Raw genomic sequence first — 69,584 nt, forward strand, 5'->3', positions numbered from 1 at the left:
AACATTTATATTTTAACATAGATACAAACAAGCCATCTGGGTGCTTGCACGCTGCAGCCAGCAGCGAGGAAACGCCACTGCTCTCTCTCTCTTTGTGCACGCTGGTATTACAAATTGTCGGCAGTGGCAACTGATCGTGTCACAGCAGATGAAGCCTAACATGACGACTGGCCGACAAAAAGATGAAATAGATTGGCTTTACAGTCTGTAGCGTGCTACACTGTGCGTTTTCTCTTTTGTTTTCCCTCCCAGCCTCTCCCCGCTATGCGTCCGTGGCTGCATTCACACATTCGGTGTTTGAGATTGACAAGCTTTCCGCTAATGAGAGTGAATTTCAATTTGTGGCGCGCACGGCAGAGCAGAATGGAATGAGCACCGTGTGCGTGTGAACAGGTAAAACGCAGTTAGCTCCCTTAACCGATGAATAATGCCTCGGCTTTGATTAAGGGCTGTAGCCATAGCAACGTTTAGTGCTACAGACAAAAGATGATGACTTCAGCGGCTTGGCGAGAGTATTGACACCTCACCTGAACGGCCAGGCAAGCAGAGGCGTGTTTGTCCATCAGGTTATGTGACAAACTGACACCAATAACAAACACTTTCACATGTAGAGCCCACAACACTGGTGACTTGGTATAAAATGTGAGAATGTCACATCTCTCTTATCTCCTTCTCCAGCATGTGCAACTTCTAGCTGTCTGGTACAAATCTAATATGGATTACAGATAACAAGCAAGTGCACTCAGATCAAATAGTAACTACCTGAAATATTCAATTGCAATGGAGTCATGATCCTTTTCAAAGTGTGAACTGTATTCGCTGTAGCACGCCTCTGATGACAACTGTATTGCTGTGATGTCTGTATAATGTATTTTATTGTTTACATGGCGTCAAGCATCTGATCTCCTGATTAGTCCTGAAACACAATAATGTGTTTTTAAGTGTGAGCTCTGCACAGTAAAAGCAAAACACAGCAGGTTAAAAAGAGACAGATGTGGTGCAGAGATCTGGTTGACAGCTGGGTGGATACAAAGATTTTGTTTTTTTAATTTTTTTACTTCTCTGTTTGTAGTTTTCTAAGCCCAACACCATTTTAGTTTCCTAAACTCATTACTGACCTTAATCAGTGTTTTTGTCATGCCTAAACTTAATATATATCCAACATTTGATGGGACACACAAATGAAAAAAGGCTCATCCGATTTGTGCCACTTTTTCGTAATCCAAATCATGCTTTTGTCACATAATCCAATTTTTGGCGTCGGAATGTAATCTTGGCATTATTCGGATCCACGGCACATAATATCTCTCTCTCTCTCTCTCTCTCTCTCTCTCTCGGCATTAACCCATAATAAAAGGCAGGAAGACAGGAATCAACACATTATGAAGGGATGGGTGGTGAGGTAGTCAACAGGCCTCAGCTCCTACAACATCAAGGTAGTCCCAGGAGGAAAGAAGAGGATGAGAGCCAGGTCCACGGAGGCCCACGGGGAGAGCCCGAATACATTACCGTCATCAACGGCACAGTTCCCCAGACTCACAGGACTAGAGAGTAGTCCTGAGAGCGAGGGGAACGCAGAACACAACCAATTCTATGGAACTACAAAGTGTTCTAGCTGTCAATGGGGCCGTAAATGATGTAGGGGATGTGCTCTTTGAAGGTGTATGTATGTGTGTGTGTGTGAAGGAATTGTTGAAAAACTTGAATAGCTTTTATTTGAGAGTGTTTCTAAAGCATTTCTAAAGCATGAGTGGAAGTCCAGAGACACTGATGCCTTATCGAGCAACAGAGTGATGTAGAGACAGAGGTGCTGAACGCAGTAACCTCAGTCCTGCTAAAGAGTCCTTGAGCAGAAAATGTAAATCTGTACAAGTTCCGGCAGTGCTTTTCTAAAGCTTAAAGCAATAGTTAGACAGTCTTGGGATTGCTTTTTAATTAAAGAGCATTTCAGACACCAGAAGGCGTATTTTGTAACCCTTGGACTAAGCTTGGTGCTAAGCTAACAGGGTGCTGATACGAGAGCGGTAACAAACTTCTCCTTGCAAGAAAAGCTAATAAGTGTATTTCCCAAAATGTAGAACTATTGCTTTAATAGACTCCACTCATGTAGCATTGCACTCTTATAACACTGTCACACTCACAATGTACATTCATTGACAAACAAGGTATAAATCCAGAGATATTCTTCTTCCTTGTCAAAACCGGGCACCTACATTACCCACAATGCAAGCCGTGTTATGCTAGTAGCGGCCAATGTGGCCTTGAGCTGCTAGCCTCAAGCAGAGATGAGGAGCAGCTACAGAAATCTGGTGAACTTCACAACTTTTCCAACTCCACCGGCTTCTTTTCATATTCAAAACTTGTATTCTTCAGACAACCAGTGCTGATTCAGGTCACATCGATTGGTGCAGTTTATCCTCGAGCCACGAAAGGCTTTAAACTACTTTTCATATGTAGTAGTACTCCCCAAGACCTGTAAAAAGAGTTCAAAGTGTGAAATGGAGTTCCTCTAAATTAAGCCTGTATGCTGACTTTGAGTGACACATTCGTGCTAATATGGCAGGGAGCAGATTAAATGTACGTTTTGGGGCAGAACAGAATATTGTTAAACTCATAATAATGAGCCCAGCTTCATGTCAACCTACTGATGAAAGCATCTGGCTGCAGCCAGCACTGTCGAGGAGAGTTTCCTTACAACCGTTATTACTCTCAGCAGGTATTCGAGATATGATATATATAATTTCATTACAAACTCATTTTTAAACTGAAAAGATGAAAGAGACGGAGCTACTGAAGTGCTTGCATGTCCTTGTGCAGCTATTATTAACACAAGAAAAATGAATATAGAACTTGAGATGAATGGGATTAGTGTCTTAACGCTGCTCTTTTCAAACATTAGCTGGATCCGACAGTCCCTGCCCTCTCCAGGTTATTAAATTGCCCATTGAGGCATCAATCTCTTCTGATAATTACGAACTGCCTGAAAAGATCTTTCTTTTATTTAACAATGAAATGTATAAAGATATATTTTCTCCTGCACATGCCCGGTTCTATCTGGCCCAGATTTTTGCCGCCTGATCCTCTCAGATCTAAAAAGCTCCGACGATAGGGGGGGGTGCTGTGAAGCCTTTAAAGCAACTTTGAATCAGAATGTCTAAAGAGGCAGGGAGCACCAGGAGGAAGAGTGAGAGGAAGGAGGGATAAAGTAAATGAGAAGGGTACAGGCACAAAAAAAAAAAGTGAGGGAGGAGTACAGAGATAGAGACACAAAGTGTGTCCATGAGAGACGGGGGGGGGGGGGGGGGGGGGGGGTCTCCACAGCCAGAGCAGGGTGCAGTGACTGTGAAACTGCTTAAATAAACACTGCAAGAGAGCAGGAGGGGTGGGGAGGGTGAAAGTGAGCGATTGGGGCCCCCCGAGGGAGACACAAAGCAAGAAAAAGGAAGAGAATGGACTGGATGCAGGCTAAGTAAGGAGGAAGAGGAAACATTAAGGAAATAGACACAGGGGTGAAGAATGTGAGGTAGAGGTTTTAAAAAAAAAAAAAAAAAAAAAAGAGAGATAAAGAGCCAGATTACGAATCACACCGTAGAATTTGACTCAGAGGTGGAGCGTTTTAAATGGATGGAGGCAATGAAGGTGAAATGTGACTGGCATAAAAGGTGGCAAAACGGAGGGAAAAATAGTGAGCGACGGAGGAGAGTGAATCGATGGAAACAGAAACGATGACTGCTAGGGGGGGGGGCCTCAGGGACCGCTTCAGCCTTAACTCACACAACGCTGCTGTGACAGGAAAAAACGTTTACGTCCAATCCCCGTAATTTCCTTATTCACCTCAGCCAGTGTTGGCGCGGTCTGCCACGCGACGAGCCGGTGTCATGACTCTAACGGGATTACGCAACCTATTAAAACCAGTTGACATTTAGAAAAACAAATGGTAGTTTAATTCAAATGACTGTACTTAAGATGTGAGCTTTTACGTACCTCCCCCACCTCTTGCTAGCATTTTTGCTTTTGAGCTTTCAGTGCAGATATTTGTAGTTTCTGCACCAAAATCCCAGACACATAACATAGCATATGTAGTTTCATACACCGCATAGGATTATTGATTTAAGTTATACATCTGCATATACGGCCTTCAGAATTGCCAGAATTCTTCGAAGCATAGATTCAACAAGGTGTTGGAAACATTCCTCACAGATTTTGGTCCATAGTGACATGATAGCATCACCCAGTTGCTGCAGATTTGTCGGCTGCACGTCCATGATGCGAATCTCCCGTTCCAGCACATCCCAAAGGTGCTCTATTGGATTGAGATCTGGTGACTGTGGAGGCCATTGGAGTACAGTGAACTCATTGTCATGTTCAAGAAACCAGTTTGAGATGATTTGAGCTTTGTGACATGGTGCATTATCCTGCTGGAAGTAGCCATCAGAAGATGGGTACACTGTGGTCATAAAGGGATGGACATGGTCAGCAACAATACTCAGGTATATAGGCCGTGGCATGCTCAATTGGTACTAAGGGGCCCAAAGTGTGCCAAGAAAATATCCCCCGCACCATTACACCACCACCAGCAGCCTGAACCGTTGATACAAGGCAGGATGGATCCATGCTTTCATGTTGTTTACGCCAAATTCTGACCCTACCATCTGAATGTCGCAGCTGAAATCGAGAGTCATCAGACCAGGCAATGTTTTTCCAATCTTCTATTGTCCAATTTTGGTGAGCCTGTGTGAACTGTAGCCTCAGTTTCCTGTTCTTAGCTGACAGGAGTGGCACCCGGTGTGGTCTTCTGCTGCTGTAGCCCATCTGCTTCAAGGTTCTACGTGTTGAGCGTTCAGAGATGGTATTCTGCATAGCTTGGTTGTAACGAGTGGTTATTTGAGTTACTGTTGCCTTTGTATCATCTCCAACCACTCTGCTCATTCTCCTCTGACATCAACAAGGCATTTTGGTCCACACAACTGCCGCTCACTGGATATTTTCTCTTTTTCGGACCATTCTCTGTGAACCCTAGAGATGGTGGGGCGTGAAAATCCCAGTAGATCAGCAGTTTTTGAAATACTCAGACCAGCCCGCCTGGCATCAACAACCATGCCACGTTCAAAGTCACCTAAATCCCCTTTCTTCCCCATTCTGATGCTCGCTTTGAACTTCAGCAAGTCGTCTTCGCCACATCTAGAAACCTAAATGCATTGAGTTGCTGCCATGTGATTGGCTGATTAGCTATTTGTGTTAACAAGCAATTGAACTGGTGTGCCTAATAAAGTGGCCGCTGAGTGCATTTCCCTAAATGCTGATCCTACTCGTTTTAGTCCAATAATTGTATTGCTGCAACCATGAGAAGGAAGAGAAATTGTTTATATTATAACAAGAAAAAAAATCCATGTAAGATACATGTGTTACTTTCAATTATTAATATACCATTTTAAAAGAAAACTTTCTTGATATAAAATGCCAATAATCGTATTGAATAATAAACTCATTTGGATAGTGATTTTTTGTTGTAACTTGACTTGTTCATTTTGTGCAGTATGTCGTAATGATTGTAATCGTAATGATTATTCTCACATCTTTTTACGGATGTACGGATTTCCTTTTCTACATTTGGTTGAAACACTGCAAAGTAAAACTGACTTGCACACAGTGTGGTTATTGTTTAAGAAGCACAAGGTTTGAAATATTGTTTCAATTTGAAATGTTTTTACTCAAGTACAAAATACACACACACACACACACACACACACACACTAACCCAACTATTACAAAAGCATATGGTCGTGCTTCGTTTGAATTAACTGTATGTTTAAAGGAATTGTACACACTTTCATACACTCAGCGAGTGTTTGTGTGTGTGTTTCTGTGGTTGTGTTCTCTATGTATGGAGTACCCATGTGTGCATGGCCGTTGCTGCTCCGGCTGCCGGTTCCCGTCTCTCGTCTCCGGGACCAAAGGTCAGCAGCTCAGCTGTCACATTTAGTCCGTCACAGGATCTGCTCTGTCTTACAACACTGGTGTGAGGTTCAAGCTCCGCTGACGACACCCGAACCTCCGGTGTGGGCTGCATGTGGGCCGGGAGGAGAGTGACAGGACCGGGCTGAGAAATGGCAGCCGACACAGGGGTCACAGAGCCAGAGGGCCATGAAGAGAGTCGCAGGGATGGAGGAAACACAGGCAGGGTGATGGAGGATAACCAGAGGAAGGGACAACTTCTCGGCCTTTGCATTTGTGTCTCTCATGCTCTCTTGCCCGTCTTTCTGTATTTCTCTCCACCACACCTGGCTCTGCCTTCCTCAACCCCCACCTCCTTTTGTTTTGTATTTCTTTCTCTCTCTCTCTCTCTCTCTCCTGCTCGCTCTACTGCTCTGTTGGCTTCAGGCAACGCTGTCCGTTCCCCTCTCTCACTCTGTGATGGAGGGATGGCTTGTCGAGTGAAGGGGGCGATGAAGCGGTGGAGGTCTTCAGTATGGGGAAACACTCCCTTCCCTTCATTACCATCTTCTGCTGGCCCTGACCATCATTCTGATTAGTCATTTATTGTCTGTAAGCCAACCTTCAGAACATCAGTTGTTACTTTAAAAAGGGTTAGTTCACCCAAATTACTAAAAAACACATTTTGTCTTTTAACTGAAGTAGAGATACTTTTGGTTTTATATGGTCCAGGTTTTGAGAAATCAGTATCTGAGTTTTCTGCCTCATTGGAGATAAATGGTTGGTTATGGTTAGCGGTAATCATTGGGCTAGCTTGTCTTCTAGAAATGCAACTCAGTGCTATATTGTTATACCACACAGAGTCTCAGGGAGGGTTAGACAACAGAAGCACTTTGGTTAGGGTTTGGAAAAGACTGTGGTTCAGTGTAATCTTAATAAGGTAAACACATCATGTCTCAAGTCATTGTTGAATTATTGTTCAATATTTAACTAAGACCACAATCTTTCCGTAACCAAGTGCTGTTAGTTTCTAAACATAATATTGTAGTTTCAAAATTGAAAGACGCCAGTAAACATTTTACTGATATGTTTTGTATAAACTTGCCATACGTCAATTGACCAGATTATGTTGTTAAAAAGCGGCATTTTTTAAGACGCAGAGGTTAAGGAGGGGACTATTGCTATGATAGAAACAAAAAATAAAAAATCTGAGAAATACCGATGGAGGCAGAAACCTCATGAGGCATGTCCGCCTCAGAACCTGCACAAATAAAACCTAAATTGTCTGCATGGTTAGATACTACTATGTTTTTGTAATTTGGGTGACCAGACCCTTTAATGAAGATCCCATTAATACATGCTGTGCCACACTGTAAGTAACAACCATTATCTGAAACCAGGTAGTGTGTGTGTGTGTGTGCGCGTTTGTGTTTTCTCCACCTATGTACTTTGCATGTGTTTTATTTGCATATTTCTGCTGCTGCCGGTAGCATGCTTCGTTATCTCCTCACACACCTTAATGAGCCAGTTCTTCAGGATTGGACCAATTAGTCTCAGTAATCTGGTCAATTTAGCCGTTCTTCTCTCTCCTCTGGGTTTTAAACTCCTGGAAATCTCGCTTACGCTCTCCCATTCGGCGCCTCAGATGCCTGAGGAGGATGGGGAGTAGAGGGGTTTCTGTGGGAGTTGGTGGGGGAGGTGACGGGGGAGAAGTGACCAGAGCTACCGGCCGTTCGATATCATAATGGTGCATTACAGCGCCGAAAGCTCCCACTGCGCCGCGGCGAGCTACACCCGAGGTCAGAGGGAGCATCATTTAGCTTTGATAGAAGCATCTGTGCTTTGAGCGGCGGCCTCTCTCCTCGCTCCCTCTCCCAAAGGCATTATCGTTTAATTGCAGGTGTAGCAGGCCCACAGGGTTAGCGAGGGTTATCCTTAATGCGGGGCAGCATGGTTATAGCCGTGTATCACCGTCACTCGCTCCTCCATTAGGCTGAGCCAAGCGTCGGAGGGTATCGATCTCCGAGCCTCATTTACATCCAATAGGCCGCACAATTATCAGAGCTTTAATGAAGATTTCAAATGTGGATCCTGTCTGACCTCGGCGTCGAGATGTGTGGTCCATTGACCTTTGCCCCGCTGCGTCTCATTATATGGTGACATCGGTGCAGCAAGCTTAACTTCAATCGAACATAATTAGCTGCTAACTATAATTAAGGCACCTCTTGTGGCTCCTTCGCTATCTGATTGTTTTGCCGTGGCGCGTTGTGTTATTAACAGGGGATTGAAAACTCCCCGGCTCGCGTTGCTCGGCCGATTGTCTCTTCGGTAAAAATGCTCACTTAAACCTAAATACTTCCGGTGAATATATGTTTCACAATTCTTTATCATACTTGTTTCTGACAATTACATTTTTCCCCCCGTGCACACGTCAGGGAAAAAAAGCGTTTAAATAGCTTATTGTGCTTTTTTGTGTGTGAATAAAAGGTAAAGATGAAGGTATGGCTGATGTAATCCATTGATGTTAACAATAAGACACTACTTAAATTTATTTTGCCCAGCGGTGGCTCCGACACATCATCTTTCACTCTGCTGCTTTTTTAGGTGTGCATAAATGACTCTCTTTATCAAAGCAAACAGTGGCAAGATGACCAGTTAATTGAGACACAGAGTGTTTGTCTTGGACTGAATACACTAACATCGCATCGATTGCAAGGCCTTGTTTGTGTCACATCTGACTGAGCATGATCAATTCTGTCCTGGCACTTTGATTGATCACCAATATGTTGTCACACGTATTGATTAAGGCTACGGTTAGAATAATGCCACCACGTTAAATGGGTATAGATGAAGAAGAACGTGTTGCGCTCGTCTGATTTGTTTCTTGGACCGGTCCCTTCTCCCACCAGTTTCTTTTTTTCCTTTCTGTCACAAACATTTCTTGAATCTCCTCATTTTTGCATCTCTCTGGGTGCGTTTCTGGCTCGCCTCTCCACATTCTCTCCAATAAACTTCCCTTTTTTTTCCTCTCCATGTCTCCCTCTTGGCCTTGGTCTCTTCCTTTTCACACACACTCCTTCCTCTCTGTCTCTGCTTATTATCCCTCCTTCCCCAACTTCTTGACTTGTCATTTTTCCAAAGCCTCTCCAAGATCTCCTCTGCGCATCTGTGAATTATCTCTCTGGTGCTGTGCCCCTGTACCGCCAGACTCTTCACTCCATCCATCTCTGTCCTGCCTCACCCCACTCTCCTCATCCATCTCTCCTGCTACCTTATTCATATCCTCTGAGCTTTCTCTCCTCTCCTCTTTGCTGCGTGTCATGGCAACCAAGTTTCTCCTTGACCTCGTGCAGCGAAAGCACACAGACATTGCCATGAATTACGTCAATACGCGAGTGTATAATTTCTAGTTATGTATTTTTCATTACTTGTTACATTATGCTACATCTATCTATCTATCCATCCATCCTAATAGGCCAAAAGTATGTTAGCCATATAGTTTATCTATCTGCAACCCAGAATTTTTGATTGGAAGCATCAACGCCAACACAGCAGGTCTGTAAAGACCCAAACTGAAGTCTCTTGGGGTTCACATCAGACTCTCAACTCTTTCGTTACACACACAACTGTGTCCCATGAAAGAACCGCAGGTAGGTACAATAATTACTCCGACACGTGGGGACAGAAATGAGCAACGAAGGAGGATCAACCACGGCTTATCCGCTTTGTTCAGTTGGATGAGAAAATCGATACTGTTCTCATGTCTATGTGGTAATTATGAGGCCATGCTACCAGGAGCGGGTTAGCGTACTGTCCTGTAGCTTAGCCTGAAGAAGAAAAGCAGTGGGAAACAGCTAGCGTGGCTCTGCCCAAAAGTAAACAACTCTGCCAACCAGCGCCTCTAAAGCCCACTACTTATCTCATGTACTGCAGGTTGTCCTAGAGTTACAGACTATTTCTTGGATTGTTTCAGTCTTTATGCTAAGCTACCTGTCTCCGTATTTAATAAAAAATGATATCCAACTCTTAGTAACAAAGAAAATAAGCATTTTTCCAATAAAAGGAAAACTAATTCATAAAAAATAATAATAATTGTAGAGCTGTAGTTTATTTTGAAAGACATTGTATAAATTCAACGAGTGGAAATTGAAAGCTGGAAAACTGACATGAGCAAAACTGACGCTAGAGGGTTAAATAGAGCGTCGCAGTTTGAAGCGCAGGGTCACTGACCAAGCCGCAGTATTTGACGAGTTGGGAGTGAGAATGTGTTGCGCGAGTACAGTAACAAAGCTTTCATATCTCTATGGACCAATGCACAACAGCTTGCTCATATAGACGTGCAGCCAAGCAGACAAAAGTCCAGTCATTCCTCCTTTTCTTCTCCTCCCGCTCGTGTCTCCCCTCGCTTTCCCTCCCTCCCTCTTCTCTGAGCAGGGCCAATTAGAGAACATCCCATGTTCATTCTTGGCTCAACCAAGACACTCTCCAGGGCCACTAATTAAACACAAACCTTCCCCTTTTCTGTCTCCCTCTTTCCCTCTCTCCCCCTGCACTGTCACCTCTCTCCATCTGCCTGATATCCTCTTGCTCTCTCTCTCACCCTCCCTCCGAGCAACCTCTTTCCATCATTTCACTCACGCGCCCCTTATTTCACACCCCTCGCCTGGCTCATCATCCCTCGCCCTCTTTGCCTATTTGTCACGGTAGAGGTTTGATATTCACATTGGGACAGTCTTCAGAGTCAATCTGTACAAAGCACCAGACATGTTATTCTCTTCTGCTGGTGTTAACCGTTCGCCCTGTAACCTCAGCCATGTACACTTTAGGAGAATGTCCAGATCTGACAGTGCTGCTCCTTTTTTAACAATGTTCCTCCGCAACTACTGCTGCCCACTGTCCGCAGCCGAGCCCGTCGACACTGACAACCGGTCCTGTTAATGGGCCAGTCATAGTTACCCCGCTGGACTGCTTTCTCTCTTAGTCTCCCTTTTTATTTCTCCCCCATCACTTCCTGTCAGGGCACAGCGTGCAGAAAGCATACCGTGTGCAGCTTCATAGAAACGTTCACCTGGCTTGGCAACATGTCAGTCAGTTCTAACTATACAGAAAAATGTTGGCATGGAAAAACAGAAGACAGCCGTCTACGGTGTTTTCATTGTTATGGGTTTCATCCAAAAAAATTAGTCAAAGACGCACGGCTATTTGTTCTTTTTATTTTTTGGCTGCTATGCAAAGTGTCCAATAACCTGGGAACTAGTTGGCAGTCTTTCTTATCTCGTTTTTTTCCCCCTCTCATATGCATACAACTTTGAAGAAAACTTCAGACACCGCAAATGTTTAGTTATTGCATAATGTTCCTGCCCTCTATCACAGGAAAGAACGCCCCGGCGAGCTCTATTTCTGTGTTTAAGGCTCCGCTGATGGCCTCAATAAAAGGAGAAAATATCTCACAAGCAAATCTTTCATTTCCAAGGGAAAATAGGAGCAGCGAGAGATTCCTGCCAACCGAAAAAAAGCTGTAGACGCTCGATGTGATTCATGTGCTGAAAACTAGTGTCTTGTTCTGGACTGATGGAGGTAATTAGTCTTGATTTTAAGGGATGGGCTACCTCCAGAAAACCAGAGAAATTTGAAACTGCTGATGAGGTGACGCGTTTCATCTTCTGGTCGGTCTCACTCTGTTGGCCCACTGTTTTACAAGCAGAAACTACATTGATGTATACCAGCAGCAGAAAAAGACCCATATCGGCTGTATAAAATGTGGTAATGTTCGCAGATGTTCTTTTATCTTTGCTATTTTTTGTGGGATACTGGTTCAAAATAACAATGTGAGAAGATAAAAACTTACTCTTTCCTTTAAAGGAAAAATAGATTTGATTGTCATTTAAATAAATGTCTGCTAAGTCACCATCTATCGCTGAATGCGGTTACACAATGGTGATTGAGCCTATGGCCCACTGATGAAAGCCCTCGCATTTGCTGTATTGCAAGCTGGGCGCCTGTGGCGACATTCCCAGAAGAAAACTCAATCGGGGCAAAGTTAGTGAAGTGTTTGTAATCACACAGCAGTGCCGAATAAAAAATGAAAGGAGACAATGATGACTAAATAAGATGAAACTGCAAAAAAAAGCCAAAAAGACTACTATTGCTAGGAGTTCTGTGAGACTGTACCAAGGAAAGTAGGTCTTTGAGCTCAAAGATGTTAGTGTCAGAAAGCTGCTAGAATGGTACCACTGATTTATAGTACACATAAAAATATATATTATTTGGCGATATGATCCTATATGATCACTGACTGCAGTTCAACACTTTGATTTACCACTGCATCATTAGTTCTAAAAGTGTGCAGTAAATATACACATCCCAGAGGGCTGGGAGTGCAGGTGTGAGCGGTAGAGTGAGAGATTGTTCTGGGTCTCACTTTGTCAACAATTGATTGATAAGAGGTTTTGTTTTCCTGACGCCACCCAGATCACCCAACTCTTCCTCTCCCTCATTCAATCCCCGGTCCCTGGAGCAAAACTAATCCTAACTAAACTCCCAGGATTCCTCCCATCTCCCATCCCACTCCCCGGTCTCTCACTCCCCCGTGTTCCATCATTCCTGAAGTGGCACTAATCCTCCCCCCTTCTCTCTTTTTCTTCTCCTCTTTCCTCCCCTTTGTGTTTTTAGGATCTGTCGTTACCGGAGCAAAACTAATCTCCCCCCCCCCTCCCCTCCCCTCCTTCTCTTCCTGTGGTGGCTCCAGTCTGCCTTGCCTCTTATCCTCCCTCCCTTCTGCCCGCTCTGGCTCCCACTTCTTCCTCCAACACCCTCCTGTTATTCACCTCAGAGCACAACTGTATTCGCCCTCTCTCCACATCTCTCCTACTCTCTACGGGCAAAGTTATATTGACAGAAAAGCTTTTGTAACAAAGAAAAAAGGCACCAGTGGGAGCCGCCATGTATGTGATGCTCCTTCCCCAAAACAGCTTACACAAATAGACTTCATCTGACACTTTGTATCCAAGAGCTGTACTAGAAGGAAGAAGATGTAGCATGTAATAGTGTTCTCCCACCTTTCAAAGAGGAGACAGCGGCAGAGCAGCGCGGATGAAAGCAGAGGCAAAGATCTTTACCCAGACACACCTGCAGCCCAGCTGGATTCAGACATACTCCGACGTCTCATTCACGTACTGAGATACAGTCATAAGTCCTGACAGCACAGCCACACACACACAAAAATACTAATGTATTTGTATTGAAAGAGGCCCTGCAATTTGAGCTGTATCTCAAAGTCCACAGAGGGAGAGTGGACGCAGAGAGAGCATGAGGCTGTCGGCTCATTCTTCACAGCTCCTCCACACTGCGTGTATCTGCTGTAGCCGCATAATTACAGAGTTATCAGAGCCTTTCTCAGGTCCTCAGCGACCGACAGCATATGAAAAGACCCCAATTAAGCAATTATCTTTAAAGGTAGAGCCTAATTTAGTCATTTGAGCTCCCAAAGAAGCACTGAGAAGGAGACCACAGTGGCTGACAGCTAATTCAGAAAGTGGGGCTAAAAGCATTAAGGCTTAGATAAAAAATTGAGAGGGCTTGTCATCACGTAATGCTCGGGAAAAATTGCAATGGCAGCGGCGAAATGCCAGGCTCTTGTCAGAAAAGATTACAGTTTTGTATGCATGCTCTGGACATTGATGCCACTTTATCACACATGTCCATTCTCCCCTATGGTTTTAATAACACTGCAGCTCTTGTAGAGTTCAATTCACTTTCATTTCAAGATATGCCACTAATAGTACAACATTGGACAACGGAGTGTGGACATTTATTTTTTTTGCTCTCTAATGGCTAACGACTCAGTAAAGTCCCCTTTTCTGCAGCATGCCACCTTTCAGTTCTGCATTTAAACAGCGGCTAAATACCGCTGTCATTTTCACAATTAGTTTGTCACACTTTGGCTCCTTTCAGTCTCCCTCTCTGTCTCGCTGATGTGAGGTGGCCTCCTCTAAAACACCATCCTCATGCTCACAAATCACAGCGGCGCTTACACGGTCCTACGGTGTCGTCTAAATCAAAAGGAGAAATTGTCGCCATTTCTTCCGTTTCCAATGACGGTTCTTTTGCACCTCCCGGTTGACGTTCCACTTTTTCAGCCTGCGTATTCTGGTGTTTCCACTGCTTTTTTGATCACTTGAGCCCAGTTGTCCATAGTGGTTGTGCGCGAGCTTTCGTGAGAGCACAGTGTTGCTGCTGTGGTCTGCTGTCTGCTTTGTTACATTACATTACAGTCATTTAGCAGGCGCTTTTATCAAAAGTGACTTACAATTCCGATTCTATCACAATTCTACACCGTAAGCACAGCTGCAGGAGCAATTTTGGGGATAAGTGTCTCGCTCAAGGACACATCGACATGCGACTAGCGGAGCCTGAGCCGGGGATCGAACCATCCTCTGGGGATCGAACCAGTCCTCTGATTGAAGGACGGCCCTGCTATCCACTTCGCCACAGTCGCCAGCAGTTATGTCCAAATCTTTTCGTGTGTCTCTGCGGTTGTATCAATCACAATTGTCTGCGTTACACTGTTTGTCAATGTGTCTACACTACTGGGGCAAAGTGAAGTGATAGACGACTTGACTCGCTTCTCGCCTCCTGAGCTCACAATATATATGAGGTAGGAACTGACAATTGCAGTTGTGGCCTTTTATAACTTTCTGTTATTGTGCTGCAGTGCACGCTCACTGTACGTTAGAGAGAGACTGACGACGTATATTTTGTTGGATGAAGAGCTGGAGCCGTGCTGGATGTCTTTTTCATTTTATAAACAGTGCTGTGGCTCGTTCTGACAATCATCAACACAATGATAGTCAGACATATTGAGATGCATTATTCATTTTTGTCTGTGTCTGATTACCCGCTACCATTTGACAACAATCACACTCAAATGTGTTTGGATTACAGTGAAAAGGGGGGGGGAAATGGCTCATATATTGCCTATCTATCATGCAAAGAGGGTGTTTTGCGGCAGCAAAGGAAGAGAAGTAAACATTCACCGACTCACTGGGAGTAGAGTTCATAAACACAAAGCTATGTCTAGGGAGGATAAGTAGCCTCACGAGTGGTCAATAAATGGGACAGTGCTCCATAATCCGCAAAAAATAAATCCACGTTGGCCAAGGCCATTCATAACTTTTGACTTGTGTGAGGTCATCTAACCATTTCCATTGATTACCGCCAAGTCTGTTGCCGTCAAGGGGCTTGAATGGAGAGGCTACTTAAGAGTCGACATGCTGATCAATAGTGCAGTCCCCAGGTCCAGACGGCACCTCGCACATCGAGGCCATGTGGAAGTCCTCCCTAGCTCTCCTCCAGCTCGATCAATACGGCGTGCACGCGCCCTCCATTTGCTTCCAGCGTCCCATCAACAGGTGCAGTTTAATGTGCCTCGTTTTTAGTGAGTCACTGCAGCAGCCCAGATTGAGTCGCCTTGTTCTACATAAAAGGAGCAGTCGGAATTCGACCGCCGGTGCAGGAAATATACTAATGTTTAAAAGACCCCTGAAGGATCTGCCGAGGGTTGAAAACCAAGATAAAGCGCTCGGTCAATCCTAAAATTGATTTATAACCTACCTCTCACAAAGAGCTGTTGAAAATACATGAGCCTGTGCCGCAGTGTTTAAGGCTGATTTCATTTTTAGTCTTATTCCCTTTGAATAGAGTCTCAGGATGCAATCCAGAAATATGGTTGGATAATATTTCTGACAGCTTTAAAGCTAGCGGGGCATGATGGAGAGAAAACGAAGAGACCCTGAGACGACGTGAGTTTACAACATAATACTGTAAGGACAGGCAGCTCGAACCCATGCTGCTCGTATCGACAGACAATACTGATTTTTCTGCTGTACGACTGTGCGGCAAGCAACCCCAACAAGCCCGCTCATGTAATAACTCCCACTGACTATCTCAATATCCTTTTCAATAGGGCCAACTCATAGAACGACTCCAACGCAAACAATCCGACGAGCAGCGACTGCGAGGTCAGATCAATACAGCTGACCGGCAATGTGCCCCCAGACCAAACATCTTAAAAATCGGTATCACCAGAGGTGCCAGAGTCGCTCCTCAGACTGGATCAATGCTTGACCAGCTGACTCCATTAGAAGACCTTTTCATCAACAGGAGTGCCTGGTGGAGGTGGAGGAGTTAGAGAAAGCTTTAACCTCTTGCTGTGGGTTTCAATTGCACTCAAGTGGATTACCTCGCTTTGAGATGTCGGTGGAACTCTTTGCTTGTTGACTGACTGACGCAGCTTTTAAGAGCGGTTCAGTGAAACCAAGGACAGGATGAGGACACGGCGGGGATGCAGTGTATTCAAAATGATACGTTAAAGCTGGCCAGGCACCGTGCGGATTAAGCCCGATGTTAACCACAAATCGGTCGTCCGAGACTAATTTGAGAATCTGGTTGTTGTTTGAGTGGGGTTCAGATGCCTGATTTAATTAACAATTTAAACACAATGACTGTGAAAGATATTGACCTTTGGCAGGTTTGATGCAAAGCCATCATGGATAGCCTCGAGTCCACTTTGCATTGTGTGAGGCACTGTATGTGTTTTGCCGGTCACAGAGGAAACATTCTCCGCTCAGCTGGAGGTGAGATAAGAAAGTCAGCCATATCATTTTACTGAGATATAACTGGCTGTGAAAGGGTCCACGTTTGGTCCCTAAAACCTTGAAATAAAAGCTGCCGTGCCAGAATTCAATGCTGTTTCAGATGAAATGTAGAACGACTTAAGACTCCAGGAAAACCTTAAAAAATATTTGGCCGTACAAAACACAGAGGTTTCAGTTTCTGCTTTGCTGTTATCACCTTCACTCTTTTTTTCTTTTTTTTTTTTTTTTATTAGCCTATTTTGCCACGGTTCAACAACATTAATGTGGTGTTAAACACGGCTCCTTGGAAGTCTAATTTATGTCCTCATTTAGCCTCGCAGCACTAATCCTCAGTAAAATTACAACTGTTAGACTGAATTTATGATTATTTCTTCATCTTAAATGGCACTTAAGCCAAAGAGTACTGAGGTTGAAATTTAGACAATTCTAACTTGAATCATGTATGGATTACAAATTGATTTATTGTGTTCATGTGCAACCCGGCCTCACTCCCAGTGTGTCAAATACTGCACCTTGGTCAGTACTCCTCACAACTGACAGCAAGAGGGCACTCTTGTGTTTGTGTGTGTGTGTGTGTGTGTGTGTGGGTGTGTGGGTGTGTGTGGGTGTGTGTGTGTGATGGATCAGGCTTAATACTCACTCCAATGTAAACCCACCGGTGTCCTTTTTACACGCTCGGAAAACCGACATGAGTCGCAAGTCATGTCAACATCAACCAAGCTTTTTTTATCTAAACCTAACTAAGTAGTTTAACATTATAGTGGAGCAAAGTTACACAGTATTTAAGACAAAGTAGTTGTGTGTGATTTGTGTAAAACTTTAAGGGGGAGCCAACCAGTCACAGTGAGTGACGTTCACTTTTTACTCGTACAAGTACCAATGTGCGCCATGTACAAGCTCACAGTGGGGACTTTTCATATATTGTATTAAGACTTGAAATGCGTTATTTCTTTTGGTCGCTTATAATTTACTCCGCAGTGGGCCTTTGCCTCTGGACAGATCCCACCAGGAGCTTTAATTTAATATACAACACTCATTTTCACCAGAATTGCCCTTCTGGCCTCAAGGTCTCATGTCATGTGTCTCAGACGGTGGGAGACCGTTTCATATCTTCAGTCTCCCCGAAAGTATCAGTCCGAGGCAAAATCAGTAAATTGCATTAACTAAATTATACATTTTATGAAATGTATTATTCAAAGATTAATTTATCACAGACAGTTTGTTGTTTCACAGATTAGTAACCTTAGAATGAATTTCCATTTTTTTGTATACTCTGATAGATTAGTCTTATAAATTATTTCGCGCCGTTCTAAAATTCATTTTTAGAACGCGATTCTCTGGACAGTCTAATGGAGCAATTTTGGGCTCTTTGTTCCGTCAGCCGTCTTTCAAACAGCAGCTCTCAATTCTCTCGCACTCTGTATCAAACTTGGCTTCCTTTTAGAAGGCGTCCCGCTGTGCCGACGACACCCAGACATAAATACCTCTCCTCGCCAGAGCACTTTCCATCTCCATGTATGACCTTCTTTCTCTCCCCCTATGCCTCTCTCTCTTTGACTCGCCCTTTTCGTATTTCCTTTTCGATTCACATCTCTCTCCTTTCTGCTCCTGTAAAGAGTTTGCTTTTGCCCTTGTCTCTTTCTGTCTCACCTCCTTTTCTCCTTTTTTTCTGTGTAAAATCCACCTCTGTCGCTTCTCTCCTCTGGTTCTTAACTGAGCCCATCTTCACAGCCCGTTATCCTCAATCACACTTTCCTCTCACCGCTTTTCATTTGGCTTTAAATTATTCATATACATGGCCAAACTTAAGAACACTTCGGAGCTCATTTGCAAGTTTTTATTGAAAGGAGGTACAGTGTCAATTCCCAATACCAAAATACAACGAAGGCAACCCGTGATTCTGTATCATGATCATTTCATCATGCTGTATAGGAACTGTACAAAATACAGAGGTCTCTGTTTTTGCTATGCGGTCATCACTTTCACTCATTTTTGTTATAGCCTATATTGCTACGGTTCAACAACATTAATGTGGTGTTTAACATGGCTCCTTGGAAGATTCATTCATGTGGTCATGGATTTTTTTCCAAATACTAAAATACAACAGAAGCAAACTGTGAATCTTTATTATGATCATTTCGTCATGCTGTACAAATGTTCATGATGTAGGTTCTGGGATTCGTGCTCAACCCAGAACTTATCATACTATTAGTTCTCAGTGTTTTTTGCATGCACAGCCTCCAAAATGTAAATTAAAATGTCTTTCAAGCTTTATTACTTGTTTATTCTAAAAGGCAGCTTGCAGATAACGATGCTAACAGCGCTAACCTGAGGGGGGGGGGCTACGAAGGCCAAGATTGCAACCGCCATATGAGAGCAGTGCAGAGAGCAGCAGCCATGAGCTTAACAGCAGGAGCCCTTGTGTTCAAACCAAAACTAAATTAAATCGATGGCCCTTTGCAGCCTGTGTATACAACTGATTACCAATTATAAATACAACCACCATACAAGAGTTAACCAAAGAAAAAAAGGACAAAACTCAGACAATTAAACGAAAATGGACGACAGTAATAAAAAGTCTATGGACACCACACAAGCCTTGTTTAAGATGCATAACTGGAAAAAGCCTCGAGCTTATTATAGAATTAACAGCAGAATAAAACACCACCAAGACAGACACAACAGAGATGTGTTATAAACTGCACAGCGGCTGCAGCCTCAACACACATATTAAAGTATGAAGAGAGCTGCACAGCCTTCATACACACACACACAAAAGTCACCACCATTAGCTTGTTAGCATTAAGCACGTTAGCCAGACCTAGCATGCACCTGATGCTACGCAGCATTGCAGGTGTGCTTGATTTGGGCCACGTGCTAGCCGGGTAATTAATTAAGGTAGATGCAGGTGGCAACCTCGGTGTCTGAAGAGTGAAGCCAATGCGGAAGTGCCGTAAACTTGCATTCTTTACAGCCAGCAGGGGGCGACTCCTCTGGGTGCAAAATAAGTCTGACTGTATAGAAGAGACAATGAATCTATTTCTCACTTGATTTATTACCTCTGTAAACATGAGTTTATGGTCTCAATGGCTAGTTTTAAGTCTTCTTCAATAACATGTTTAATTAGTAAGTTATGGTCCAATTTAGGGTGTGGCTGTTTGTGACCGACAGGTTCACATGATTTATTCAGACAACAGAACAGGTAAAGAACAACACGGACAGATTTTTGACAGGAAATGAAAATGACGTGTCATAAAGCAAAATTCACGAAAGCTAAGATATCTTTCAGACCGTATGTAAAATAAATACTTTAATAAATCATACAGGCGGCATATGCACACGTTAGAAAGCTGAAACAAAAACAAGGGATGAGGAGTCTCCCTTCTCAAATGGTTTTTCTATTAATTCAATTGTATTTATTAATTTTAGTCATTTTCCAAGCATAAATGCCAAATATCCACAAGAGTCAGCACTCAGATGCAAGGCTTTTGTTTTTCTTTGTCTGATTTGACAAGATTGTAATTGGTTTATAAAATATCAGAAAATACAGGAAATGCCAAACAATGAATTATTTAACTGAGACGATAATCTGATGCTTAATCAATAAGGGAACCAATTGTTAGTTGCAGCCTTAGATTAGTATTCAGAGTGAAACATCCGCTGAACACCACTGAAAACCTCTCTGTGAAAATGAACACTGTGATAATGTCATAAGCGAATAATACGAGCCGGCTGATTTTCAATCATAGGTCATCGGCCTGATAAACCGGTCCATGACTTTGCTGCACCTATAGCTATTCTGTAAATACACCTACAGATTTAGGTTATTGTTTACCTTCAAGATTCCAACAGGAACCCATTTTCAGCATGATTCATCTGGCAGACGCTCAAGCTTTTTTCCACCGTCAGGAGTCAAACATCTTATTCTGCCCACCACGCATCTCTGGTTCTCAGCAGGAGGCTCAGATTGCTGACCGCCACAGCCCAGTGATTACCTCGGCAGCATTTTCACAGAAATTGTTGAGAAATCTCTCTGATTCACAAAACATTTTCTTCCCTCCATCACCCCCGACTTCCAGAGTTGTGCGGTTACTACCCCACGGTGTCTGACTGTCGCCGTGAGCCCCGTTTGCACCCACCGTTGGTCTGTGTGCATCTGGGACACACGGACTACAACCCCATATGCTACTGTCAGATTAGACCAGCGACACATTATAGAAATGGCTTTCAGAATAAGAGAAAGTGCAGATTCAGTCTAAATGTAACCATGAGTCATTCACAGTATTTTTACATTTTGTGGTCCAGGCAGCATTGAAGCAAAAAGCCAACTGAATGAATGTAGATCGTCTCATTTTTCAGTGGTGCTGCACTGCCCTCCGCAGTCCAAAGTGTGAAACTTTGTCACAGCAGAGGCATTTTTTTGTGCTCTATGTTTTTGACATCCTTCTGTATTTGACGGGGGAATTTCCTTTTTTGCATTGAAAGGATTATATTTGGTCTAACTTTGATCGTTCGTCTTTTTTTAGCCTGTAAGGCAACTGGACACGCTGGCAAACAAGACGTTTTCTCTGATTTAAATATTCTATGAGCCCAAACTGCAATTTTCAGTCACACTGCTCAATAATAAAACACCACACCAGAAGCTCCATGGATGGATTATTATACATTGTTGGATTTCAAGATTGTTTTAATACGGCGCATCCTACTCTTAAGGTTTTATTAGTATGCTCTCTCATACATTGTACCCAAATTATTCTATAACGAGCTTCATTTTTTTTTAAATGACCACAAGGCCAGAAAAGATGAGTCTATATAAGACATATTCATGCAGTTAATTCATGATATTCATATAGCCTGTCTCTACATGCTGTACGGTGTAATGTAAAGAGGTAACCAGGTTAACTTGGGTCGTTTTTGTAGACCAAATGATTCATCGAGAATAATCAGCACATTCATTGATAATGAAGAAAAAAGAAAGCTGGTTGCAGATCTAACAGTAACCACAACGCCTTCCCTTGTAACTGGTGTCATGTTTATGTAACGAGTTGTTTGCCACAGTGCAGCTAAAGTTAGTTCTTAGAGAACTTAAAGAAACATCAAGGGCACAGGCAACTTTATGTGATTTGTCTTACAACAGAATTTACAGAGAGCTGAATCCCGTTTTAAAATAAACAGCCTCTGAATTACCCAACCTCTGTTTTTGTTGTTGCCTGCTCATTAAAACTTGTGCAGAGCAATAATATACTCGGTGTAACTTTTTAAATGTGCGGCAGATGCTGCGCCTGCCTCTCCCTTTATGCACGTACGCCATCATAACAACTTGCCCGTTCAGTGAAACATTCTGTCCATTAAGCTCAGAGACATTCGCCGGTAGAGACCACCCACATCGCACAAGGAACGAGGGACCACGGACTTGTTACGATTGGCAATATCATGGGCAACTAATAAGAAACACACGAGTCAAGTCACGGTGCCAGACAACATATGCAGCATCACTGTGCCACTGGATGAAAACCAACTGTGCATCATAACATCACATATCCATTAAGCGTGCTGTCTGGCATACATCCCAGCGCATATTGTCTGATCACACCTTTATCCCAGCTGGGCTCATTACATTACACTACACAAGGTGAGGTGATAAGCTCCTACACCTGATTATCATACACATGGCAACTTTACAGCGCGGTTTAGGCTCACGCTTAGCGCAACACGCATGCGGAGCTGTGTTGAAGCCGAGAATGAATCAAAGCAGCCGTACTTGTAAACAGACAGACCTCTTCAGCAGTTTTATTTCCTATGAATGGCTTCAATGACTGGGGTCTGGTCTAGGCTGCAGAAACGGTACAGAATCACCAGGTACTGGAGGTTTCACATAGCTTTAACATTGTGTACAGTCACATTTCCTGTGTGCATTGTTTTGTGGCAGTTTCCTTGTATTTTACAGGTTGACAGACAGGAAACAGTGAAGAGCAACAGTGTATTTAAGAATGTCATCCTGCCATCTGGTGGATTCGTGTTTGCACCGCAATACATGATGGAATACACACTTTAAGTTATTGATAGTGCTGAAAAATAGGTGTTATTGAGAACAATGTTGTGTGAATATTTCCATTTTGATGCAGCCACATATATAGTTATAGCTCAACATGGGACATTATCAATTCCACACTGTGCTAATTGTTATTTTCCAGATTACCAAAAAAGGTACAGAGGTGTCATCCAACACAGGACTTCCTGCCAGTTGTTTTATTTAAAGACTAAATGCATCATCACGTTGATTGCATCGATTCTTTCAATAATTCTGAGGGTAGAACAGCGCTATACCTACACATCATAAAAACAAATTCAGTCATATAGTGAACAAAAAGAACCTTACACACAAGGCACAAGTTCATAGGCAAAGATGTAGCCTCAGTGACAGCAGAGCAGCTCAGTATGTGGTGGTAAAGAACACAAGAGACAGATGGTAAACACAGACATGTCGGGGGGGGGGGGGGGGGCAAGTATTCAGGACGAGTAGGACAGTGAAAACAAGCACCTGAAAGCAATCGTATTCAACACCACAATCTGAAACAAATGCTATCGGCTTTCCAGCGTCCCAGTCAATGGTCGAGATTCTTTTTCTGTAAGAGCTTTTTCGGGTAGTGTCTGCCATCAACCGCCTCCCCCAGTCTTTTTTTTTTTTTTTTTTTTTTTAAACATGCTGTTCATGATGTGTCAAACGGCTCTGTATTGTGGCCCCAAAGCAAAGATTTAAAAGTTTCCATTTATTTCAGAAAGGGCAACACATTCATAAATACTGAGCAGCTCACTGGTACAATCAGAGCCAGCCAGAGGATTTCTTTTAAAGTAGGCCAAAACTATTAGAATATGCTATTATTGGGGGGGGGGGGGGGGGGACTCATCTATGCGGCTTTTCATGTACATGACAAAAAGTGTTAAATGCCAATTTACAGTATCATTTAAACCAAGCAGCAACATGTCACTTAAAGCCGCACTTCAATGTTTTTCAGAGTCAAACTTGCATTTAGGATCCAGCTGTTCTGTCTGGCTTGTGACCGGAGCCTGACCCAGAAAAACACTCCCTAAGAAATCACTCAAACATTTCAACAAGTTTCACTCCCCACATCTTTTAACAATTGTTCTAAAAAGCTGGAATATCCAAGCAGGTTCAGCAAGTTTGACAGATTTTTTGAGTCAAAAAGACAGTGTAAGCTGATTTGAAGGTTTTCTGGCAGACGACGAGTCGCTGTTATCACATGAAGTCTTTTTCCCCGAAGGGGAGGGTAATTGGTTTTTTTTCCTTCAACGCATACTGCATTCCACAACCACTGTTCATCAATGTCATTGTCCTTCGGGTCCAACATGATCAACCCAAATCACAAGTCACCTACCACACTAGAGTTTGGTAATTTGACAGCATGATCTCCGCTTTGATGAGTCGATCTGTGGCAAGTAGGACTGATCTTCCAGGGACTCGGAGTTTCCCCCCCTTTATGCCTTTTGGCTGGGAAGAGGGCGCCGGAACAGCAAAATGTGTGGCTCTGGAGGAGGGAAGAACAACGTATGTAAAACAGAGATAATGATACTTATTGTGATTCTTCTGGGGAAACATGACTCCCATTCTTTTTTTAATAGAAGGGTGTGGCTTGGTTTGACACTTGCCGTCCATATGTTTGTTCACCAAATATGTTAAAAAAGGTTTACCTTCCTTAAAAAAAAGAAAAGTTGTAACTTGACCTGTTTTAAAATAGACAGACAGACCCCCCCCCCCCCCCCCCCCCCCCTACAGACTTTGCATCCCTCATCTTCTGCCTGAAACACATCAAAATGAGCTCATCATCTCATCTGCAACTGTACCAGCTGAAGCAAAGCAGGCCTACAGGAAACAGAAGCTTCAACTTTCAAATAAACTACACAACACAAAAGAGAAGTTCAGTTAAATGCAAGCTAGCAACATATCAGTCATCAGCATTGTGTCATGTGCCGGTTAGTTTCAGCTTCTGATCATAACTTATTTTTAATACATATTCAGCATATGACAACTGTAAAACACAACTGTTGCTCATAGAGTTAGTGTGCACTGCAGTCACATAATTACCCGGCACAGAAGCTGATTCAAAACACGCTCAAATATCTACACTTTAAGTACTTTTGCTGAACGTCAACATTGTTCTCGAGATCAGAATCCCATTTTCTCACTTGATCACAAAGCTTTGCAGCTGCATATTAATTGTGACATGATCCCTGGAAACGAGATGGAATACCTGGCTGGTGGATCATGTAATGGACCCATCCTTGGCTCTGCTGGACCCCCAGGTTCCTCCACTCAGTCTCCGACATCAAATGGGTCTTGGGTACACGCTTTGCAATGTCTTTGGGTAGCATTACATGCCTGTAGAAATCGAGGGCGGACAACAACATAAGATGAATGCATCAGATCAAAATGACTATGACGTGGCATGTTCCACAACTGGGGGATAGGTTTTGCACGATGTCAGCTCGCGAAAACAGTTATAAAATAAGGTGACACGCTGGCAGAGTCAATGTGAAGCTGGATAAACATGAGTCATACACACCTGTACTCGTATTTTTCATCGTCATATTTATCAGAGTAGTAGATCTGTTTGTGAGACATGACGGAGCCCTGTTGGAAAGATTTCTAACATTAGTGGACATTCAGGATCAAAAATATGTCGTTTCGTGGACAACGTGACAGCAAGTTTTAGCTTGCATTGCTAAGCGAGTGTGGCTAACGGTTAAGCTAACGTCGCCCAAGTTAGCCGAGAACAAGCGTTATCTCTGACAAGTTACGCAAACGCACAACTAGTTTCTACTAAAGTGTGACGCCATGAACGGGGCTTCAAAGTTACCTTATTTGATTGCCTAAGTATCCTGAGTAGAAAAAGCTAATTATTCCAGTTTGTTTTAGGTCCAGCAGTTGCAGGATGTTCTTCCCTCTTTGTTTCCCTCTCGAATGTTTGCTAGCCCGCTTTTCACCGTTCAAATCGACCCCGTCCCGTCCCATTGGTGAAGACATCCGGCTAACTCTCTTGCCATTGGTCTGTTCCATGTGTCGCAGGAAATTGTCGTAACCGCTACACGGTCTTCTGGTCAGCATAGGGTACTTCTCAAGTCTCTTAATTGTCGTTTCCTGGTTCCTCTCTCCTCGCGTGGTTTCCTCCATGCATCCCTGGTGGGAGGGACTAAGACGCAAGGAAAGGACCCAAGTGAGGGAAACGGGGATGCAATTAAGAGACTTGAGAAGTACCCATAGTAGCAAAAAACCTTCCTGAAGGTATGCAACACAAATCCAAAAATCCCATACTTTTAATGTCATTGCATAACCGGTGACCCACATCATTTTACTGTATTATCATGTGTACATTTCTAGTCTCTTTTTTTGGCTGTGGATTTATTATAAGACATCTAAATTCTTAGTTCTATCTCTCTTAATAGCCTACATCCATTTGCACCATGTTTTATATATTAAGCAAGGAGAGAGAAAAGGGTGATATATTCCAGAGCAGCTACGATGAATGACCTCCATTTTACTTCTCAAATATGACTGTAGATCTATTGATGAAACGTCTTAATTAATTTACCATAATACACAAAACTTAATTTCAAACAGATAGAAATATAAATCTAGGGCATGTTTGCATATATGCATTTTACCCGTTGCAAACATGAGATTTATCATAAACTATTTAAAAGCTTATTTCTAAAATGAAATAAAATAAAATGCTCATCAAAGTTGACAGTCTGCGGCTGTGTAATAATAGCACAAGGAATAAAAACATCCAATAATTCCATGTCACTCATGAGCTGGCTACAGGCAACTATTGAAAATTCTGCTTTCACATTATTGCATCATAATAAGACAATATTATATGATATAATTAGAGGCCATACTTTTACTTTTTACTTTCATTTATGGGTAGTTTTACACTGTGGTTGTGTTAGTTATTTTACTGAAGTAAAGGATTTAAGTCCTTCTTTCACCACTGCAATCTACATATAAAATAAATAAATAATAATAATAAATATCTGAAACCACAGATTCCAATTATCTCTGTTTGTGTAGGTTTAGATTTCAGATATATGCACAGGTGTCAAAATGTGCCTTTCACAGACATAACAGTTTACAGACTCTAATTTTAGAGAAAACGGGAGCAAGATGATGAAATTGATGGCTACACTGCAGCAATCGGAGTAGCGGGGTTATCCACCTTGGTAAGTACCGCAGTTCAAATATAGCTGTGCAGACGTGTCAGTGTGCGGCTGGTCCCAGCAGCCCCTCCCTGCTGCATATATATAGATGCACACGCATGCATCTTGAGGGTTCGGCTCACACATGAAGTTGTATTCTTAAAAACCAGGGGACGGATCTGTGCTCATCACCTGCCACTTTCACCTGCGGGCGTCAATCAAGCCGGGGCTGTGCGTCGTTTTCCTGACATCCCACTTCTCTCCGATTGGTCCAGCCTCGGTTCAGGGGCGGGAGCTCCGCAGCCTCTGCTGAAATTCCATTGGACGAAAAGTGCCTTGGGGGCGACGTGACGCAGCTTGGAATTCCCAAAGTTCCCAAGTTCACGGGAAGAGAGGAGCGTTGTTCATACTAAAAAACTAAACGTTTTGAAGGGGGAAAAAACTGCGAGCGACTGAGGTGTAAACAAGTTGGGTAAATAAAACGTCTTCTTTGTGTTTAATGTGACGTAGTCGAGCAGGTGTGTGAAGCGCTCGCGAACAGCGGGGCCTGTGAGAACGCGGAAGAGTGGGAGTGGGAATATTCAGCCGACCATCCTTTGTTTACCATTTTGTGTGAACACTGAATTTGGTTGCTACAACTATAGCCCCTTTACTGTGTTTCCCATATGTGCTAAACAGAAGCTGTTGCGCACATAGTGTTGTCGACACGTGAGTATTAACCGTTGTGTGCGCGTGTCTGGATCAACGGCGGGGGGACCGTTGTCGGTCACAGATTGACTGGCCAGGACGGATCTGAATGAACGGTTGGCTGGAAATAGCAGCGGTGGTGAAAACAATCCGGAGATTCCTATTTCTTCTGAGACCTCTTTTTAAACTGCGCAGCAGTATATTATGGATGCCAACACACCGTTACATAACTTGTACCACCGACAGTCTGGTCTCTATCCCGTGTGTGCGCTGCAGTCGCTCCCAAACTCCAACGTTATTGCGTCATTATGTCCTCTTAGACTACAATTTGCATGATCGCCATCAAAATATTACACGCAATGAGGCACAATTTGTCATGTTGTGTGTATTTTCATGTCCATGACGGTGCATACCTATAATTCTGACTGTTGGCCTACCGATACAAACACACACAGTCAAGACTATTACATCTGGATGATGTTGATTCCCAGGAGGCATGCACAGTGAATGCATCAGGCATGTTCAATCAGTTGAGTTGTTTCTGTCGTCGTCTGCAGAAAACCCTAACGCTGAGTCTGCACCGTGCTGTGCCAAGTTGAGCCTGACGAGGGCGATGTCTGACAACAGCAGCAGCACAGGCAGCAGCGGCTCCTCAACCAACAGCTGGACCCTCCTCTCCCCCGAGGTATGACGGAGAACCAGCTCAGGAAACTGGAACATGAAGCTCTGTATGCCTGGTTATAATTTGGAGGATAGTTGTTTTCCTTTGCTCATAAATACCCGTTAATTTAAAATATGGCATGTCTGCACTTGCACCCTTGAGCTTCCCACAGTGATACATGTGTGGCAGATGTGTTTTAACTCTTTGTGCACGTATTTGTGCATGGCTGTATGTCTGTGTTAAGACAGCGCATTGAGGACAACATGTTTTGTATAAGGCAGAAGATCCTCCTCAGTTATCAAAATACATTAAATGTTCTAGTTTGTTGGGTTCATTCTTATACAACATCCACGCCATAAATTGTACCTTTTATCAAGGTTATAGGAGTATGTGGTATGTGTATGCAGTATTTATTGCGTTATGCTGTGCATGCATGCCTGTATAGAAGTTGCTGTAAATGTCAAGGGCAGTGTATGTAACGAGAGCACTGTAGGCGTTAATGTAAAAGTCTGTAGGAAGCTTGATCTCCCTGGATCGTCTGGCTCCACAGGAGGCTGCTGTTGAGAACGTCGGGCCGGTAGATGACGGCACTGAGAGCCTGGGTGACGTCCCGAGTCTCTCCGAGGATGTGACAGGTATTGACGAGTCAAGAGCTGTGGCTCCTGGCGAGGGGTGTGACATAAATCCAAATTTCAGGCAGAAAAAGGTTGCTTTGGATTGATATTTTAGTGTTAACATTTTGTGAATGTTGTTTCAGGAGCTGCTGCAAGCGACATTCCAGTAGAAACTGTCCTGTCTGAAGAAGGCCATCAGGTTGGTACACAATAAACTGTGCAATAAACCAGACGAGGCATAAATTCAATTCCACCACAGCATATTTACATTATTATAGCCTGATATTGGTAAAGTTTTATTGCATTTTTTTTGTTTTTGTATGAATGTACTTGCTTACGGCCCACAAACAGACAATGTGACAATATTCATTTCCAGTATAAGTGCAGACGAGTTTCACACAACACTTTTGAGATCTGTAACAGCAACTTTATATAACCCAACTTTGTTGCCAGTTCCTCAGAATCAATAAGCTCCTTCTACATTTAGCACTTTGCACCCGTGTTGAAGAACCGCACGGGGTGAAATGTGTCATATGAGCAGTGGAGATGCACTGAAAGTAGCCTCAGCAGAATGTGATGAATTTTCAGTTCGGTGACAGGAAAACTGCCTCAGTCTTGCCACGCCCAATGCCGACTCTCAATATATAATTTGAGAAGTAGAGACCTATTCTCCTGAAACCGTCACTCTGGGCAACATAGGAAGTCATTAAATGATGGAGAAGTACTGTACACAATACAGACTGAGGGAAAATGGATGCGCTAAAAAACTAAATCGTAGCACTTTATCACAAAATAACACCTTGATTGCAATAAACCTCACAGAGAAAAGATGATATCAAAGTGTTCACAGATATCTTCTCCTTATTTCTAGGTGTGTCAAGAGACCTCTCCAGAGTCCATTGAGGGTCCCAGCTCGTCTAGTCCAACCCGGATGAGTCCCCTCCCACCCAACCTCCTCGATCCTTTAGACCTGGACCCGGAGAGTCAGCCTCCAGTCATCCATGACATCGTAACCAGCTCCCCGAGTGACAATGAGCACCTCGGAGCCACGCCCTTTGTCACCAACATTGATTCCGGGGCTCCGTTCGATATTCCTGCTGCAGATGATCTCCTGACAGCTGAGCCTGAGGAGTCGTGCTCCACTCCTCCTCTGACTGAGATCCACGCCGCTACAGAAGAAGAGGTTGACGAGTGTGATGCATTTTGCTTGAATCCTTTCTCCGCTGCTGCACCAAAGGTCATCAACCCCACAGACACCCTTACAGCTACTGATCCTCTGTCTCGTGGCGATGCTGATATCAGCTTCGTACCAAAGAGTACAGAGCCACCAAGCCAAGTCCCAGAGAGCCTGGTGACAGAGAGCCCCATCAATGATAGCCCTGCACCAGAGACTGTTGGTTCAGTAGAGGAAGAGGTGGAGGTGGCGGCTGTGGGAAAGGAGGAGATGGAGGTGGAGGTGGCGGCTGTGGGAAAGGAGGAGGTGGAGGTGGCGGTTGTGGGAAAGGAGGAGGTGGAGGTGGCGGTTGTGGGAAAGGAGGAGGTGGAGGTGGCGGCTGTGGGAAAGGAGGAGGTGGAGGTGGCGGCTGTGGGAAAGGAGGAGGTGGAGGTGGCGGCTGTGGAAAAGGAGGAGATGGAGGTGGAGGTGGCGGCTGTGGAAAAGGTGGAGATGGAGGTGGAGGTGGCGGCTGTGGAAAAGGTGGAGGCGGCAGCTGTGGGAAAGGAGGAGATGGAGGTGGCGGCTGTGGGAAAGGAGGAGATGGAGGTGGCGGCTGTGGGAAAGGAGGAGATGGAGCTGTCCGAGGCAGTGACCCAGTATGAGAGAGAAGAAGCAGAAGAAGAAGCAGAAGAAGAAGCAGAAGAAGAAGCAGAAGAAGAAGAAGAAGAAGAAGTGCAAGGTATGGGATAAATCTACAGGAATATGTGTGATGATGTATGCATGACGAATCCCGCAGTGGAACCAGAGTGATCTTTATTTTGCAGGAGAGAATTTAGAGGTAGTTAAAGAAGTTAGCTTTTGGAAATGAACAGCAGAGTTCTGAAGTAAAGTAGATTTTTTTTTTTTTTTTAATTTTAATTTCACCTTTATTTAGCCAGAATCTGCTGATTGGCTCCCTATAACTCCCATTCCTCTCATTCTCTGTGCATTGTGTACAGCTTCTCTCTGCTGGAATAACACATGGCCACAGATATGCTGTGTGGCAATATGATTAAAGACAAACTGATTTAAGAATATGCACCGTATAAGCACAACATCGGCTGAAAAAATGAGGCCTTGAATCTAGATCTCGACACAGGCCTCCTCTTCAGGACAGGCCCTCGATGTCTGGTTATAAAAGCAGGATCTGTTTTATCATTCCAGTTTATATTATGCTTTAGTCATGCTTATCCCCAAACAAAGTTATGCTTTGTCATATTACCATAAACCGACCACAGCGCAGTGAACATGGTGGTTTTGTGGGCCCCTGGGAGGTCTTGGGCCTCGCTGGTAACGCAGCCTTGAGCAAAGTAAGCGGTTGGTGGCTCTTTGCAATTAGCACCAGTCAGTAGAAACAGAAAACGAGAGTCCTTTTGGAGCAGATTTGGTTAACATGTGTCTTATCTGTGTCAAGCTAGCATCTGGAAAACGATTCATCAGTACGACAGGGAGGCGTAAACCCCGCTGAGAAAATGAAGAAACCCCCCATGCATGAAATGACTGTTGTTGTAATTTAGAGAGAAAATGTCATCCATTTCCACGAGCAAGCACCGACTCTTTATTTTTTTTGGTCTGTTTTTTTTCACAAACTGTTTACACACCGTGGTGTCATGCGGTTCATGTATTCACTTATGTTTTGGTATTTTGTGTGAGGCAGTCTGCCAGGAGATAATTACGGTTTTACGACACATTTGTAGCCACAGATGCAGAGATGATTTGTTGGAGTGACTCCGGGCCAAATTTGAGTACATGTGGTTTAACTTTAGGCTCTGCGCCATCATCTTTCTCAAGAACACACTATGAAATGTGACGACCCTCTGCTGTGTTGCCATTAGCGTTTCATGCTCGGCATGTTCTCGTTCCTCTCATTTATTCTCCCTCCTGTAGAAACATCCAACACTTTCGATCCGGGCGACACAGGCAGCTCTGGAGACGGACTGAGGAGGAGGAATGCCCCTTCCTTCGGGTCACCGCGGCCAAGAACATCCGATGAGGAAGACGATGAAGAGGAAGTGGAGTTCAAGCTGGCGGAGAAGAGGGAGGAAAAGCCATGGTTCTCCTTGAACAAATGCATTGTGGGCTCTCTGATCCTGCTCTTCTTAGGTTCCCTCTTCCTCTCTGGTGAGTTCCTCTCGCCCATCACTAAGCCTGCTGGCCTGCTTCTGCTTTTCACAGTCCGATGCAGTAGGAGGCACTACTTTTGCTCACATTTACCGTCATGAACAGTAAGATTGAGATCATGCTAATAATATTCATTACCTGATAGATCTGCTTATGTTATCTTAGGAACGGTACACCTGTTCACCCCTGTTACATCAGAGTTTTATTGAAAATATTGTCAATAAATCATAACACATTTGCTAATTTGACATTATTTACGAATTACATAAGCCCATTAATTGGCAGCTGTCTGCCGTAGACGGATGTCTGTTTTTAGATCTTGTTGACTAAGCTGTACTACGTCAACAGGTTTGCTCTCTGACCTGCATAATGGTAGCCAGCTAGTCTTAGTACTGGACCTAACGCTCAATAGCTTGTCCAAGCGCTTATCTGGCCTGACACTTCATGCAGTGACAGCAGAAAATGACAGCTAAAACGCACTCTGAATTGTACAATAACACCCGTCATCACGATTTAAAGGACTCCCTGGATGTTTATGGTGCTTCAGTTGATGGGAAACTCCTGGCAATTTGCTTGTTCAGGCTAAATATCTCACACTGTTGTTTTTTTTTTGAATGAATAGCTTCTGTGTACAGGTAGTGCCTGAGCTCATCGAGTGCACTTCACAACAAAAGCATCTGTTACGGTTGTAAGACAGCCTGTCAGCTGTGTGTCAATAGGAGTTCCTGTTGTGAGACCTGTGTGAAAGATGTGTTTTCTTATCTGACAGGTGACTTTGACGCCTCTGAACTCAGTGATGGAGAACAAAACCAGGTCTGTTCCTCGACATCTGTGGCTACACTGTAGTATTTAAGAAAACTTGAGTCTTAAAACTTAAAAGACCCGCGCTGAAGATGGGATTATTTCAAAATATGTGTTTTATTCATTTGCCAATGATTTTCGATCCAGGACTGGCTTAGCGGTGATCCACAGGATATGAAAGAGCTATTGGATAAACTGACACAGGAAAACCAGCAGATCGCTCAGCTAGAGGCTCAACTACAGGTCAGTATACCAGTTATACTGACGTTAATGATGTCGTTTTACCCTTTCATGGTGTTTTAATGCAATGCAATATATACACAGCATGTTTTCTACAAACAGTTTGGATTATTGTCCCAAGATGTGCACGATCTGGCTCTGACTGGGACGCTTGTCTGCATTGGGAATGTCTCCATTTCTCTTTATTTCTTAGTCTCAGAAAGAAGGACTTGACTTGGCGCTGAAGGCCGTAGCAGTGAGCGGTGATGAAAAGGGTGAAGCAGATCTGGAAAGAGAAAATGTCAAGCTGAAGGAGGAGCTGTTGTCTCTGCCTGAGCTGAAGAAAGAGCTGGAGAGTCTGAGGTCCAGGGTGACCGAACTCAGCCAGCTCTCAGGTAGGATGGGACGAACATGAAGTCTATCCTTGAATGAAATCTGTGCTGTTGCAATTTGATTTCAGTAATTATTTATTGAAATGACAATGCATATAGATAGGTACTGTGATATAAAAATGGATTCCATATCTGTGCTGATCTGTTGACCTTTCTAATATAACTTGCAAACCCATGATAACTTTGATATCTTGAATCCTTCACAGCCGATCAAGAAACCTCAAGCTCCGCCCCTCAGCCGGGTGACAAAGATGGTCAGAGTAACGAGAAAGCTCCTGAACTTGAGAGGAGGAAGGACACAAATGAGGGAGGAAAGCTGAAGGAAGAACTCCAGAGGCAGAAAGCTCTTCTGGAGGAGAGCAAGAAGAGGCTGCAAGGGATGAAGAAAGATGGAGGCGACAGGAAACGCGTGAGGGACAGTTTGGAGGAAATCCAGAAGAAGCTTTCTGAACAAGTTGAGCAGTGGGGTAAGAGGAAGCCACAGGAGTCCAAATGGAAAGGGAACAAGGGCAAAAGCAATGAGTGGGACCACTGGAAGAAAGAGGACAAGAAAGAGGGGAGAGGGGAGACAGGCTGGAAGCACAGCAAAGAGGGAGGATGGAGAGACAAAGAAGAGAAGAAAGAGAAGGAGCGGAAGTCTCAGAAGCAAAACTCTCACAAAGAGGCGTGGAGGAAACACCAGGACGAGTGGGAGAAGAAGAAGGACGAGCGCAGAATAGACAGAGAGGAGAGGAGGAAGCACAGCGGGCCTCCTAAGAACTCCCACAACCACCATCAGCACCACCACCATCAGCAGCCCCGCCAGCCTCACCCGTACAAACACAACGACTTCTGGAGGGACCAAGAGCAGAAGCTCAGGCGCAACGTCCGCCCCCAGCTGGGCTGCAGCTCCGTGGAGGACTGCGCCGGCAAGGAGGGGCTCTACCCGGTGGAGCTGCCCGAGTTTGAGGAACTGCTGGAGGGCTACCTGAGCAAGCTGGAAGGATCCTCGTCCGAGAGCAAAGACAAGATCAGGAAGCTGACGGCAGAGTTCTTTGAGGACGGCGGGTTCATCCACGACAGGGTTCTCTTCGGAGACTTTGTCGAGGACGTGGCGGACATTCTGGAGGACATGGTGGACGTTGTGGAGGGCGGCGGGCACAAGGACGACGACGACTCCCTGGAGGAGGAGATGGAGGAGTTTGAACGAGAAGCCCTGTGGAAGTTTGCAGCCGCAGTTTAAGTAGACATCGAGGGGGGGAAAAAGGAGTGAAATACAACGCTAGGATACAGCACAAATGGTGTTTTTATACGACATTTCTTGCCTACGTTCTCCTCTTCAGAGCTGTAATTGTAGTGGCTTCTGGCACAGAGTGGTCGTGCCCCTCATAAACGTGTCCCGCTCAGTCTTTAATCATAAGCTAGACTTGTACTTGTCAGGTCATGCCTCCTAATGCAAAGTCCTTCAGTAATGTGTTGTGTGGGTTTGTTTTTTCCTCTGCTGTATAGTGTTTTCTCAATATGTAGTGCATGTTGCAGTTCACCATTTAAATTCAGCCTGATAATATTTAGAACACACACAAAAAGACAGGGCTTTAAGGAGATGGTATTTGCACACATTATTCTGTTGAGCAATGGTTACATATATTCATATAATTCATATATTATATGAGTGTTGCCGCTAAATGCTTCTCTGTCATTTGACTGTGTGAAATCAACCTGCCGCTTCTCCGAGCAGGTTAAAACAACAAATGCTGAGACTGTTTCTGCAGACAACGTTTGCCTGAAGTTCAATCCCAGAGGACGAGATCCCACTTCTTTCAGAGACAAAAATCAGATCGGGTCAGACCAGTTTTTGCATCTGCAGCTCTTTAGTAGTTTTGGGCAAACGCACACAAAGGGTGCCGTTTGAGTGCCCTGAGCGTTCGGCGTCTAGCTACGACAGGCTTTTCAACCCCCAACTCCCAACTGTCAGTTGTCAGCAGAAGTGCTGAACAACCAGGAACTGTTTGGGAAAGGTCAGCGCTGCTTAAGAAGGAAAAGCAATAGGACAAAGTTATAGTAGCTCAATCTAAAGGACGGCTAAACCACTTTAGCACTTTTCAAAAACATCACATTTACAGCAAAATTCTTTTTCTCTGTTGTGTTTTTTTTAGACCGACCAAAACCGCTATTTATATTATTTTCCATTTTCCTCTTATTTTGTCAGCAGGTTGATATTAACTGACATGCACAAGTAATTAAGTAAAAATGGAAAAAATTAGGATGCTGCTGCATTATGTTTATTCAATTTTAAGTTGAAAAAGGTTAAGTTAAAAAAAAAAAAAACGGATACAAAGCAAAGTGTATTAAGTATTGCAGAACTGCTCTCCATCGTTGGCTAGTTCTTTGAGTTCTTGTTTTGGTTTAGTATTTTATTCTCGTCCTTTTCCTTTCATGACGTTTTTAGGCGGATGTGAAGTTAAAGTCGACAGAATGTGATTGTTGGTTCTCATTTTTCAGTGATTGAGAGAAGCTTTGGAGTGTTTCATGTTTATTTATTCTGTCGGTACACTGCACCTCTTTTCCTTCTTTCTAACGAGACTTTGACCCCAGGCCAGACACGTCGAATGTGGAAATGGTGACGTTTTCAGTTTGTTTTCCGAAATTTAATTTGCCAGCTACTGCTTATGTGCCTTTTATTATTATCATTGTGAATATCTTAGGGGTCTAGGATTTAATTTGCTTCTGCAAGATAGAGAAGAAAACAAGTTTACACAGCTTGCAATTTGACTGCTGTTGATAGGACAGACTGAATGTCACAGGGTTTACATAGGAAGTGTTGGAGGGATTTCTGCTCAATGTCCTCCGCTGTTTGCACAGAGGAACAGTTTTATTTTGAACTTTCTTTTACACCAAAGCTATTGGAAGAAGGCTCAATTTCAACAGATGAGTCATTAAATGAATCTCATTCATGAACGTTTAATCGATATTTGAGGAGCATTTCTGTCTTTGTGGGACAACAATAGGTCTTGCTTCATGCTAGCTGGCTCAGATGTGCATGTAATTGATCCTTGGACAAATGTATGGAAAAATTTGGCCAATTTTTATTTATTTTTTCATTCATCATCAGTTATGTCCTCTGTAAGGAAGTCAGGGTTGAGTTCAATAAATTGTTCACCATTAAATGTGTATAGTTTGTCTTTATTGAAACGCTTCAGTTGATTCATGTATTATATGATGACAATAGAACAGTCTCACAGAATACATCCCCTGCTTCACAATGGGTTGTATTGATGTAGCTATTTTAGTCAGATGTACAATGATAGCCAGACATGTGTGACTTGCTGTCTGACAGGAAGTGGAAGTGTTTGCGTGACAGGCATCTTTCATCGCAGCTATGATACCGAACTAAAATATTTACATCTAGATTAAATACTCTCTCTCGGCCTGTACGTGATACACGAACCAACCGGTGAGTCACTGACCTGATACGCTGATGAACGAGAATGTAAGCCATGATTGAGAACAGTCAGCCACTGTGAAACCGCAGAGAGAGGGATGGTCATTCCTTAAATTCTACAAGTCGCCATACAAGCTTTTATGTTGTGTTTTTGTTCTTTTTATCTCCAGGATTTCTTGGTTCCACCTGGTTCCAAAGAACCTGCATTAAGATGCAGATGGATCAAACTACAAAATAGACAGACAATCTTGAGAATGTTAAAATACCCAAACGCTTTGCTAAAACCTCAGTGTTCTTTCATACCGTCATCCGCCAATGTCCTTAATTAAAATGCTGTAAAATCAAAGTTACCATTTCTTTCGTTTTCCACACACATTGACTCCTGTAATTGGAAAGAGCTGCACATGAGACGCCGGACGTGTGTTGTCCTGAATGCCATTTTATTTGAGTCATGTTTTGTATAAACGAATAACTGCTAAGGCATGCTTGATTCAGTCACTTGATTAAAACGGCCTGACAGAGATCCTTGCTCTGCAAACGGGCTGGAGAGGGGTTTTGTGCTATCATCAGTACAAATTTGCCCTTCAAGGACAGTGTCAGTCTTTCTAGTTTGTTTGTGTGTGTGTGTGTGTGTGTGTGTGTGTGTGTGTGTAGCTGTGTCTGTGTGCAGATTTGAGTGGAAATCAGGCAGAGATAAGGCCAGCCTGCTTGATGGGGGAGAAGAGGGCAGGTTTGAGTGTTTTTTCCGCTGATGTGTGCATCAGAGAAGGGAGATGAAGTGTATATATTCAGAGAGGTGGTGGTCAGAGTGGAGGGACAAGGCTCTTGGCACCAGCTCTGACACATAACCCAGCATCTCAACACAAAAAGGTGAGCGACCACAGCCACTGGGTTTCAGCACAATCGGACTCGTAGCTTGCGTGAAAGGTATTTGTCGAGGCTTTCGATTCTCTGTTTGCTCTCCAGGTCTCAGCACGAACCATCATGGAAGCTGCCATCTGCACCATTGTCACCCAGTTCAAGACGTTCGCTGGGAAAGATGGGTCCTCCAGCACCCTGAGCAAAGAAGAATTCCACATCCTGGTGACCTCCCAGCTGCCCAACTATGTCAAGGTAAATCTATGGAGTTCTGCTGAGCCACTTGGCCTGCTGATTCCTATCTATTTTCTGTCCGACACATCAAAGGCACAGTTTATGATGCAACATGTCTGCAGGCTCTGTGATTCGCATATATTACTGTGGTTAGATTCATTAGACATATGACTCATTCTGTATTTGATTCAGTGCCATGTTTTTAGGTCTCATGCTGCAGCATACAAAACAATATACTAGGGCTGCAGCTGAAGCTCATTTTCTATGTTAATCAACCAGTTATCTTTTCCCATTACATATTAAATGTAATATAGAATCAGCATTCTATGATGTCCAACATGCAGTAATGTATTAACATGACTTCGTATTTGTCTGGGTAAACAATTGAATTAGATTACAGTGGCATACAAGGAAGGGAAGCAAGCAAATATCATATTTGATGAGCTATAACTACCAAACATTTAATAGTTTTACTTGACAAATCACTTAACTTATTAACCGATTATCTCATTTGTCACAAATTAATGTGAGGGTAATGTTTGGTTGCGCCTCTAAAAATAAGCCAGACACAGAGCTAAATATTGCACAATGTAACATATAGTGATTGAATACATGTTTTATAATGACCACTGTAAGTGATGTGCTGTCCACCAATATATGCAACATATAATCAAACACAATAACGTGCTTTCAGCATCAGGAAACTAGGTGAGGCTGTAAGTGAGTGTATTTGTTACTATACACTCAACCATTAGGTGGCAGGACAGTCTTTGCAGAGCGGGCTGGTTCATGTTGCAGCTCAGGGTGATCTCATTGTGATCAGGGTCTTCCTCTCTGTGCTCACCCACAGAACGCCGACGATCCCGGGGCCATCGAGCAGCTCATGGGCTCGCTGGATGAAAACAACGACGGGGAGCTGAATTTCTCCGAGTTCTGGCAGCTGATTGGAAAGCTGGCAAGCAAGCAGGGAGGCTTCAGTCAGTAGAGAGCCCGCCTTCGTCTGTCAGTGTGGGCTTTGAGCAGATTGTGCAACAGCAACGAACCCCATGTTGAAGCTGTCAAACTGTAAAATCAAAGGCATTCGAATGCTTTCATCACCCCACCAGTGCCACATGTGTAACTCTTTAGTTAACCATTTCTTGAATGGAGGGAACTTTGAATTAAAAGGCTTCATTGTCTTGAACCCTCAGCCACCGACACTGTCTCCTGTCATTCATTCACCACATTATATGATGTCCGGGCACCCACATTTGAGCAGGAGGGAGTGTATTACAGCCTTTATTTAGGAGGCCTGTAATCCTATATGCGTTACTGCCGCCGCAAATACACCATCCAGACCATATCTTGTTCCATAGAGCTTCATAAAGCCTGTACAAAGCGGCCTGTCCAAGCGTCAAGGTTTTCACTGTCTGTCCCCGAGGCCTCAGTGACCTGTGTAACGAGCATGTGTGGACCAAATACACCCCATTATGTTTGGGATATGTGGAGCTTTTCATTTGCATTGTCCTTGTTTAGCTATTCATTCTTGGTGTTACAGGGTCACTGTGTTCATTCTGATGTGTTGTGTGTTGCTGGCTTGCTCCCCAGATGTTTAATAGCCTGCACGCCCGTTTTAATTCTGTAAATGAGTGACGGTGCTCCTCGCTCATTTAAAAAAAAAAAAAAAAAAAATGCAGATCTTTCAACAGATAAGACAATGTGACCTTTGTATCCAAATTACACATGCTAAGGTGCCAGTGCGGGAGGAGCGACGATGGGCGAATGAGTCAGCAACATTAAAGTGAGACACAATGAGAGCAGTGCAACCATTGAGGAAAGGCTGTGTATACTGTCTGTCTGTGTAGGGAAGTCTCTTTAGTGGGCGGTCAAGAGCTTTTCCCAGATACCTGAGGCTTGTATCTCACTTATCCACAGAAAAAAAAGCACCAGTAGTGAGACTTAAAACAAACAAACACTTGAAAGCCCTCTCAAGAATCTGGCAAGACTGCTTTACCTCTTGCAGCACTTTTGCCACCCACACCGGCTTTAGTATTTTTACTGAGAATTCTTCTACTCTCAGGTTTCTCAAAAAAGTGTCATTTGGGAGAAGCTCGGCCCTCCAACACAGCTCAAATCAAAGTTTGAGCTGTCTCTTCTAGTGATTTTGTTCATGTTTGTGGCTTCCCTAAAATGTATTGTAAGATCATGGATGATAGCTATAGACTGCTTTCGGTTTCAACGTGTTTTTCTGTGTCTACACTTAATAAGTGAAATACTTTGGAAAGCCACCGAGCCTTACAGATGAAGTAATCCCACCCGCCCCGGCTCCTCGTCCCCGCCGCTGAAGCCGCTCCTATAGCCACAAAGCCTGCCTGGTTGGCGTGCAAATCACACATGACGTGAAACGGCTGTCCCCTGAGCCACAGATCATAACATTAAAAAACAAAGTATACGTGTTTTCATACACTTTCACTCCCTTTTCTCCTGAGAGTTAGAGCCGCGCTCTTCCACGTTCCCACTTCTCCATCTCACTCTTCCAGGTACACGCCCTTTGACTTGTCAGGGGGAAAAGTTTTAGGGAAAAAAAAAAAAAAACTAAATCACGGAAGAGATTCTGCTGTCCTACTAGTTTGGCAAGTTCTCTGGGCTCAAAGAGACGTAGAAAGGCGGAGAAGAGAGCAGAAACTCTTAATTCGCGCACATTTATACACTTCAGTTGTCCCGCAGACGGTATACGGTGAGTTGAATGATTCTTTCTGGATTCTTTTAAATTTCTCCTGCGTGTAAGCATTGTGTTTGTTCATTTTTTTTGTTGCCACGTTTCGATAATCTTGCAAGAGCAATCCCATGAAACCTGGCCGCTGTCTGACTGCATGCAGGACGGTTTCAATGACTCCAGCCCGCAGAAGTTTTTAGGCTCACGTTGCACTTTTACGAAGTAGAGTAGGCTACAGGGCGACAGTTGGTTATTCTGCTGCTATGGACGGTTTTATTGGCGGTGTTTGATTGCCAATTGCTCCCTGTCTGTCTCTCGGAAAGATATTTGATATTTTGACGTAGATCAGTTGTCAGGTTGCCGATCAGTTGCAAACAGCCTATGAGAAATTGAAGTGACTTGAGGTGACCGAGTATTGAGCTTATGTGGTATATATCCAGTGGGCATCCGGGTCGCGCGTAAGAGCGCAATTATTATTATTTTTGCGCACAATATGCTTTATAAAAACAGACCGCAACAGAGTGTCAGCTTGTCTTGCTGCGTGTTTTTTTTTTTTGTTTTTTTTGCGAGGCTGTGTCGTTTGTGACAACTTTAAATATTTAAAACAGCTCATGGTGTTGATGGTAATGAGTCCTGATGAGGGGAACTTTATTGATAGTGTTGCGCAACGCTCGGCTTTTCAATTGTCTCGTGTTTTCATACCTCAGCGAGGAGGCGGATGAGAGACGGCCGACGTACGTCTGCTCACCGCAATTTACAGCCACAACCGAACTTGTTCCTCTGTTAATATTTTATGCCACACACGAGCGGTAGTATTGTCATTACTCTGCGCACATACCGTATCACATTCGCCCGTTTGGAAACGCAATCCTCCCATCTCCTCTGGAGGGAAACGGGAAACCTGTGGTTGTAGGCCTGTATATTTAATTATTTGATTTCGGGGGCCCTTTAAGACAAATAAACGGGATTAGTTTGTCTCCGGTCCTCGGGGACGAATGATGCAATTCATTTTGTCGTAATTGGGGCACTGTGTGAGGACTCTTGTCCCAGCGGCCAACACCACCTCGAGAATGGCCACATAGGTAAATAATGAATGTGAGAATGGACAGAAACGTCGATCTAAGAATAGAAGAAATGCCTTTGGCTGGTATTTGTGGACGGGACGCACCGAGAGCTATTAAGGCCTTTGTGTGCTCTGGCTGAGCAGGGTGTGTCACCTGTGCAGGAAGAAGTCCCCTAAAGTTCCTACAAAACACGTGCTGTGTCTGTAGTAACACAAACACATGCTATACAAGGAAGGACGGGTTTTTTTGTATAGGGGTCAAATCAACCCCTTTTGAATCTCATCCCTATTTTTCAATGACAACTGTATTGACAATCAGATCTGCTATATGCTAACTCTACTACATGCAAACGTGTGGCCTTGTCTATACTACGGTGTCAGAGCTCTCATGATATAATGAGACAAACAGGCATGCATGTATGCTTGCAGTAGAGAAAATTGCTTGGGGGGGGGGGGGGGGGGCATATGCAGTTCAGAAATTAAGATATAACACTCAGCTCACACGGGCAAATCCTGTGTGCAGATCTAAGGTGTGTTTTTCTCACTAGTGCATACCATTGTTTGCTCTGCGGCATTTGAATACTGAAGCTGATAGACGAGTACAGTCGCCTTGAACATATCCTCTCACTGCTTTGGGGCAAAGTAGCTCAGAGTTGGCCTGTAAATTCCTGTCTAAGTGATCTCCGCGGACAGCAATGAATGGAATTCTGGCAGAGCTGTGTCACCTCCTGGTATTTGTTTTACACTTGGAGCAATGTCTATAGATTACCTGTCGACATCTACGTTTATTTCTGTGTTTCTACCTTAAATAGTAATTGTGCAGGAATTTGCTGCCGGTGTGTACCAAAAGCCTTTAAAATCGTTTTGAAGCCTCATTGTCAGACGTGTTTGCGTGTATTTGTGTCCAACGGTGTGAAGGCTGTAGAAGGAGAAAAGTCAGTGGGCAGGCAAAGGAAGAGAGAGTGCCACTGAAAGAGAGAGGCCGGTACGGCTGGTGAGAGAAAGAAAGACACAGAGAGAGAGCGGAGCAGACAGGGACTAGGTAACCCCTTAGGTAATCTGAAGCCCAGTCCCCTCGGTAGCTTCAGTAGATCAGATGACCTATCAAAGATCAGAACTTCCATTGTGCATCACAGCTTGTCTCTCAATCAGGCTCCCTCTCACCCTCTCCACTTATCTCACGTCACCGGCCCTCCCTTATTGCGGCTCTGGACCCAACACCTGAAACGAAAGGCCTCGCAGGGACACGAGGAGATCCGCTGTTTCATTTTCCACTGGATGTGCCGATTCAATGTGTTTTGAATCAGGCCGTCCTGGAACTTCCTCCCTTTCACTGCACGCTGCAGCAGCAACACGTTTAATCACTAATGCCATGGTCTATCTATCTTTTTCTATCTCTATCTCTATCTATCTATCTGTCTGTCTGTCTATCTATCTTTTCATCTGTCTGTCTATCTGTTTATCTTTTTCTATCTGTCTGTCTGTCTGTCTGACACCATTGTCTTGACCTCTTCCTTTTCCCACAGAGAGCAGTCATGGAGTCTGCTATTCAGACCATGGTGAAGGTCTTCATAAAGTCGACCAAGGGGAAGGAGAGTCTAGGACAGGGTCAATTCCAGAGCCTCGTCAAGAACCAGCTCTCCAACATCCTTACGGTTAGGAAACCTTCACTGAACCTCTCTGAAATATGACTAACACTTGCATCATGTAACGCCCTCACAGAAAACCATACAGTATAGTCTTACATTAGCACTGGCTAGTTTGAACCTGTTCAGACTTTTAACACGAGCATTGTGACCAATTGGTGGTGTAATATACAGCAGGGAAAAGTGATCCCATATGATAGAATGACATTCATCTGCATTATAATTTAGATAGAGCCACAGATGGAGGGTCATTTACTAATCATGTATGGTGATTTCACCAGTGGGAGTCCAGGTAGAGTTACTAATTATCATGCTTGATTGTCTCATGGTTGCGTGTGCCTGCTATACAGGACACAGACAGCAAGGAGGCGATCAAAAACATGGGCCAGGGACTGGATGCCAACCACGACGGCAAGGTCGGTTTCGAGGAGTACCTGCAGCTGGTCGGCTACCTGGCAGTGTCGCGCAGCGAGCAGCGCAACCTCGCCAAAAAGGAACCGGCCCAAAACGCTGCGTCCGAACCGGTGGAAATTGCCACCGGTCCGGAAAAAGAGGAGGCAAAGCCAGAGGCAAAGGAGGAAGCAAAGCCACAGGCACGCGCAGAGGAAAAGGAGGAAGATAAGCCAGAGGCAAAGGAGGAAGCTAAGCCAGAAGCCAATAATGCTGCAAAAGTAGAAGCAGCTGCTGAAGTAAAGGTAGAAGAAAATGTAGGAGAAACGGTAGAAATAAAGTCAGAGGGGGAGACGCAGCCTGAGGCAGCAATGTCAGAGGAGGAGAAAGCAAAGGGGCTGATCTCGATGGGTGAGGTAGATTTGCCAGTGTGTACGAGAGGAGAGCCGGGGATAATGGCTCCAGAGATGGAGATTCCTAGATTGGAGGAAGAAGTGGAGAAGAAGATAGAGGAGGCAACCTCATAGGGGACAATCCATTCATTCACAAAAAAATTTAAAAAAATTACACTACTCGCTTGCATTCAACCCTACACAAAACGCAGCATTAATCCCAAAATAAGTTGGGAAGCCACGAAATAATTTTTTTCAAATTCACACAACCTTGAAATACAAAATATTGATAAAAGTTGAAACACTACAAACCCAGCTCCATTCCTCATAAACGATAAATAACACATGACAGTAGAGTCACTGCTTTGCACCACTACTTACCACTATGTTCATATGTACAGCATATGCATCCCACTATATAGCACATTTACCTCATTATGATACTATCCTATGATAACGTGCAGACATACACTATCATACGCATGCCATATCCCTGTGAAAAATGTGCCACAAAATATGATTTACCTGCAGCAGCCACGCTGACACGTGTGACCAAAGTGTCACTGCAGCCAATATCTTAAGCTTAAATATCGTCCTTTATCTACTTTTATCTGGCTCCCATATTACACTCCTCTACGCTACTTACTACATTGGGCCTCAGTAGGACATCATGCTAAGCATTAATGGCTTAAAGGAATAGTTTGACATTTGGGAAATATGATAATTAGCTTTCTTGCCAGGAGTCTGATGAGACGATCGACGTACACTATAATTCCCTAATAATAATAATTCCCCAGAGTGTTGAACTGTTCTTATGTTTGCAGGAAAATCACAAACACAATAACACTATTTTTTATTTTTATTTTTACGTTCTCGTCTTTTAACTCGCGTTGCTATGGAGCTGATTTGGCATGACAATAAACAAATTGTTTTACTAAAGATTTGCATTACTTCAACCCGATGTGTATGCCCCACCTTTCTAGTCCTCTTTATAGGCTCTCTGGCCCTTTCTTTCATTTCTGTAAATCCCAGAGACGTTCACTTCATGTAGATCCTACAGTATATTCCCTTGAGTCGTAGTCAGCCATAGATTAGGAACTGGAAGATAAAGTGTGGCCGTTAAGGCTAAATAATTAAGGTTCAAGAATGGAATCCACACCAAAGAACCCCTATAGTCAAATGGGAGCCTAAAATAGTCCCATGGGAGTGGACTGGTGACCAGAGAAGGTGTTCATGCAACCTAATCCACCTGGATTAGAGCTGGTAGAAAAGAACAAGACAACAAACACCACATGACAACAAACATCAAGAAGTAAAAAAAAAGAAAAGAAGAATGAAGCCAATAACAGGTGTCACCTGCAGTTTTTATCTGAAGTGCTATACGATACAATTAGTGCATCTTAATTTGTTGTGTGTCTTTCAAACCAGATGGCATTTCAATGGTTATTGAAACCTGGCTTTTTTAAAGAAAAATGCTAATTGTTGCTTGTTGTTTCCAGCTTGTTTAAACACCAGTTGTTAAGGCTTGCGTGTTTGTTTGTCGGTTACACCCTCATACCGTTTAAAGACCCTGTTTGACCGGCAACTGGATCCTTGAGTCACAGGCATTGGGAAACCACTGGATTAGGCATTTGAGGGGTAACACACCCTGGGACACAAACAATTACATGAAAGTAATCCCGGGCTCCAGTGAACCTGCCCATCAGACCAGGTGCTTTGAAAAAAAAAAAAAAAGAATACTGAGCCATCTACATGAATCTATGTGGTGTGATCTTTTACAACAGGTCACTACGTAAGATGTTGCATGCGATCACAAAGGTATTTGCATTGTATTGCAATTATTGTGGCCAAATATTTAAGTTCAACATGGCCTCCTTATATGTAACTTTTTAACCTAACTCTTTCCTGTTTGGACCACTACGGAGATCACTTGAAGATGTACTGCTTTGTCACATTATATGCAATTTGTTAATTACAATTTAATGATTTGTAAGTTGTCTCCTCATCAATAATGCAGCCATGAGAAAAAAAGGCTTGCGTTGCAGGCCCTCTATGTTATATGTACCTGGCCAGCCGTGTCGTGCTTAAGGCGCACACATTTTGGGCACACTAGCAAATCTGCACCTTATGCACTGTAACAGCACCTGGCACCACAAACTGCTCTGCAGCAAAATGGGCAAAACAAATAAACCTGCGAGTCATGCGGTCACCCTGCCTCACAGCGACACTCCCATTGTAAATACTCTCATTTACACTCACTCTGCTCAGCCTTTATACTCGTAGTACGCTGTGTTTCCTGCATGCTCTATTGCCAACAAACCTACTGGACATGTTAGGCTATTTAGTCTATATTATGATTTCAACCTATATTCTTTTTTTTATATCAAAACATTTTCTAATCATGGTACTTCCTGTGAATAATGGAGACATATCACACACTTGCGTCATCTACAGCCAGCTTTCTGTTCAATGTGTACTTTGGCCTCAGGCCCTTGGCCAGACGTGTTGAGATTACTCTCAACCGATCATCATATGCAAAATGATGTAAGATTAAAAAATCTGGACAAAGCAAGATTCACTATACTGGCATTTAAAAAAAAAAAAAAAAAGAGACTTGTCTTGCACTAGCAACTGATTTAGCATGAACAGACCTGGCTTAAACATCATCTGGAACTTAATCTACAGCAGCTAACGCATTATTTTTTTAATCTATTTGGAACCGCAGATGGACGGAGTGAACTATGAGAGCAGAGTTCTCTTACTAACAAAGACATTGAACTGTCCCATAGTGTGAACCCCGCCCAGCCTTAACTCCAAGTAGATTAAAAACATGCTGGAACTAAACAGCGGATTTGTGGCAGGGAGTGTTTGCAGCCAGATTTTCATTGACGCACAATAAATCCCATTCATTCTGTGACAGAGAAAGATAAAAACCTGTGTTAAGAGCCCTCCCAGCGGATAAAAGAAATGTACATACAAGTATGTGGATGTGCTTTGGGTCAAAATGTCTGAGATAATGGGACCATTCCCAGGGTATTGTGCAGGCTCTCATCATTGTGCGCTGATGTACTCTGCTTATTTCCTGCCAAGTACTTGAGGGTGTGTTCGGTGTTTAGCAGTTGGACTCATTTCAGTCCGCTGTTATGTCCAGTAAACTCCACTAAGCTGGTGTGTAAAGCTTCATATGCAATGCTGTATCATTTTTGCTAATTCTATGTAACATGTTTAATGGCTAATATTGAATAAAACTGTGACAATAACAAGTCTGTATTTGTGTGGCCTGCTATGTGATGGCAAGGATCCAGTTATCTCGTGTGTGTGTGTGTGTGTGTGTGTGTGTGTGTGTGTGTGTGTGTGTGTGTGTGTGTGTGTGTGTGTGTGGGATGGAGAGAAAGTACCTGCAAAGAGAGAGAGGGAGGGAGGATAGAGAAAGAGTATGTAAGAGGGTTTTGGGGGGGTGAGGAGAAGGGGGAGGAGGGCGAGGGGCAGGTGATATTTAAGACACTGGCATACTCTCTCCCCATCTATCTCTGCCTTGGCTCAGTCCCCTGCACCTCTTCAAAGACAAAGGAGGCCCTACATCAGCACGCAGGTAAGACAGACAGCTTGGAGGGGTTTCTTCCCTCTACTTTCTCCTCTGCAGCTAATGGGGTGTTCACTTTAAAAAAAAAAGCACATTTAAAGCATTTTATCAGCTGTGCAACTGCAGCAAATATCTGTAGATTCAAAAGCCTTCAGAGCAGAAAGACAGTGCGCGCCCAGCGGAGGACCAACTTTTTATTTTCTTGTACCGTCTGCTTTTTTTTGATGTGCAAGCTTTGAAAAGAGCATGACAGGGAATTCATACATCAAGCAAGTGAAGCCAATAGGGATTTTGTAGCAAAGCAGTGTTGAAAAGTAAAAAGGGGAATATACTGGCATTGATGTAGAATTAAGTATTTAAAACATATGAATAACAACTATAAGCATGGCATGGATGTACCAAACCATTAGTGCATTGTACTTTTTTTAACCAAACCTTTAACCTCGTTCATCACTCGGCGTAGATATTGCTCCATCAATAAGTTTACATAGTGCATATTCTTTATAACCATACACTATATTGTGTTACTGAGAGCATATTCGTCTCCATGGTTTCCTATTGTCTTGTGTCAGCGAGGGAGACAGATGACCCCTATAGACTTTCTAGTTAGCCAGCTTTGGTCTCCGCCGCCTACAACTCTGACCGCTCCTTCACAAAGCTCTGCGGCATTGATGAGAGGCAATAACTGGTGACTGACACCAGCATCCCTGTCACCCTTTGTAGTGTAGCTGGTAGTGCATAAAACATGCACAGGGATTGATTGACGGATTGGCTGTATCCATCAGTATTCTGCGTGGTTACGGATTAGCCTCGACACACCGCTGTCGATTTTTATTTTTATAGAGCTCTGTCCCTAAACTTTAGACTTCAGCGAGCGTGGAAGGGAGTGAGTGTTGGAGAATACGGTACGTGGGCACCTCATGTTACTCGGCCCCTCAGTGTCTGAATGCCAGACGAGTTTTGTGTTTCTCTCCTGGTTTCCATCTTTGATGATGAGGCTGTTACACGATCAACAGACGTAGAACCTGTTCCACGTTGAAACACAGTTAATCGTTACATGTATTACCCATTCAGTTTAGAGGAGCGACAACCCAACCCAAGACGTGGACAAGCTCAAATGTTCTTCAAACTATCTTTGAGGTGACATGAAGAGCGCATTCCTTTTTTCTTTTTTTTTAATACATTGAGATAGAAAATCTTCACTCTCTGACTGTTTTTGCATCATTGACAGTGAATTATCTGTGTCTGTGTGTGCAGTCTCTCCACAAGTCCAGCACAAGAAGCTCCAAGATGCCGGACACAATGTGTGTAAGATTGTTTCGAAAAGCTTTTCCAAAGCCATCCTCCATCTTTCCATCCAAACCTCTGAAATGTAAAAACCCAGTAAGGTCATGCACACACAGTGACCACACTATTTCAATTTGGTAATACGCTCTGCACTACACGCAGAGCGTTATTCAACCCATTGTGTAGAAATGGGGAAAAACAAAAAACCTCCTTCCTTCTTACCATCCATCTGCCTGTCCTGCTATCACTTTGACTTAGAGGCGGCTTCACCCTTGACTGCCATGTGACCGCACATGCATGCCGGGGCTGGAGCGGGCATTTTGCGGCAGAACTCTGACCTTTTGACCCCGATACCTTTCCAGCATGTCCAAGGAGCCCAGTTCCAACCTGGAGAGTGCCATGCAGATGCTCATAAAGACCTTCCACAAGTACTCCGGGAAGGAGGGCGACAAGTACACGCTGAGCAGGGGCGAACTGAAGGAGCTGCTTCTAGAGGAGCTGGGGACTTACTTAGGGGTAAGAGAAAGAGTGTGTGATGAGGCAACACTGACGCTCTAATGCAATACACAAATATGTGACACACAAGCGGAGGTATTCGCTCACATAGTCTTACGCACAAGTTCAGACAGGCTTGTGCAGTGATGTTTGCCCCCCCCCCCACACACACACACACACACACACACACACACACACACGTAACAGAGGACACATTCTTAACGCTCTCTCTCTCTGGTCCCCCTCTGACAGGGCTCCAAAGATAATGATGCGGTTGAGAAGGTGATGAACGACCTGGACGCCAACAACGACGGAGAGGTGGACTTCACCGAGTTCATCATCCTGATGGGCGCACTCACAGTCGCCTGCAACGACTTCTTCCTGGATTGCAAAACAGATGAGAAACCGACAGAAGGCGAGTCGGCGGAGAAGAAGAATTGAATCAGTGCAAGAGCGAATTGTGGGGAGAGAAGTGGGAGGTGGAAAGAGGGTGAAGGTGAAGGGGAAAGGGGGGGGTGGGGGGGCATAAAGAAGGAGGAGGGGAGATGGCTGTAAGGGAAAGAGGACAGAGTAGGAGAGCGGAGGGGAGTGGTCCGGCAGAAAGTATGCGGGTTCACAGTAATCGGGGCCTTCGGCAGGAGAAGTGTTTTCTCCTCTGCAATTGTTTTTCAGACCAAAGCATATCCGGGATGCAAGTCGCACTCAAAGCAGTGAGAGACTCTACATACAGAACAGGGCATATATTCAACTTCTTTCCACTCAAGTATAGCAGTTTTAACAGCATATTCTGAAGTAGGCACTGGAGAGAAAGGAAGTCCGAGTTTTGCAGAACGCACACCACGATGTTTTAGCACTTCTTGCATATGAATAATTTGCGAACATATATTAAGTTGCAAAAGTGTATGTACTCAGCGTTGAACAATACAATATGATTTATCCCCTTTCTTGTGCATATTTTGTAATCCTTTTTGGTAATAACCAATGCATTCTTCAAAATATTAAACATGGCATTTAACCAACTATTTACTATGGTGTGTTTGGTTTTGCACACTTCAAAATCCCTCATGCTGCACAAGTATTCATCGACATGATGGGCATGAATTGCTGCACCTGGAAATCAAGTTGAATGGAGCAGAGCATGTCTCTCTCTCTCTCTGTGTCTGTTTGTGTATATGTGTGTGTGTGTGTGTGTGTGTGTGTGTGTGCATGTGTGTATTGAGGATTCCCACAGAGTAAACTGCTCCAGCTCACACATCCTGCCAACAATATCCTGCAAGTCTTGTTCCACTAGATATAAGCTGACCCAGATGTTTGACTTGGATCTGCATGGAAAACTTCTTCAAAAGAGAGTGAGAAAGAGAGAGAGAGACAGAGGGAGCAAAGCAAGAGAAAGAAAGAAAGAAAGAAAGAGAGAGGGTGTGAGGGAAGATAAAGGGTGTTTGTGTGCATGCGTGTGTTTGTAAATGAAGGAAGGACTGCATAGGCAGTCAGTGAATCCAATTTATGGAGTACATTAGTCAAATATGTAACTTGGAAAGCAATGGTATAATCACAGTGGAATGTTGAAGTTGCTGTGACTGTTAGCACCCTTACTGTCCCTCGGTGTCTAAAACACACACACACACACACGCACACACACACACAGTAAGTCAACACTTCATCTTCCACCTCATTGGCTTTCACAGCTGCCCATCAGTTTAAAAGACGAAACGCTGAGCAGCTGAATCACAGATCCTTTCAGCCGGAGGGATTTCTTCACTTCTGGGTGCAGTTGTGCTTGAACACTGATGAGCCTCCTCTTCTTACTTTCAGCGATAATGAGAAACTGATTCCAGGTCAGCCACCGTCTATGGGCGGGGTCCACCCTATCTGCTTTCATTCGTCCGCCCTCTGTGTGCCCTAGGCGCATCCTCTGATTGGGCTGTTTGAATATTTGAGCTGGAGGTGCTGGGCCTGCAGATAGGTTAACAATTCAAAACATTACGGTGTCCATGACTGTTAACCCTGTTGTAGCCTAAAGGGAAACAAACAACCTGTTTATGAGTGTTAACAGCCTTGGCTAACTGTTTTCTCGTTCCAAAAGATCAGTACAACAGCTGTTATCATGTAGGACAGAACGGGGTTGACAAGATAATACAAACACCTTGCAGAAAAGGAGAAGGAAGATTAGATGCCTCTTAGCAACAGAGTTTTGGAGTTTTTAAGGCAACTGCAGGTATATAAAAAAAGGATAATATTCAAAATGTAAAATACAGACATAACAAACATACAGTATTCCTACAGTGGTGGAAGAAGTGTTCAGATCTTTTACTTCTCTAAAAGTTCTCTATATGATATTCAGAGTATTACAATAGCAGCAGACAACTATTCGCTATGTAAAGATATCGTGGAGTAATGTCTACCTAAGCAGAGAATGAAGTTGCCCTCCTTCTGTGTGTGTTTGAGGTACTCTGCGCATTTTTGAAAAAGCCGGGTCGGCCACGCGTGCACGTTAATCTCCCTATTGTCCTCTGCACTGCGCTTATAAGGCGCTCATACAGCAGTTACAGCTGATTACGCTGACCCATGACGCGGAACCGTAGCGCCCACCTCTCAGGCAAACACTGTTAGCACTGTTGCCGCTGTTAGCTGAGAGCGCCGGCCTCAGCGGTCGCCATGTTGAGAGCCTCGCGGAGGCAACCTCAATTCAGCACCTTTAGGTCAAAGTGCCAATGGAGTGCTGTAGGGAAGACGTGTTTTTGTGGGCCAACTCCGATAGTTAGCATCGCAATGGTCCTTTATTCAAACTTCAAAAAAATACTGAAGCATTTGCAGCCAAATGTACTGAAAGTAAAAATTTGGCTACTCTTTCTACAGAAAAATGGGCCCCCTGAGTTATGTATGATGTAATGGTACTGGTGCATCAATGCACAAGCTGCATTTTAATCTTGTAGCTGGTGGTGGAGCTGAATTTATTTACTTTACAGGGTGGTTTAGTCCAGTGGTTCCAAAGAGTCACATTTATTTAAATAAAACCATTTGAGAAATTTAGAGGGGAAATCACTCTTTGGTGAAACTGCTCTCAACTCATAGGCATATTATTAAATGTTACTAGGGGCCCAACTACACACTGCTTTCTGTGAAGGGACACAAGTCATACAATGTCAGGAACCACCATTTTAATCTTCAACAATGCATTGTGTTGTATGTGGTTTTTTTTTTATGTAAACCTTTACATAAATGTAATTCAGTTAAAAGTATACCTATCAGAGATAATAATTAATTTTAAAAAACTGTCTTTGCACTGGTGAGTAATGTCATTTTACATATAATAAGTGCATATCTTTAGACTATAAATGTATTTTGTATTTAAATTTGGTGCTAATTCAATACAATGAGATTCTGTTATAAAAGAATGGAAGCTGTTCAATTAATTTGGGCCTTGTAACTGAGGTGTATCAGTTCAGCTGTAAGACAGGCATCCTCTGGGAGTTATGCTCTGGGGCAGTTACTTAATTCTCAGTCACGTGGCCTTTTCAACCACACTTAGACAAACAATGGCTGGAGGACATCCTGCAAACAGTATCTAAAAACACGCCTGACCTTCCAAGGTGGCCGGTTCATCCTAAAAGGCACGAGTCTCTGCTGATGGATCACACATGGCAGGTGCTGCCAGCGTGAGGAAAGGAGAAGAGCGACACAAAGCCGGGCCAGGTCACTGGCGCCGAGCCTGAAGCATCTGATAAGGAAGACAGGGAAACTTCGGTTACCAGCAGAGCAGGTCAAGCGACGCCCAGATGTCAAGCCACCACGTCCATCAGGCAGAGTCAGGCGGGGAATCACGTCAAGCTGTCATGCAAGCCTGGGGGGGGCAGCATGAGAGAAGGGTGGCATACATGCGAGAACAAAATGAAATTATTCATTCAAGTATACAGTAGCGAAGATGGCTCCAGGTCTATATATCGCGTGATGATTAATTCCGTTCCAGGTGTAGCTCGCTCTCTCTTGGGTAGAAATTGAGAAGGCCTGCTTTCCACAGGTTCATGAAATCCATCTTGAGAGAAGACCTCAGGGAAACCTTATGGCTGCAGCGCTCAAGTCAGGAGACATATGAATTACAAGGACCTGGCACGCCTGATTCATAAAGAACATGCTTTGATATAACAGGCGGTGGTGGAAAGTAATGAATCCCATATACTCGAGTGCTGTATTAAGGTACTTGTAGTTTACTTATCTATATTGATGTAACGGAATCTAAATTCTGGGTCACTTGCCTTCATAAATTAAAACACAAACTCTTGGCCCCAAATAGAGAAGCAAACAGCGATAGTGTCCTCCCCGAGAGTCAAGGTGACAGACGGATATCAGCCTCGGGTAACAGTAACAGAGTGAGGTAAAGGAGAGGGGCAAATGATACGTAAGAAAAGGAGGCTTGGTGTCAATTGCTCTTTTTTCCCTTCACATTTAACGTCCTTGACACCGTTGTAATGGTACTACTCTTACTCTTTGTCTGCTTTTAGTGCTGCATTTACCTCAGATCTACCCACAGCACAGCCCTCAGTGCTCCTTGATTATCCTCAACATGATCCTCAGCTCAACCTAATCTCCCCCACTAGACCTTTCCTTCTGACATTTTCACTCTAATTTGGCATAATAATCTACCCCCTTTTAGCCAATTGGAGCACTAAACTTCCAGACAAATTACCAAACCACTGACACCACAATCAAGCTCTTGCAGTTGAAAGATTCATTATGCTCAAAAGTGCCCTCATTCAGTCATTGGAAGCGTCTGTGAAGAGGCTGCTTCCTCGGGGACAATAAGGCAGTTTGTCGCTTTGATCACTCCCTTTCAGCACACATCACTGACACAAACACCCTCGCATGTTGCTGTTCGTGTTGTTGATTTATTAGGATCAGAAAGAAGGCCACAGGGGACCTCCAGCCTCAAGATTCACGTACTTTTATTCTAATCCGTTTAACGATTTCCGAAAAACAGGTCTTGACATAGCAAAACGTCAAGAGGAACGGTGAAATATGCATTGCAGGTGTGCGTCCTCGTATAACGTCTGCTTCAGTGCTCTGCCAAAAACTACAATGTGACCTTGCTTAAATCTTCGAAGAGATATAAAAACTGGCAGGCCTCCAAAACAAGAGAACATAAGACAAAACTGAGCCTTAGTTAAACCATATTTTATTGTCATCCTGGCTTTGTTGCAGATCAGAGTTGTCCAAATGATTTCCAGCATCTCTAAGAGTACACATACCAGGCCAAATGTTTGAGTTACATTTCGAATGCACAAAGAAAAAAAATGACTCTAGGGACTACAATATAGTTATGTCAATTTGAGCACCAGGGGGCATTAAACCCTGAGGGAGAACGGCATCACAGGTCTGAATGAACAATGGCTTTTTTAACAGTTGTTTTTGTTCATTTTATTGCAATTTTAGTCATTAATTTCTGCACTTATATCTATAAATGATCCCCGTGTGTAGAGATAAAGAAGTCAGACAAAAAACGTTAATTTTACAAAGCTTTCTCACCACAAATTACAATAATCTGCAGGTTTATTTTACAAGTATTCCCCCAGATTGGACAGGCTTATTGAGATGAAGTGTGGTCTCAGTTCTCGTCAAACACTAACTAATTGTAAAGCCACGGCCCGTCAAGCACATTACATCAGGGTGAATCACTCATTCTTCACAGTGCAGATAACACAGTGGAAACAACTCCGTCATTCACAGTGAAACAGAGGAAGTCCTCAAGGTGCAGTGGTTACAACCAACAACTACAAGAGCATATATTAGAAACATGCTGCAAGCGCTAAATATTAAAATAGCTGCTCTTTGTTCATAATAAGTGTAATGATATGCTCTGTGTTTGGATTTTACCCATCAATTTTGAGGGAAGAAGAGACTTCTTTGTGTTGGCATTTTAATGCAGTGTAGCATCTTATCCACCAGAGGGGGAAAGAGAGCCACATACTACAGAGATTCACTCCAAGTCTTTTCTAATTCATGGGAAATTTCACTTCACAACAAAAATATTACCTGTAGCTTCTAATAGAGCCACATTGGATAATTAAAACATCAGTGTATGAGTCTTGGTCCCAATTGCCTCATCGTCTCACATGCAAAACAGCAGCTTGGATGTTTTGCATCAGCTAAACATCAGAGTAAAATAAAGACAGAAGGAGGCATCTAGTGAGACACAGAGTGAGCTGCAAATGTTTTCTGATCATCAAAGAAAAATAAGAAAATGATTCAAAAATAACACAAAGTAGGGTCACACAGTCAAGTTATAAAGTGAGACAGAGCAGTGGAAGTACACACTGGTTCAGAGAGGCGAGGTCACGACTGATTTTTGGAAACATTTTGTCCCTGCAGGCCTAGAGGTGTGTTCGTTTTGAATACCTAAGTTGGGGCTGGGTGGAGTCAGTGGATGCGAAGCACTGGATGCAACAGAGTCATGTGCTCAGCGCCGTCGAACGGCAGGCGCCGGGAGCAGTAGTGACGCACCACCTCTGGGATGGTGGGGAACACGCAGCTGCTCTGGTCCAGGGTGTAACCGTTTTCTTTGGTCTGGGCAACAATGATGTGAACGCAGCCTTGGCTCGTCCTGAGTCACACAGATGACAAGGAAGAAGAAAAGAGAATTAAGCAGTTTTTTTTGTCAAATATGATGATGATCTATGTGATGACACCTGATTAAAATCTATTTTAGAAAGAAACGAACCACTGTTAAAACCATGGGAGCCTTTAATACAGTGGGAGGATCTTTTGTTTGACTGAAAGGGAATTATGACACAAACAACTTTCCTCTGCTGAGTTTACACCTGGACCAAATCCATCTGAATCCTTTCATAGTGCACACAGTATGTGATCAATGTGTACAATTTCAGCCCTTGAGACACTACCGATGCACTTTCAGGCTGCACTCACTTGAGGGCGATGGAGTACTTGCTGCAGTCCGACTCGCTGTTCCTGACCAGGAAGCTGGCCTCTTTGCAGGACTGCAGCTGAAACTCCGCCTCCTGACGAGTCACACAGCCATGGTACCAGCTAAGAAAGAGGGTGAGAGTGAGGGGGGATTGCGTTTCATCTGCTACTTATCAGGTCTGGATCCTCATTTCATACAAACCTCTTGAGCATGACTCTTGCGTAACTCTGAAATCTATTAACAATCCGGAGTGCGGTTTATAAGACACATGAGCAGACACATTCTGACTAAAACAGTTTGCGTAGTGCAAGTTCTATGCACCCACGGGGTCACTTCTGCTCCTCACCTCTGTTTTTCCAGGGGCAGGCAGGGGTCAACACAACAGGCCTCGGTGTCTGGGATGTTTCCGGGGGCGCAGGGTGGCGACAGCGTCGTAGGGGAGGACCGCAGGATCTTCTGGGTCCAGCTTTTCTGCCTCAGGTGCTGATGCTGCTGCGGAGGCTGGGCCAGCGGATGTTGGGGCTGCCTGGTGAGTGTAGGGTGAGGCGTCTCCTCTTTGGTTTGACGCTCAGGGCTGTCAAACTGTGCTGGGGGAAGAAGAGAGACGAGAGAAGATATCAATTCATGTCAAGAAAGAACTGACTCTGTGCCTGAGTTTGAACTTTGTGCCGAAGCCTCCAATACAGAATGAGAAGACGGCGGTTTGATGAATCATGCAAGATGTGATTCAATATGCTGTTGGTCTATGCAGCATATGAAATATAAATGTAAGAGCAGGCCTGAGTTGTTTTTTTGGAACAAATAGACTCCATACTGATCTAAGATAGAGAAGTGGCAGGGTTATATACGAGTTCAGCAACACTGCAGCTGGTGATGTATGTCTTTTACTTACTTTTAAAAGCGTTACTATTTAAATTATAAAGATAAAGAAAATATTAACAATCTAAAAGTGCAAGAAATTCAGTTCAGGTGTGCATGAGCAAACATTTCCTTGGTGCTTAGCTTGTTCTCAGATGTCTTTGTGTCTGCGATCAATTTGGCTGTGGCGTAAAAAACGTCTGATGTACCTGACAGAGTTTTGACAATGTGCTCTTTCTTCCACTCCCAGGGCAGCTCGTACTCAGTGGAGGGTCGGCGATCCAGCTCGGGCCGCGTGACGGCCGCCTTGTCCCCGTCACCACTGCCCTCATACGGGACGTCATATATCTGTAAGGGCACGGGCTGACTGTCCTCCACCGTTCCCTCGCTGGCCTCCATCAGCACACACACCTTCAGCAGGTCCTTGGACCCCCGACGTCTAATCTCTTGCAGGTAGAAAACAAGGGATTAAAGATTAAAATCTGTGCTGAGAGATCAGTACAGAACCACAACGCAGAGAGGCAGCCTGCAGAGATGTATGTATCCTTTTTATTTGGCTGTAATGCTGTTATGAATGTTGGTAATACATTAATAAATGTTAATTAAGTTCTAAATTAATAGATTTTGTTTCAGAGGTGAGGTTAGTAAAGGATTTATTAATTTTGTACTACTTTTAAAGCCTTTATAAAAGATGATTCAGGTCAGTAACTCATCTGCCTTGCTTGTTGACCCACAGTGACATCAGACTCCTGCTTACTTCCTCAGTATGATTTAAGCCTCATAAATTGACTCAGTCACATCATCACATCCTCTGCAGACTTCTCTGAGGAGGCCTGGAAGTAGCACAGGCACTGATTGAACTGCAATAAACCATTCGCATTCACAGCGGGCTATTGTGTAACCCTTTTAGTTAAAACAATGGAGTGATGGAATGAAAGGTCGGGAGAGCATGCGATTAGCCTGACGGACCACCGGTCTTCCTAGATGCTGGGAAGTTTTGATAAATGGTCAGAGAGGTCCATATAGGGGGTTACACAGAGCCGCGTCCGAGAGGAGGTGGGGGCACTGAGGGCCGCCTTCCTTTTTAGAGAATGGTACCAGGAAACAGAGACAGGAAAGAGGAAGCAGGGGCAGGAAACTGCACCCATTGTCCGAACGCAGCGCAGTTGCCATGGCAACCCCCGTGGGGTGCAGAGAGCACTCGAGGAGCGAGTTTGTGCTCTCGCTGCTCGGCCCGCAGAGACTGAAAATGGGATTCGTTCACACAGGGGCTACGTGTGTGAAACGTCAGCTGTACAGATTCTGTGATTCAGGGACCGAATGAAACATCGTCGCCACAGCTGACAGCTACAAGAGGAGGCAGTAAGAGCACATTGATGAACGTCTCACCAGTGATCATCTGCTGGGCATCGTATGGCTCCATGTAGCCATCGTTCTCCCCGACCCTCTCTGCCTCCCTTTGCTCTCTGGTCTTCTGAGCATCAAAGGGATCTGCGTAATCCTCTAGGATGATCACCTGGATCAAAAAAACGCAGGAAATCACTATTTCTTTTTATGCATAATTAGATGTAAAAACAGTATAGGCTACGTTTCCTGAAAGGAAATATTGTTGTTGGGCTAAAAGTGTGCCAGGCGCATGAAAAAGAAAATGGGATTCCCCAAGTAGGGCAACAATTACTTCTGACGTTTCCAGCAGATACACCTGCAGAGAAGTTGACACAGATGATTTAAAGTAAATAAATGGTTGAATCGTCCAACCTCTGCCACTTCAAGTAGTAGTACCAATATTCAACTAAATCTACTGGAAAGAAAAGGAAAATAAGACCATGGACCATTCCAGAATCAGTATTTGGTATGAAATAAATTGCATTTATATAATTGATAGTGTTAGATACCATCCAGTTAAAAATAGGGCTGCAACTAACAATTATTTGAATTATCATCGAATCTGCTGAATATTTTCCTGACTAATAAATGTATCACCTTCTATATAAAATGTCAGAAAATAGTGGAAAATACCCATTATATTTGACCAAATGTCTTTTGGTCAAATAGTCCCAAACCTAAAGATGTTCAATATACTGTACTATGATGTGTTACAGACAGAATATCCTCATTTTGCTATTTTTGCAGTTAATCAATTATCAAAATAGTTGCCAATGAAATTGCGACCGACCGATCGATTCATTATTTCAGCTGTAGTACAGTTGGCGTCGATGTCAGACAAAAAAGAACCGATCAGAGTAATACCAGACATCTTATCTTGTCTGAAGAGGCACTCTTTGTTGTAAATCCCACTCTCTTCACATTCACATCTGTCTGTTCACAGCCTCTATTCTGCGACACCGGTCACGCCTGACTGTCCTGTCATCTTATCAGTGCCATATAACTTCTTGTTTGTTTTACAAGCCACTGGCCAAGAGACAATGGCGTCCTGTAAAGTGAAGTTGTCCCCCTCTAATCACTTCCAGTCGTGTTCCCTTGCCAAAGACATGTTGGCATTAGTTGGTGTTTGAATAAAGTAGCAGATGCTTGACAGGCTGAAAGTCAGATAGATGTTTAGAGCGCTTTAGATGCAGACTACAACACAGGTATACATATGCAGGTCTAACAGCATGTTACACATTCAACGCTTGTGGAAATAACATCATATTCTTTATTAACAAGGAAATACAACACACAGTAACAATCAAACCCGGTGGCTGCAGTGGAGATCAATAACAGGGATTTACTCCCTTCCTGAAATATAAAACTCCCATTTGATTCTTTCTCTCTTTTGTGTGTATTTTGTTCTCATCTCTCACCTCACTTCACTATCTTTCTCCCCTTTTTTTTCAAAGCCAAGCTGGAGGGGACTTGGGTTAGCGCCTAAGTGTCAAATAACACGATGCTTATTATAACATGATAGCCTTCTTCACCAGGGGGGGCTGAATCCAGTGAAAGAGGGGGATGAGGTGGAGGAAGGAGGGGTGAGAAAAGAGGAATACTGAGCCAGATAACATACAGGAGAGGAAGGTAAGGCCTTATGTCCGACCACAGCTTTGTAGTCAAGGCGAGCTCGTTGGGTTTAAAGGCGAAGGGTGGAGAGGAAGAGACAGAGAGATAGAAAGACGGACTGGGGGGAGTGGACACAATGGTAGTGGAGACAAAGGGGAGGGAGAAGCTAAAACAATAATATCAATTTTCACAGCTTGGACTGGATCCTTTGTTACATTATTGTCAACAGTGACAATGACACTACGTGCCGCTAGAATAAGAGAATGCTGACACAGGTTAAATTAAAATACGTAAATAAAATGCATTTAATTTCCCATTCCAACACTAGCGATCAATCAGCGGCGGTTTACTTCAGTGAAAGTAACAATACCACAGTGTAGAAATTTTATAAGTAAAATGATTTGCTGAAGTTTGGGTGCCATCGCAACAAAATGTAGCTGACATAATGATTACTGTCATACTGTTATGTTACGATATCATTATATTATATTATGGGGTTATGATTACCAGTGAAAGAAGTACAGATTGTTTACTGAAGTAAAAGTAGTAATACCACAATCTAAAAATACTTAGATGACAAGTAAATGTATTATGCAGAGCGGGCCCATTACTAGATTATAATTGCTGTTGATCAGTGATCACTAATGCTGCTGCTGCTAAATCTGGGAATTATTTTAGTTATTTTATAAATTGCTGGGCTGCCTAATCTTAAACATTATGTATATTATATTTTGTAAAAATACTCCCAAACTGTAAAGTAACCAAGTAAAGCGGCGGAGTAAAAAGTACAATATTTGAAAGTGAAAGTCGAGAAGAAGTATCAAGTAGCAGAAAATGGAATCAATGAAATACAGCTCAAGGTACTGATGTATTGTAAGACGTAAAGCTAATTTTAAGTTATAGCTATATTTGGTGGAGTAATCCTTAATATTGTACTATTATAAACTAATTATGCAACATCTTAATCTGATATAGTAATCTGAGGACTTTTCAGACAAACGAAGCCTACCAGGAAACAAATCTAAATCAGCAAACAACTGTTAGAAAACATTAATTTCGTTTAGAGCCAAATTACGTTCCCTTGTGATATAATAAAACTCAAGTCTCAAAAAATATACAAGGGGCTTATAAAGATCGCATTGGCTGCTCACCGTCTCGGTCTTGCACTGGACTGGTTTCTCTGCTTCGGGTACCACTTGATTGGTGATGGTGGCGCTGTTGAAGTTGGGGCTTTTGTCCTGTTTGTCCACTCTGATCAGCCGGTTGATGAACGCGTTGGCAGATAGCGAGCTTTTCAGGGGTCTGTGCTGCTCCTCAAACACCGGCTCCGCTTTGGAGTTCTTGCGACTTTTCCCGGACAGGAGGTTCTCCCAGATTTTCCCATCTTTCGGCGAGATGGCACCGTTTCTACTCAGCTCAATGGCGGAGTTCTTTCGGTTTCTTCCGGACAGTAGAGACCCGACTCCTCCAACTCCTCCGCCTGCGTTGTCACCAGAAAAGTTTTTGCGATGGCCCGTTTTGGAGCCTGTTGTTTTGGTACCGATGCTGGCCACCAGCCCGGCTTTAGGTTGTGAGCCTGATTCGGAGGCTGAGCGGATCCTGTCGGCACCATTCTTCAGATTGATGGGGAACTCCTTGAACCACTTTGCCATTGTGACTCGAATGGAAACTAATAAACCTCTCTGCCTGCTCCGATGCCTTTTAGCGCCATACACCACAGGGCTCCAGAGACGCACCTTTAGAAATCACAGCCTTTCCAACAAAAGACTTCCTTCCGTTGCTTTATTCTAGGATAGAACATGTGTAGACTAAAGGATCTCCACACCTCAATTTAGAGCATGTCAGAAATGCGTCCAAAAGCCAATGGTTCTATTCTTAAACTTTCAACTTAAAAAAACAACGTTTGTAAGTACAAAATAGGCTACATGCCTATTTGGCAAAAAAAAAAGAAAAAAAATGAACAAATACCACTACTTTATCCCATTTGTGATTATCTTACACCTGCTCCTTCTTCTTCAGAGGAATAGTTCATTCCCGTTGGATGAAAAGGTGTCTTCGGAGTGGGAACACCCGAAAGAAGGCAAAGTTCTTCTTGCTTCTGATTTGTGGTCCCATTCCCAAAGTGGCTTATCTGGTCTTTCACAACCTTCTACTGTCGCAATGGGGCTCCTGACTGCGCCTGGAGTATAGAGAGGGGAGGGGGTATCTGAAGTTAAGAGGGGAGGCAGGACCGGGTGGGCGGTGATAAGCTTTTAATTAGACACCAGAATAGCCTTTTGGGGAGTTATTTTACTTCAAGATTATTCGACACATTGCGTAATCGATGGCTTTGTAATTTATGTAGGTTCTGTTTGAAACTACACCATCATAATAAATATTTACATTAAAATATCTGTTAACCAAAAATTAAAGAATAAGCTTGAAAAAGTAAAAAAAAAAGAAAAAGTATGTTGGACTTCTAAAATGTTGGTATTTCAATACATTTTGATTAGGCTCTGGAACTTGAAAACATCTGTATAGAAGCTTACCTCCATTCATACGAACTTTTTATCCCCATACGACTTAAATTGATAAAGTTATGTTAATAATTTGATGTTGGATGTTAATTATATATTAATCTTAATGTCACTTCATAATGTCTAATTAATCTCCACTCCTTTAATTCGGGTATCGTTGGGAAATGGTCTGTTTTGAGCTGCTCCACATATACAAGTGATAGGTATGACACGTATTCTATCAATTTAGTAAAATGCTGTTAACCACGGTTATACAGATAGTTAAAAAAAACAAAACATTTTAATAGTATATACTATACAACACAACCTGTGTTTTAATCGATATAATGTTTCATACTTTTTAATTTCATGAAGCATACATATCGACTCCCCCATGTTTGTGATGAGATGTAACCTTCCATGGTGCGCGATACTCCTGCTTGTCCCTCTTTGTCTGGTGGCGACAGTAGGCCATGATAATTATGGCAAAATTTGCGTTTTTGAATGAATTATAGTTGAATGGTGGATCAACAAGCATACACCGTGTGAGGACTGGTTTCTGGCAATGACACACCAGAGAGTTTCAATTTAAAGGACAGCAGAGCAAGCAACGGAGAAAGGGTACAGTTTGCTTCCAAGACAGTCTGCAAGATGGCTAGCTATCTTCAGTGGCATGCTAACGTTAGCTAGCAAGCTAATGTTAGCATAGTAAACAACAGTTTTCAAAACATGATCAATTGCTTTATCTTATAAATGCTGTGATAAGTGGAACTGAGTGCACCTTTTCACAAATGACTGTAGAACGGCACATCACAGTTTCGGATTAATGTTCCAGTGTTGCCGCTACTGGGGTAAAATCTCACCGCTGCTAGCAAGCCACATTGAGTAACGTGGCTAGCTAGTTAGCCGAGGTAGAAACTAGCTCGCGTTAGCTAGCTGGTGGACTTCTTTGCTACACATCTGTAAGTGATCATTGACTGTGGGGGGGTGCTCTTGTAACTTGCTTGTACTGGCAGTCAAGCCAGGTAGCGAGCAACCAGTTTCACTCAGCTAGCTGGATCTGGTTTTCAACGAGGCGAACTTGTGCTAATAAATAACGTGAACCAGCTGAGTTTTTACCTGACGTTTTATTTGGTGACCAAATCCCGGCGTGACAGACACCGTGGCGAAATATTTTGCAGCAGCAGCAACGGAGTTTGCAGACCTGGGCCGGCGTTATAATATAAAATACGTGTTACTAACTGCTGTGATGATAACCATTTTAACGTGATTGACATGACCTGAAGGCAGATTCCACCCACTCGGCTCGTAGCCTTCAAGACGTCGTCATTTTTTGTAAACTTTTTTTTTTCTTGCACATGAACGGTGATATGCCACTTCACCGACAGTCATAATTAGCTAATGGCTGCCGAATCGGGGAAACTACTGGCGGGACAAGGAAAACGAAGCAAAGGTAGGAATAAATTTCACCCATCTCCCAATCAGACCGGAATCATCCATTACTGCGCTGCAATGGGCTGCACTGGTGCTGTTAGCAACTCCCTTCTCGCCCCCCCCATGTGTAAACTTCACGACTGTCTCCGGTGGTGGCTGTTTCTCACAGAGTGGATCTGTGGACGGGGTTCATGTCTATCTTGCTATAAATGTACCTTCAACTCCGTTTCCTCGTTCTCATGTCCTCGTCTTTTCCTGTCTCCCTCATTGACCTTACCTCTTCTGCCTCTTGTTTGCGGCCTCTTTCCCTCTCGCCGGGGTCATTTGGTCTGCCTGGGTCATTTTTTTTCTCGATTCCAAGGCTTCATATCCTTGGTGGTGATGGCGCCTGGATGTTCAGCATCTTGTCCTCATGCCAGTCTATGTCCCATCATTGAATCCATCTCAACTGTTGGACTTGGGAAAAAAAGAGGCCCTAGGTCTAACGCTGCTCCACTCTGTCACTCAGGGGTATTGGCCAATCCAAATGTGATGGTGCGCTTGATTGGTGGTGGACCAATAGCATGAGACATGGAATCCTGTTGTTATTATTATGGCTAATATTACATTTCTCCTTTTCCCACCCCGTCCCTCCATATTTCACTCTTTCAGCTTCACAGATGAAGAGCCCGGAGAAGAAGAAGGCGAGGAAATCCACCAACCAGGTAATGGTTGCTTTTGGCAATCTGATTACTTTGCCACATCAAAGAAACATTCTCTCTTTATGTGTTTGACGAGTGGACCACGAAGACTGCGAAGAGATCCGGTCTTGAGAAAGCAATAAAAAAAATCATATTCTGTATTTTTGTTATCCTTTTTGTTTTAGGCGGCAGGATTCTCCCACCTCACGGAGTTTGCACCCCCTCCTACCCCCATGGTGGACCACCTGGTCGCCTCCAACCCCTTCGACGATGACTTCGGGCCCCCATCCCGACCTACTGGGACAGGTGCACCAAGCAGTGCTCCATTTATTCCCAGCCCAGGCGGAGGAGGTGGGTATGTCGGTGGGGGCAGAATGGGCGTAGGCATGGGCTTCATGGGAGGCCCAGCTGGACCAGGCGGCGGCCAACCTGGACGGAGGCTACCGTTCGGACCTCCATCCAACGCTGGTCCTCACCACCAGCTTAGCTTTGGAGGAATGCCTGGCTTTGGAGGTGGCGGCGCTGGGGGGGGGGGAGGGGGTGGGTTCCCCCCTGGTGGCCCTTCTCAGTTCAACATGCCCCCAAACTTTAGCCCACCCATGCACCCCGGGCCAGGATTCAATCCCATGTTGTCTCCAGGGGCTATGGGAGGTCCTGGGGGAGGGGGGCCACCCCACCCTAGGTTTGGCATGCCTCCACAGCAGCAACACGGACAGAGTGGACACCCATTCAACAGCCCACCGTTACCTGGTGGCGGAGGTCCCAGAGGGCCCCCGCATGGCCCCCTGCCTCCCATGGGAGGAGGCATGGGTCCTGGGATGAACATGATGGGTGGCATGGGCGGTGGCCCCGGAGGCAACATGGTGGGTGGGTTACCAGGTATGCCCCCTCAAGGACAGTTCCCTCCCTCGCAGGATGGGCCCTACCCTGGCCCCAGTCCGCCAGGGCCAGGCAACGAGGATGTAAAAAACTTTGGTGGAGGAGGGCCTCCGCCTGGGCCTCAGCAGCAACAGCAGCAACAGCAACAGCAGCAACAGCAACAGCAACAACAACAACAGCAACAACATCAACAACAACAACAACAACAGCAGCAGCAGCAGCAGCAGCAGCAGCAGCAACAGCAGCTTAGCCTAAATCCTAACGGCCCCCCTCCTAATAATACCACTCCTGGCCCTCCTCCTAACTCCGGCCCCCCGCAACCAGGAGGAGGCTTCCCTGGCCACCCTGACGTCCAGCAGCCCAATTCCAATACACCCGGTCAGCCTCCCTCAGCACCTCCGCAGCCTAACCCCAACTCTTCTCCTACTGGTCCCCTGAATGGATCAGGCCAGCAACAGCATCCACCGCCCAGTCAGCTACAACCCCCCAGCAATGCAAACACCCCCAACTCTAACAACTCTACCCAGCAGCAGCAGCAATCCACCCCACCGAACTCTGCCCCTGGCTCCACTCCGTACAACCAGCAGAACAACACTCCCGGTGCTGGTGGTCCCATGCCAAATGCGGCCCCCAACCCGGGTCAGAACAGCATGACCAATAACAACGGAGGCAACACTCCTGGCAGCAACCCCAATCCCCCCTCTAACTCCACTTCAACCCCAAACACCCAGTCTCCGCTGCCCCCCGGCCCCGCTGTCCCCTCGACCGGGCCTGGCACCGGCCCTGGAAAACTCGGCGGCCCCGGGATGGTCTTCCCTTGTGGCCTCTGCATGGCGGAGGTGCACGATGACCAGGACGCCATCCTGTGCGAGGCGTCGTGCCAACGCTGGTTCCACCGCGACTGCACAGGCCTGACCGAGCCGGCGTACGGGCTGCTGACACGAGAGAGCGCCGCCGTCTGGGCCTGTGACTTCTGCATCAAGACCAAGGACATCCAGGCCGTGTTTGTGCGCCAGGGGTTAGGCCAGCTGGTGGCCGCTAATGAGAGTTGATGAGTGGGTGACAAAAGGAGCAGCATGGAGGTGCGTCACATAAGGACAAATGGAGACATTCTTTGCTTTGATCGAACTGAATGACCTGTGTGTCATGTCAGCTACTCTCTTCTCTTGACTAGCCCTTTACTTGTTGACTACACAGAGAAACACACTCATTGACATTCATGCTTATATATAGCATGTCTAACGCCTAATCCCCCCCCCCCCCCCCCCCCCCCCCCCAAAAAACGAGTCAAAAGAAATGATGAATGTTAAACTACACAGTCCTTCAGACATCTCGACTGCCAACCAGCAAAGCACTGACACCAACACACTACCTCACAGGCTTTGTGACTGACTGGCACCGACGCTCCCGCGATGACTGACTGTGATCGACTCGTGCACCACGGGAGTGTGACGGCATTTCAAACACACAAACCCACGTTAGACGGAGAACGTAATGTTGAAATATTCCCCTAGTGTGTATTGATGCAGTGACTCAAATCATCAGCGTTATTCTCCATTTTTCTTGGCTTTAAATGAATACAAACATGATATATACAATCTTTAAAAAAATGGAGAAAAAAATTATTGAAAGAGTGCCTGAAAATCTAAAATGGACTTTGTTTCATTCATGAATTGATTCGCAGCTTTATTTGCCATCAGAATACTTAATTTTATCAATAGCTTATCACATCGTCCTTTTACTGCAAGCAAGTGGAAGGAAAATCGAAAACCACATCAGTAGTATTTTGTGAAACAAAAGTATTTGGGGGGGGGGGGGAACGTATCTTTTAAATTTAAATTGGACTCCGTTCCTCCACATGCACACGTACACACACTTTGACCACGTACAGCTGTCGTCTGGTACTCAGTGCTGATTAACCCAAAGGAGACCCCGGCCGAGATTTCATCTAGTTGTAAATATTAGGACAAAACAATTGTGTGGAACTTCCATCAGTTGTGAACATGCTACAGAGTTGACCAATGAACAAAAATAATGAGTTAAACTTGTGTGTCTTGGTTGTATACAGTATGATGTTTTGGCTTTTTTATACAGTACATTTGAGTCAACCATTTCTTTTTATCTCTGCAGTACACATGAATTGTGAAGTCAGTGCTTTTGGATGGTGTTGGCAAAGCAAGTAGTGACATCATGTCATCAGATGTGCATAGTCCTTTTAAAAAAAAAAAGAAAAAAAAAGTGGGACGGGGGGGGCGGGGTGCATGTGAACCAATGCAGTAACTGTCTGATCTGTTTATGTTTATATTCTGGCCTCTGCGCTGCAAGAGGCCTTGAAGTAGACCAAATAACTTAAGAGCAAACAATACCCATTTTTCACATTTCTGTTACGGTATACGGTGTTTATAACTATTCTTCCCTCTGTCAACTCTTTACCTTTCTTTATTCAATGTCCAAGTTGCCTTTCTTTTTCTTGCTCTCTGCTGTTCCGGTTCATTTTGTACTGGTATCCGTGCTGTGCCCTTGCTCTGCTCTGGCGCCTCCTGGTGGAACCAGTGAGTCCCACACCAGGTGGGGAAGGGAAAGGTACTGAGCTCTGAAGTAAAGACAGAACTTTTTTTTGTACTTGTCCATGTCTGTTTTTATTCACATTTTTTTATTTGTTTGCTAATTGTTGTATTAAAATGAGGGTTGGAAAACCCAATGAAACAGGTGACAACGTAATTTCTTTGTCACAAATGCCCAGAGTGACACCTACAGTTCATTTTATTAACTATCTACGTACATTTGTTTCCTAGGACATCATCAGAGGTTTGCTGTGAGTTTAGAAAAGTAGATGCAACTTAATTGTATGGGTCTGTACATTCTTAATGTCCTAAAAATGTCCTTGTAAGTTTCCTGAAAAGAATAATAAAGTGGCTCTAATTATATAGGTAAAATAGAGAGCGGTCAATTGGTACACTTCAAATTCATTGCAATAAAATAGCATAAAGTAGAGAATTTGAGTCAGCCTAAACATACAAAAATAGACAATCTGTCAAGAAGCAAACAATTCAACAGTAGTGAATAGTAATGTTTCCAGAGATACATTATTATCATTATATTTTACTTTGTTTATAAATGGAGCTACTCTCTGTCATGTCTCTCTTTTGCTTGTAATTTGTACCAAATTAAAAAGTTGTTGCTGGAAAAACCTCAATCAACCAAATACAATCTCAACACATTATTGGGATGTTATTTGAATATTTAAAATGAATTTGTGTGAGGGTCTTTACAAAAAGTTTGAGTTCACACAGACACGAAATATACCCTATCAATTGAAATTATACAGTACAAAGTATGTAAGTAGCCTTTTATATAGATGAGTGAAGATGGCTGATCATAGGTTATTTGGAGTATTAGTATAAATAAGATTTTTCCCTCCAAATTTCTTTTTAATTCAGGTCAATTATACACTATTTCTATCATATATGCAATTTAGTGGCCATAGGCTCCAGTGGAGCTACAGACAGTCAATGAGCATGTTAACTGAACGGAGTAGTATTGTTGCTGTCCATAGTTATTTCGTTTTGCCTCAGCAGCGATCCGTTTGTCTCCTGAACTGCATTTCTATTGGCTATGATCACAGCCCAAAGCTGCCATGCACACATTTTCAAAAATTGATTGAGAAATCCTTTTCCCGTAACACCTCTGTAGAGACAGGTCACACTCTCTGTATTTACCTGAGAGAGAGTGTGTGTGTGTGTGTGTGTGTGTGTGTGTGTGTGTGT

At 43.9% G+C, this 69,584-nt stretch overlaps 7 protein-coding genes across 9 annotated transcripts; 5 read left to right on the plus strand and 2 right to left on the minus strand.

Moving 5' to 3' along the window:
- Positions 1 to 23,265: 23,265 nt before the first annotated feature.
- Positions 23,266 to 25,622, minus strand: cks1b (CDC28 protein kinase regulatory subunit 1B). The gene is made up of 4 exons (XM_031866518.1): positions 25,466 to 25,622; positions 25,172 to 25,239; positions 24,860 to 24,987; positions 23,266 to 24,136 (listed from the first exon to the last, which is right to left on the minus strand). The coding sequence occupies exons 2-4, from the start codon at positions 25,228 to 25,230 to the stop codon at positions 24,087 to 24,089; spliced, it is 237 nt and encodes a 78-aa protein (XP_031722378.1). The 5' UTR covers positions 25,231 to 25,239; positions 25,466 to 25,622; the 3' UTR covers positions 23,266 to 24,086.
- Positions 25,623 to 27,519: 1,897 nt separating this feature from the next.
- Positions 27,520 to 36,644, plus strand: pbxip1a (pre-B-cell leukemia homeobox interacting protein 1a). The gene is made up of 10 exons (XM_031866657.1): positions 27,520 to 28,176; positions 28,703 to 28,787; positions 28,910 to 28,965; positions 29,638 to 30,180; positions 30,523 to 30,661; positions 31,849 to 32,082; positions 32,852 to 32,895; positions 33,031 to 33,126; positions 33,317 to 33,497; positions 33,701 to 36,644. Exons 1-10 carry the CDS (start codon positions 27,988 to 27,990, stop codon positions 34,714 to 34,716), a joined length of 2,583 nt encoding a protein of 860 aa, XP_031722517.1. The 5' UTR covers positions 27,520 to 27,987; the 3' UTR covers positions 34,717 to 36,644.
- A 1,097-nt stretch (positions 36,645 to 37,741) lies between these two features.
- Positions 37,742 to 39,196, plus strand: s100a11 (S100 calcium binding protein A11). Its single transcript, XM_031866672.1, has 3 exons — positions 37,742 to 37,785; positions 37,882 to 38,028; positions 38,858 to 39,196. Exons 2-3 carry the CDS (start codon positions 37,900 to 37,902, stop codon positions 38,990 to 38,992), a joined length of 264 nt encoding a protein of 87 aa, XP_031722532.1. The 5' UTR covers positions 37,742 to 37,785; positions 37,882 to 37,899; the 3' UTR covers positions 38,993 to 39,196.
- A 1,305-nt stretch (positions 39,197 to 40,501) lies between these two features.
- On the plus strand, positions 40,502 to 47,456 carry s100u (S100 calcium binding protein U). Its single transcript, XM_031866313.1, has 3 exons — positions 40,502 to 40,723; positions 43,292 to 43,420; positions 43,762 to 47,456. Exons 2-3 carry the CDS (start codon positions 43,301 to 43,303, stop codon positions 44,326 to 44,328), a joined length of 687 nt encoding a protein of 228 aa, XP_031722173.1. The 5' UTR covers positions 40,502 to 40,723; positions 43,292 to 43,300; the 3' UTR covers positions 44,329 to 47,456.
- Positions 47,457 to 49,066: 1,610 nt separating this feature from the next.
- s100s (S100 calcium binding protein S) lies at positions 49,067 to 49,999 on the plus strand. The gene is made up of 3 exons (XM_031866540.1): positions 49,067 to 49,080; positions 49,426 to 49,579; positions 49,811 to 49,999. The coding sequence occupies exons 1-3, from the start codon at positions 49,067 to 49,069 to the stop codon at positions 49,997 to 49,999; spliced, it is 357 nt and encodes a 118-aa protein (XP_031722400.1).
- A 4,729-nt stretch (positions 50,000 to 54,728) lies between these two features.
- LOC116393850 (SH2 domain-containing adapter protein E) lies at positions 54,729 to 62,497 on the minus strand. Its single transcript, XM_031866524.1, has 6 exons — positions 61,481 to 62,497; positions 58,722 to 58,848; positions 57,542 to 57,778; positions 56,821 to 57,061; positions 56,477 to 56,596; positions 54,729 to 56,153 (listed from the first exon to the last, which is right to left on the minus strand). Exons 1-6 carry the CDS (start codon positions 61,979 to 61,981, stop codon positions 55,970 to 55,972), a joined length of 1,410 nt encoding a protein of 469 aa, XP_031722384.1. The 5' UTR covers positions 61,982 to 62,497; the 3' UTR covers positions 54,729 to 55,969.
- Positions 56,555 to 67,092, plus strand: pygo2 (pygopus homolog 2 (Drosophila)). 3 transcript variants are annotated; one of them, XM_031866521.1, is made up of 5 exons: positions 56,555 to 56,650; positions 56,835 to 57,003; positions 57,583 to 64,277; positions 64,910 to 64,962; positions 65,124 to 67,092. In XM_031866521.1, the coding sequence occupies exons 3-5, from the start codon at positions 64,226 to 64,228 to the stop codon at positions 66,867 to 66,869; spliced, it is 1,851 nt and encodes a 616-aa protein (XP_031722381.1). In that variant the 5' UTR covers positions 56,555 to 56,650; positions 56,835 to 57,003; positions 57,583 to 64,225; the 3' UTR covers positions 66,870 to 67,092. The 3 variants fall into 3 exon arrangements, with proteins under 3 accessions (XP_031722381.1, XP_031722383.1, XP_031722380.1); XM_031866523.1 differs by having other exon boundaries at positions 57,583 to 63,445; XM_031866520.1 differs by having other exon boundaries at positions 57,583 to 64,962.
- The last annotated feature ends 2,492 nt before the right edge of the window (positions 67,093 to 69,584 follow it).

Source organism: Anarrhichthys ocellatus, unplaced genomic scaffold (genome assembly GCF_004355925.1).
Source record: "Anarrhichthys ocellatus isolate YVR2014 unplaced genomic scaffold, GSC_Weel_1.0 scaffold35, whole genome shotgun sequence".
Classification (NCBI taxonomy): Eukaryota; Metazoa; Chordata; class Actinopteri; order Perciformes; family Anarhichadidae; genus Anarrhichthys; species Anarrhichthys ocellatus.

Bases quoted from the DNA above. Each gene is read 5' to 3' on its own strand.
- cks1b (XM_031866518.1), bottom strand. From the start codon at position 25,230: ATGTCTCACAAACAGATCTACTACTCTGATAAATATGACGATGAAAAA. The intron at 24,988-25,171 runs GTGTGTATGACT...CGATTTCTACAG, and splicing joins GATGAAAAATACGAGTACAG to GCATGTAATGCTACCCAAAG. The intron at 24,137-24,859 runs GTATTCCATCTC...TCCCTCCTCCAG, and splicing joins TTACATGATCCACCAGCCAG to AGCCACACATTTTGCTGTTC.
- pbxip1a (XM_031866657.1), top strand. From the start codon at position 27,988: ATGCACAGTGAATGCATCAGGCATGTTCAATCAGTTGAGTTGTTTCTG. The intron at 28,788-28,909 runs GTATTGACGAGT...ATGTTGTTTCAG, and splicing joins TCTCTCCGAGGATGTGACAG to GAGCTGCTGCAAGCGACATT. The intron at 32,083-32,851 runs GTGAGTTCCTCT...CTTATCTGACAG, and splicing joins AGGTTCCCTCTTCCTCTCTG to GTGACTTTGACGCCTCTGAA.
- s100u (XM_031866313.1), top strand. From the start codon at position 43,301: ATGGAGTCTGCTATTCAGACCATGGTGAAGGTCTTCATAAAGTCGACC. The intron at 43,421-43,761 runs GTTAGGAAACCT...CCTGCTATACAG, and splicing joins AGCTCTCCAACATCCTTACG to GACACAGACAGCAAGGAGGC.
- s100a11 (XM_031866672.1), top strand. From the start codon at position 37,900: ATGGAAGCTGCCATCTGCACCATTGTCACCCAGTTCAAGACGTTCGCT. The intron at 38,029-38,857 runs GTAAATCTATGG...GCTCACCCACAG, and splicing joins AGCTGCCCAACTATGTCAAG to AACGCCGACGATCCCGGGGC.
- LOC116393850 (XM_031866524.1), bottom strand. From the start codon at position 61,981: ATGGCAAAGTGGTTCAAGGAGTTCCCCATCAATCTGAAGAATGGTGCC. The intron at 58,849-61,480 runs GTGAGCAGCCAA...TTTTTGATCCAG, and splicing joins TCCAGTGCAAGACCGAGACG to GTGATCATCCTAGAGGATTA. The intron at 56,154-56,476 runs GTGAGTGCAGCC...TGTGTGACTCAG, and splicing joins AAGTACTCCATCGCCCTCAA to GACGAGCCAAGGCTGCGTTC.
- s100s (XM_031866540.1), top strand. The intron at 49,580-49,810 runs GTAAGAGAAAGA...CCCCTCTGACAG, and splicing joins AGCTGGGGACTTACTTAGGG to GGCTCCAAAGATAATGATGC.
- pygo2 (XM_031866520.1), top strand. From the start codon at position 64,822: ATGAGACATGGAATCCTGTTGTTATTATTATGGCTAATATTACATTTC. The intron at 64,963-65,123 runs GTAATGGTTGCT...TTTTTGTTTTAG, and splicing joins CGAGGAAATCCACCAACCAG to GCGGCAGGATTCTCCCACCT.